At 42.2% G+C, this 60,005-nt stretch overlaps 3 protein-coding genes and 1 long non-coding RNA gene across 6 annotated transcripts; 3 read left to right on the top strand and 1 right to left on the bottom strand.

The window, feature by feature from the left end:
* The first annotated feature begins 2,223 nt into the window (after positions 1 to 2,223).
* LOC115145936 (uncharacterized) lies at positions 2,224 to 10,917 on the top strand. The gene is made up of 5 exons (XR_003866073.2): positions 2,224 to 3,196; positions 6,807 to 6,984; positions 7,109 to 7,227; positions 7,617 to 7,677; positions 9,080 to 10,917. It is a non-coding gene; the product is annotated as an uncharacterized LOC115145936 (long non-coding RNA).
* Positions 10,918 to 12,845: 1,928 nt separating this feature from the next.
* LOC115139879 (GTP-binding protein Rheb-like) lies at positions 12,846 to 17,047 on the top strand. The gene is made up of 8 exons (XM_029677723.2): positions 12,846 to 13,231; positions 13,723 to 13,794; positions 14,002 to 14,069; positions 14,290 to 14,372; positions 14,517 to 14,573; positions 14,685 to 14,732; positions 14,976 to 15,057; positions 15,170 to 17,047. Exons 1-8 carry the CDS (start codon positions 13,180 to 13,182, stop codon positions 15,260 to 15,262), a joined length of 555 nt encoding a protein of 184 aa, XP_029533583.1. The 5' UTR covers positions 12,846 to 13,179; the 3' UTR covers positions 15,263 to 17,047.
* A 4,083-nt stretch (positions 17,048 to 21,130) lies between these two features.
* LOC115139868 (5'-AMP-activated protein kinase subunit gamma-1) lies at positions 21,131 to 27,450 on the top strand. The gene is made up of 13 exons (XM_029677714.2): positions 21,131 to 21,680; positions 22,795 to 22,846; positions 23,143 to 23,243; positions 23,346 to 23,427; positions 23,549 to 23,607; positions 23,819 to 23,864; positions 23,960 to 24,014; positions 24,150 to 24,276; positions 24,548 to 24,713; positions 24,824 to 24,861; positions 25,308 to 25,454; positions 25,652 to 25,757; positions 25,941 to 27,450. The coding sequence occupies exons 1-12, from the start codon at positions 21,672 to 21,674 to the stop codon at positions 25,754 to 25,756; spliced, it is 987 nt and encodes a 328-aa protein (XP_029533574.1). The 5' UTR covers positions 21,131 to 21,671; the 3' UTR covers position 25,757; positions 25,941 to 27,450.
* A 656-nt stretch (positions 27,451 to 28,106) lies between these two features.
* On the bottom strand, positions 28,107 to 59,522 carry LOC115139854 (activin receptor type-1B-like). Of its 3 annotated transcripts, XM_065001599.1 has the most exons (10): positions 59,357 to 59,436; positions 52,946 to 53,159; positions 37,812 to 38,057; positions 36,090 to 36,356; positions 35,640 to 35,870; positions 35,317 to 35,484; positions 34,725 to 34,881; positions 34,440 to 34,564; positions 33,322 to 33,452; positions 28,107 to 32,761 (listed from the first exon to the last, which is right to left on the bottom strand). In XM_065001599.1, the coding sequence occupies exons 2-10, from the start codon at positions 53,004 to 53,006 to the stop codon at positions 32,636 to 32,638; spliced, it is 1,512 nt and encodes a 503-aa protein (XP_064857671.1). In that variant the 5' UTR covers positions 53,007 to 53,159; positions 59,357 to 59,436; the 3' UTR covers positions 28,107 to 32,635. The 3 variants fall into 3 exon arrangements, with proteins under 3 accessions (XP_064857671.1, XP_029533544.1, XP_029533563.1); XM_029677684.2 differs by lacking the exon at positions 52,946 to 53,159 and having other exon boundaries at positions 59,357 to 59,522; XM_029677703.2 differs by lacking the exons at positions 52,946 to 53,159; positions 59,357 to 59,436 and adding an exon at positions 44,680 to 44,768.
* Positions 59,523 to 60,005: the final 483 nt, after the last annotated feature.

Genomic DNA, 60,005 nt, shown 5'->3' with positions numbered 1-60,005 from the left:
CTCCATAGATGGGTGGCTAGCATTCTCCCTATCCAGTAAGTGAATTTGTCCCTCTAGTTCTTCCAGTTTTCCTCTGTTTTGCCTACTCCTGGCAGCCTGAAAGGAGATGATACAGCCTCTCAGATAAGCCTTCAGTGTTTCCCACAATAATGCTGGGGAGGTCTCTGTGTTGTCGTTGGTATCAAAGAAAAATTGAATTTGGTCTTTAAGATATTCACAGAATGTTGGTTCTGTGAGGAGCTGAGGATTCAACCTCCAGACCCTCTCGTTTGGTACAATGTCACCCAATCTCAGGGAGAAGGTGAGTGGACTGTGGTCCGAGATTATAATATCATGATACCTCACATTACAGGTATAGGGGAGTAGTCTAGCATCCAACAAAAAGTAGTCAATTCGAGTGTAAACCTTGTGAACATGAGAGTAAAAGGAGTATTCCCTACCCGTAGGGTTAGCAATCCTCCATATATCAAATAAGTTTGAATTTTTTATGTAGGTATTCAAGAATTCGCTTGAATAGGAGGTAGGGGTTCGCCGGGTAGAGGATCTATCCAAATATTGGTCTAGCACACAGTTAAGGTCCCCTCAATGACCAGGTTAGTATGGGAGATATCTGGAATCAGGGCAAGGACTCTTTTGAAAAAAGAGGGGTTGTCAATGTTTGGCCCATAGATATTTAGTAGAGTTACTGAAGTAGAGTGGATTTCTCCTATTGCGATCACATACCGACCCTCTTTATCCGCAATAGTGGTTTTATGTAGAAAGGGAATTCCTTTCCGTACCAGAATCGCTGTGCCTCTCGTTTTGGCAGAGAAGTTAGAGTGATACACTTGCCCCACCCACCTACACTTAAGTCTGCTATGAGAGTTATTCTTCAGATGGGTTTCTTGCAAAAATATAATATCAGACGAGAGTGCTTTCAAGTGGGCTAGGACCTTGCCCCTCTTAATAGGTTCGTTTAAACCCTTGACATTCCAGGAAGTGAATGTAAGCCCCGCCCTCCTCTCGTTTGTAGTTCCTATGGTGGCCTGCATACCATGTAACTTGATAAAAAAGGTAAGAAAGCGCACCAAACCATCACGATCAGCATATGTAGCACCTACACCCGAGCAGTATCCAACCCACCCCTCCCCCCTGCAAGCACCTTTACTTCCCACCCTGTTCCCTAATTTCCCCAACACTTACCCCCCATCAACCCACATTTAACAGGCATGTACAAACAGGAGAAAAAAAAGGAAACATAAAAATAATAAACACATTGTCTGGCCGATGCCAAAGCGGCGCGACCTCGAACAAGAGGTAAAACAAAAATAAAATCCCAACTATACGTTCACCTCTCACTATCCTAGAACTTCTACTAACATATGAACTGAGGAGGCTCCTGCGAGTTAAGTGTTCAGTTAGCATCTAATAAACCTAAACCGAATAAGTTACAACTTAGACATATTGCGCATTTAAGCGTCATCCTGGGTCAATCCCAGAGATAAGCAAGATATAGCCTCAAGATAATATTGCTAAGCACTGCCGGTCAAAAAATAAACCATCCGCAACCGACATAGTCAGCCGTACCTTTACATACTGTGGGTCAGGAGATCGGAACAAGGATTTGTTAAATTAAACGTTCCCCCCATAAAAAAAATATGTTTAATAAAAAATAAGTAAAAATATATACCTTATATATATATATACACACATACATACACACACACACACAAATATATACATACATACACACACATACACATACCTATATATACATACACACACATCCATATATATACATGTATGTATACATACCCACACAAAAAAATCATATATAAAAATATATATTTAAAGAATATGTATATACATCCATATGCACACATACACATACAAACATTCATACCCCAGGATAACAATCTACACTGATTTAAAATATACACATACATAATACTAAAATGCTAAGAGAAAATAGTAATAAAGTACAAATAGTAATTATATTTACGCACACCTACACATACATAAGCACTACAGAGGGCCGGTGGGACTCTAGTCGGGAGAGAGGCCCACGGCCAGACAAAGGCAGAACGGCACAAAACATCAACTTGCTAACCAGGCGTCTGCCCCCTCCCAACCACCACCCCCAGTCCCCTACAAGCAATAAATAAATGGTATGGTAGTAAGAGTGGTGTAAGGATTGTAAAATAAATAACGAAACAAACAAAAGTGGGGGAATCTAAGTATATCCGTCCGAAGGTGTCAGTGATCAAACCTGGAAGTAAAAAATATGCATCGCTGAGCACAGCCGGGATGAAAGTGAATTTAACGTTAAATGAGAGCTCTGACCGCCATCCATTGGTCTGCTCAGCGTCTTACATGCTCGGTAGACCTTGTTAAGCCCGTTTAATACGTTTTCACCCAATATGGTATAGTATGGATTCGAGTCCATGAGCAGACCCTAACACGCACTAACAAGGCACTCTAACCTGTACGGGGGATTGGTGTATATCCCCGGATAAACTTCTCTGCGTCCAAAACCGAGGAGAGCCAAATCTTCTCACCGGAAGGCGGGGTAATTCTTAGTCTTGCAGGGAAGAGTAAGGCTGGGCGAAGATGGAGTTTGTAGAGTTTGGTCATGACATCTCTGTAGTCGGCGCGATGCTTTGCCACATCGGGCGCATAATCCTCATAGACACGGAATGGATGCCCTTTATGTGACAGGTTGCCCCTCATTCGAGTTTCACGCAGGATAAGATCATTGGTCTTGAAACTGTGACAACAGATTATTACTGGGCGAGGACGTTGGCCCGGTCCAGGCACTGGGACAAGGGAGCGATGTGCGCGGTCCAGCTGGGGATCCGAATCCAAAACATCCGATCCCATTGCATCCTTCAATAGCTTGGCGAAGAAGTCGGTAGGGCGAGAGCCCGCCTCTATCCCCTCTGCCAGACCAACAACGCGCAGGTTATTACGTCTGGATCGGCCCTCCAGGTCCACCACTTTCACAGAAAGCCCCTGCACAGTATCCTGCAATGACGTGCATAGCTTCTCTAACTCGTCGATCCTACCAGCGTTGAATTCAGAAGCTTTCTCAAGGTCCACAATACTCTGGCCATGCGAAGCGACCGTTCGAATGACGCTCTCGATTTTGGTGTCCAGCTCAGCAATAGTGGCCTTAAGATCCTCCGCTATAGCAACACGTAGCTCCCCCAAAGCCCTGGTAAGTTCTGTAAGTGTCACGTTGTTGCATGTGCCTCCCGCCATGTCTGTCTCGTTGTTTAGTGGGAGTAGGCCTCCGCTGTGGATTTATTGTCCTTTGGTCGCTTATTACTCGGCATTTTCATATAAAAAGTTACAATCTTGTATTAGAACGTTTGTTGTAAAAAGTGCCATAAAGTAGGTTAAATTAGATTATTTCGCAAAAAAGTTGCAGGAGCCTCTCACGCACAGCCGTTCACTCCAACATGCTAGCTCCGCCCCCCAACGTTTTGTTTTTTAAATGATAGTTTCCGGATTTGTCCATATTAATGACCAAATGCTCATATTTCTGTGTTTATTATATTATAATTAAGTCTATGATTTGATAGAGCAGTCTGACTGAGCGGTGGTAGGCAGCAGCAGGCTCGTAAACATTCATTCAAACAGCACTTTACTGCGTTTGCCAGAAGCTCTTAGCAATGCTTGAATCACAGCGCTGTTTATGACTTCAAGCCTATCAACTCCCGAGATTAGGCTGGCAGTACTAAAGTGCCTATAAGAACATCCAATAGTCAAAGGTATATGAAATACAAATGGTATAGAGAGAAATAGTCGACGTGTCATAGTTCCTATAATAACTACAACCTAAAACTTCTTAACTGGGAATATTGAAGAACTGGGAATATTGAACCCCCTCATGTTCTGAGCAAGGAACTTAAACGTTAGCTTTTTTACATGGCACATATTGCACTTTTACTTTATTCTCCAACACTGTGTATTTGGATTATTTATACCAAATTGATCATGTTTTATTATTTATTTGAGACTAAATAGATTTTATTTATGTATTATATATACTCCCCTATTATTATTAAAATAAGTGTTCATTGTTGTCACGATCGTCATAATGATTGGACCAAGGTGCAGCGTGCAGAGTTCCACATATTTGAATAAATCAAAACACACCAAACAAGCACAAACAAACCATGACGTTCTGGGTTGCTAACTGGCAGCTACACAAACACATAGTCAAGATCCCACAAATCACAATGGGGAAAATGGCTACCTAAATATGATCCCCAATCAGAGACAATGATAAACAGCTGCCTCTGATTTTGAACCATATCAGGCCACCATAGCTTTACAATTCCCCTAGATGACCCACCCTAGTCACACTCCGACCTAACCAACATAGAGAATAACAGGCTCTCTATGTTCAGGGCGTGACAATTGTTCATTCAGTATTGTTGTCATTGTTACAAATATATACACTGCTCAAAAAAAATAAAGGGAACACTAAAATAACACATCCTAGATCTGAATGAATGAAATATTCTTATTAAATACTTTTTTCTTTACATAGTTGAATGTGCTGACAACAAAATCACACAAAAATTATCAATGGAAATCAAATTTATCAACCCATGGAAGTCTGGATTTGGAGTCACACTCAAAGTTAAAGTGGAAAACCACACTATAGGCTGATCCAACTTTGATGTAATGTCCTTAAAACAAGTCAAAATGAGGCTCAGTAGTGTGTGTGGCCTCCACGTGCCTGTATGACCTCCCTACAATGCCTGGGCATGCTCCTGATGAGGTGGCGGATAGTCTCCTGAGGGATCTCCTCCCAGACCTGGACTAAAGCATCCGCCAACTCCTGGACAGTCTGTGGTGCAACGTGGCGTTGATGGATGGAGCGAGACATGATGTCCCAGATGTGCTCAATTGGATTCAGGTCTGGGGAACGGACAGGCCAGTCCATAGCATCAATGCCTTCCTCTTGCAGGAACTGATGACACACTCCAGCCACATGAGGTCTTGCATTAGGAGGAACCCAGGGCCAACCGCACCAGCATATGGTCTCACAAGGGGTCTGAGGATCTCATCTCTGTACCTAATGGCAGTCAGGCTACCTCTGGCGAGCACATGGAGGGCTGTGCGGCCCCCCAAAGAAATGCCACCCCACACCATGACTGACCCACCGCCAAACCGGTCATGCTGGAGGATGTTGCAGGCAGCAGAACGTTTTCCATGGTGTCTCCAGACTCTGTCACGTCTGTCACATGTGCTCAGTGTGAACCTGCTTTCATCTGTGAAGAACACAGGGCGCCAGTGGCGAATTTGCCAATCTTGGTGTTCTCTGGCAAATGCCAAATGTCCTGCACGGTGTTGGGCTGTAAGCACAACCCCCACCTGTGGACGTCGGGCCCTTATACCACCCTCATGGAGTCTGTTTCTGACCGTTTGAGCAGACACATGCACATTTGTGGCCTGCTGGAGGTCATTTTTCAGGGCTCTGGCAGTGCTCCTCCTAGTCCTCCTTGCACAAAGGCGGAGGTAGCGGTCCTGCTGCTGGGTTGTTGCCCTCCTACGGCCTCCTCCACGTCTCCTGATGTACTGGCCTGTCTCCTGGTAGCGGTTCCATGCTCTGGACACTACGCTGACAGACACAGCAAACCTTCTTGCCACAGCTCGCATTGATGTCCCATCCTGGATGAGCTGCACTACCTGAGCCACTTGTGTGGGTTGTAGACTCCGTCTCATGCTACCACTAGAGTGAAAGCACTGCCAGCATTCAAAAGTGACCAAAACATCAGCCAGGAAGCATAGGAACTGAGAAGAGGTCTGTGGTCAGCCCAGTCAAAACTGTTCGCTGCTCTGGCCCCCCAATGGTGGAACAAACTCCCTCACGACGCCAGGACAGCGGAGTCAATCACCACCTTCCGGAGACACCTGAAACCCCACCTCTTTAAGGAATACCTAGGATAGGATAAAGTAATCCTTCTCACCCCCCCCCCCCCTTAAAAGACTTAGATGCACTATTGTAAAGTGGCTGTTCCACTGGATGTCATAAGGTGAAAGCACCAATTTGTAAGTCGCTCTGGATAAGAGCGTCTGCTAAATGACTTAAATGTAAATGTAAATGTAATGGTCACCCCCTGCAGAACCACTCCTTTATTGGGGGTGTCTTGCTAATTGCCTATAATTTCCACCTGTTGTCTATTCCATTTGCACAACAGCATGTGAAATTTATTGTCAATCAGTGTTGCTTCCTAAGTGGACAGTTTGATTTCACAGAAGTGTGATTGACTTGGAGTTACATTGTGTTGTTTAAGTGTTCCCTTTGTTTTTTTGAGCAGTGTATATAAAAATCGGCATAATCGGTATCAGCATATTTTGGTCGTCCAATAATCTGCATCGGCGTTGAAAAATCATAATCGGTCGAGCTCTACTCGATAGAATTCAATTTATTCTGTTCCATCTATTACTATGGGGGCAGACGGTAGCCTAGCGGTTAAGAGCGTTTGGCCAGTAACCAAACGGTCACAGGTTTGTATCCAAGTGCCGCCAAGGTGGAAAAAAATCTGCTGTTCTGCACTTGAGCAAGGCAGTTAACAACTGCTCCCCGAGCGCCAATGATGAGGTCGTCAAGGCAGCCACCCGCAGCCACCCAACCAGTTAAATGTGGAAGACACATTTCACTTGAATGCATTTAGTTGTGCAACTGACTAGGTATCCCCTTTCCCTTCGAGCCTGTGCTCCCCAATTAAGGTGCCACCGGCCTCCTGTGGTAGAGAGAGATAAAGCCTTTCACTGTCTATAACACTGTCTGTCCCCATCTCTCAATGCAGGACTGTGGAATCTAGTCTTCCTCTTCTCCAACCTCTCCTTATTCTTCCTGCTGCCCTTTGCCTACTTCTTCACTGAGTCTGACGGCTTCGCTGGATCCAAAAATGTACCTGCTTCAGTGACAGAGAAGACTGGTTAGAAGATGTGCTTGAGCCAAATCCCCTGAGTATTGTTGCCATGGTATGATGATTGGGATGAGTTGGCTAAAGCACATACATATCTGGGACAAGGTTAGTGATAAGGCATCATGTACAGTAAATGTATATAAGATGTGGTATAATGTTTCTATACTCTCTGTACACAGGGTGTGATGGCTCGTCTGTATGAGACAGCACTAGTCCTCTTCCTCCTGACCCTGTTGATACTGGGAATGGTGTGGGTGGCATCAGCCATACTTGATGATAATATGGCCAAGTCTTTATGGTAAAACAACCCCTCTTCTCCTACTCCCCTCTCATTCTCTCCCTCTGTTATGTGACTTTCATAACCTGTTTTATGTGATTTTTGTCTTTCATCTTCCACCTCTTCACATATTTTGCCTGTTGGCGTTGTTAACTAAAAATCTGCAATGAAAGTTTAATTCCTAAATGACTCTAAAACATGTTACATGTTCTGTCTGTCAGATCTGTGGGAGTATTACCTGCCTTATCTGTACTCCTGCATTTCCTTGTTTGGAGTCCTGCTGCTGTTGTTAGTACAGTACATGTTTACCCATGAATATCCCAGGCCATTGGCATTGTGTATATGTGAGGTTTCTCTCTGTGATACCTGTGTATTATATATTATATAAATGTATACCCTGTCTCCCACAGTATGTCTCTGGGATTATCACACATGTTCAGTATCACAGGAAGCCTACTGGTCAAACCAAAGGTGAGTGTGTCTGTGTGAGACTCATGTCAGTGTGTGGTGTTGGTATGTACAGTATGTGTGTGGTGTTGGTATGTACAGTATGTGTGTGGTGTTGGTATGTACAGTATGTGTGTGGTGTTGGTATGTACAGTATGTGTGTGGTGTTGGTATGTACAGTATGTGTGTGGTGTTGGTATGTACAGTATGTGTGTGGTGTTGGTATGTACAGTGTGTGTGTGGTGTTGGTATGTACAGTGTGTGCGTGGTGTTGGTATGTACAGGATGTGTGTGCTGGTCTGAGTCCCTGAATGTCTTCCATCCTCGTCTGCTGGAGGACCTTGACGAGACATTGAGTTGTGCTGAGTTTGAAGAGGCCTCTTTATCCAGGAAACTTACTAGTTAGTCCCATTACATGACCAGGGTTGGGTAGGTTACTTTTGTTGGGTTCTGAGAATATGAAATGTTACTTATTCATGTCACTGATGGAGTGCTAAGGTTGAGTGTCTACACTAGAAGTTAAAGGTTATAGGAGGAAGGTATATAATGTGTGCAACTTAGCTTGGAATGTGTTGAGTGCAGGGAAGCGATTACATGTGGCAGGCATTGATAAGGGGAGACGGGTGGAGATCTTAGAAACTAACAATGTCACTGAGGGAGAGAGGGTAATGTATGTCAGCGTATGTTATTGTTAGCCATCAGAGATCCTCTGGGAGGAGAAGAGACAGTCTGGTATCAATAACCATGATAGCCTTGAGTTGGGATGGAGTGAGCACTTTGGGGTAGACACCAGTCTCAATGTCAACAGTGAAGAAGTGACTCCGGGATGCTGGCCTCTAGGTTCCTCTGTCCAGTGTCTGTGTTCTTTTGTCCATCTGAATCTTTTATTTTTATTGGCCAGTCTGAGATATGGCTTTTTCTTTGCAACTCTGCCTCGAAGGCCAGCATCCCGGAGTCGCCTCTTCACTGTTGACATTGAGACTGGAGCTTTTGCGGGTACTATTTAATGAAGCTGCCAGTTGATGACTTGTGAGGCATCTGTTTCTCAAACTAGACACTCTAATGTAGTTGTCCTCTTGCTCAGTTATGCACCGGGGCCTCCCACTCCTCTTTCTATTCTGGTTAGAGCCAGTTCTGTGAAGGGAGTGGTACACAGCGTTGTACGAGATCTTCAGTTTCTTGGCAATTTCTCGCATGGAATAGCATTTATTTCTCAGAACAAGAATAGACTGACGAGTTTCAGAAGAAAGGTCTTTGTTTCTATCCATTTTGAGCCTGTAATCGAACCCACAAGTGCTGATGCACCAGATACTCAACTAGTCTAAAGAAGGCCAGTTTTATTGCTTCTTTAATCAGAGCAACAGTTTGCAGCTTACACACGTTGTGATCGGCTGATTCACTAATATGGTCCTCTCTCTCTTCCAAGGGCTGCATATATTGCTATTGACTGTGTCCCGCTCCACCATCCCACTCAGGCTCCTATTGGCTAATGGACAACGATTCAGTGACACTTGAACAAGCTAATGACATGGGCTTACCAAAGTGAGCTTGCCAAAGAGCAGTGTCTCCAAATATTTATCTGTAGTAAATTCTCTTTGAAAGAGAGAAGGGGATTGACCTGATGGATGACTGGTGATCCTGTTACTACTAAAATGAGAAGAGGAGGAAACTCTGGACTTGGACCTCAGACATGATTATACTTCAGAGTATAGGTACAGGACAGGTATTGCACCAAGGGGACCAATGCCAGTCTCCTCTTCTGTCAGGTCTATAATGGAGTATGTGAGAAATAAATTGAAAAAAAGAAAAAAAGGGGAGGAAGACAATGGTGAAGGAAACAAAATGTGATCTGTGTATTTGAGAAAGACTGTTTGTGTGCGTGTGTGGATCTGTCTGCCAGTGTACATTCATGTTTCTGCGCAGCGTGTTGTGTACATGCATGGAGATTTTTCTCCAATATTTTTTCCACGTTCCTTTTATTTTGTAAATTACGTTTTTCAATTATGAGTTTGTGTCCATAGATTTATGTTGACCTCAAGTGAATGTTCATATGTTATTGTCTCACAGGGGTAAAAACACTCCTCAACCTCGCCTGAATCATACAAATGGCCAAATGTGTTGTCATATCAATGCCAGAACAGTCAGCTACTACATGTTCAATTATCTGTATGTCCTGTTAAACTGTATTCTTTACGATGATGTATGATTGTTAGCTAGCTATAAAAGTGAACTCTGGTTAAAAGTATATGAAGATTGTTTAAAACTGTGAATATCTAAACTGAAGAGAGTTTTGTAAGGACTCCTCTACTGGAACAATACATGTTCTTTTCAGTCTGTTTCTTACACCGTTGCTGCTTGTTTTGATTTGAGCATAGCATACCCACTGAGAACATATATTGATTTGGCAACCCTGTTTCACCCCAATCTGTAAGTTTGCCTGAAGTTTTTAGAGCCTCAAAAGTAGGCTAGTCTTTATATACAAATCCCTTCTCCCACACCATCTGTTATGTGTCTAGTACCAAATGGTATGGTAAAGATAAGTCTATCATCATTTTAAATCGTTTCTATCTTCTTTAATTGTGTAATTAAGGGGCTACTGGGGCTACACAAAGATGGCATAAGTGTACTCAACCTAACTTGCTTAACTTTTTAAGCAGCTATTTAACAGATTTTGATTTTGTTGTGGAGTGATCACTTTCCACATAACAAGGATCACTGTACACATTCATGGTTGACAGGGCCTGGGCCATAAAATAAGCATAGGCCTATTTAAAACTGATAAGATGTTCTCTGTGTGGTCCTCTGTAGCTGAGGCTCTGAGCTGTCCGATCAGGTCCATTGTCTACTTGCTTGCTCTGTAGCTCAATTGGTACTACTGGCGCTTGCAACGCCAGGATACTGGGTTAGATTCCAGTGCTTGACTTGGGCGGAAGCTCACCGGAGCTGAGTAGCGGCACCTCAAATGTTCTCCTGCTTAAGCTCCTGTTCCTGTTATAGAATATTAGTTCAAACGTATTGTGGAGCTCCTGCACCTAAATATAAACAGTACCAACACCCAAAATGAGTACCGGCGCCTATTTCAGTCCAAGTCAAGTATTGGGGACCATCCATACTTAGAATGTATGCACGCGTGAATGTAAATCGTTTTTGGTAAAAGCGTCTGCTAAATGGCACATATTATTATTTATAAAAAAATATATGTTTCTGTAAAAGGATGTATATGTACGGTCATTGAGCATTTAATAATAAAAACTGCTGAACGTGTTTTGCTATTTGAATGTGTATTTCTCTCACACGCGTTTGCATATAACTAAATCAGGGTGAGAGTGACCTCTGCTGTACAAAATAGGGCACCCTCATGTCAAGCTCTGACGTGAGGGTATCAAGCGCATGAAGCGAGATGGTGGATGGTGGTTGGAAGAGCGCGCTTGTTTGAAATGGAAAAGCGTCGCGGTAGCTTTTTATAAAGAACATCAAGAAGAAGCAGCTGCTTTATAAATGGGATGCACTGTTGAGCGCAACATCCCGAGGGGTTCGTGCTGATTGTACGGAGATTGTGACAGCCGGTTAAATGGCTTCCCTTGCGAAGGCAAGAACAAGATGTATGTCAGGAGTTGTGCAGTATTATCATAAGGAGACGTAAACTTGGACTATGGAGGAAAAAAAGAGAGGCAGATTATTTCGAAAAGAGAGGGAGGAAGAGGGTGAGTTTGAGTCGTTAAAAATTGCAGAACAAGGGAGATGGTTTGTTAAAGAAGAATGGTAGAAAGTGTAAGCAGAGTGATCTGAAATAGGAGGAGAAGTGGAAGTGAATGAGAGCGAAGTATCTGAGGTGGCAGATGTGGTGAAGTTCTCGAAGCCTGAGGCTTGCACCGAGGGTCAGGATAAAGACAATAGGAGTGAAGTTTTTGGTAAAAGTGGACATTTACATTTACATTTAAGTAATTTAGCAGACGCTCTTATCCAGAGCGACTTACACTTGCCTTTTGACTGATTCATTTGTGGTTTCAGGGCAGAAGTTGTCATATGCTGAGGCAGTGAAGAAAGTAGAGGACACATCAAGACAGTCGTGAAGAGGGCACGAAAACCTTTCCCCCCTCAGGAGACTGAAAAGATTTGTCATAGGTCCCCAGATCCTCAAAAAGGAGGGTAGTGCTACAGAGGGTAGTGCTTACGGCCCAGTGCATGACTGGGGCCAAGCTTCCTGAAATCCAGGAGGACCTATATAATAGGTGGTGTCAGAGGAAAGCCCATAAATTGTCAGAGACTCCAGCCACCCAAGTCATAGACTGTTTTCTCTGCTACCGCACGGCAAGCTGTACTGGAGCTGTACTTAACAGCTTCTACCCCCAAGCTATAAGACTGCTGAACAATTAATAAAATGGCCACCGGACTATTTACATTGACCCCCCCATTTGTTATGTACACTGCTGCTACTCGCTGTTTATTGTCTATGCATAGTCACTTCACCCCTACCTACATGTACAAATTACCTCTAACCTGTACCCCCGCACACTGACTCAGAACCGGTTCCCCCTGTATATAGCCTCTTTATAGTTTTTTATTGTGTTACTTTTTATTATTTTTGACTTTAGATGATTTGGTAAATATTTTCTTAACTCTTCTTGAACTGCACTGTTGTAAGCACTTCACGGTAAGGTCTACACTTGTTGTATTCAGCGTATGTGATAAATAAAGTTTGATTTGATTTGAAGATGAGTCAAGGGGGAGGGATCCTGGGAGGAGTGGTGTGAGTAGTAGATCTGTACCAGTAAAGTGATATGTTTCAGTAAGATTGGATTTTTTGCATTTATAGCAATGGTTATCAACTGTACTGCAGGGATGGAATGTATGTTGCAGAAAATTGAGGTTGTGCGAATTTGGGTGTACGAGACTTTACATCAGAAGAGTTACAGGGTGTCTTAAGTGGTGGGATCCCTTCCTTTCAAATTGTTGGCCTGAGGTACGACCAAATAGATGTAAATAGTGGAGTAGGGTAGTGTTATTTATATATTTTTTGTGAGTGTTTTGTTAGATGGTAACGTATTTGTTTATTTATTCTAAGTATTAGGGAGTTGTACTCCAGTCTAGTAGGTGGCGATAATGCAACATTTACTGGATGCCAACCGCCGTTAAACCTCATCGAAGAACAAGCTCTGACGTATGTAGTTTTACGACGGTGTGCTTTACCAGTTTCCGACAGTGTTACTCGGGAAGCGCAAGTCTTGTGAATAATCCGTTTTGGTTTCCTGTTTTAAGTTCTGAAAACGAATATTTAGATATTTCAAACTAATTATCGCTATACATAACTATATCGATAACCGATATAGTGCAAGTACCAGTCGAAATACGTGTTCTATCAGCTTCAGTTCAGTTCTGAAGTTACAACTCGAAGCCCAGCGGCTTTGAAAAGTTTGTTGTTGTCACGTGACGTGATACGAATGCGGTGATAAAGTTTTTGTTTGTTTATTAAAACGACCATAGATACAAAAACAACATTCTATATTACGTTACTATTTTAAAACAATGCCTCAACCAAAATACAGGAAGATTGCTGTGATTGGGTACAGATCTGTTGGTGAGTGAAATAAGACGCTAAGTTACTTAGCCATCCTTTGTTTTTGTTTTCATATTTAACGTTGCTGCTAGATGGTTAGCTAGCAATAGCGTAGTTATGATAAAAACAAAAAACAAAGGCTAGCTAGCTTCTAGTACCAAAACAGAATCAAGAACATAAAGATAATGTCATAGCTCTGTAATTGTGTAGTGTGTTAATGTATAAAACTTGTAGTTGATAACCTTCTGCTTACTCTAGTCACCATGCCAAAGGTGTGCGCTAACAACTTAAGCCAAGTTCCACGATGTGTTAACGCGGCCAACAAACGTTACTAACGTTAGCTCATAGACCTAGCTAGCTAGATATTTTTATTGTGAAACCGCTGCAGTCATAACTAACACAGCCAATCACAATATATAACTGTTGCTCAGAAATTGTTATTTTGTTTTCCTATGATTTTGGAAATGGCTGCTCATCGGCCTCAACAATGCCATTTTTCTCTACCTCTACAGGAAAGTCTTCTCTCACAATACAGTTCGTGGAAGGACAGTTTGTAGATTCATATGACCCTACCATTGAAAACAGTAAGTATTTTTATTTCGTTTTTTCGTTGGATCAGTTTTGTTAATCTAAGTTATTGCAGCCACTATCATTGAGGGTCAAATAATATGCATGGGTGAAAAGCAGAACATATGCTCCTTTTTATGATCATGCTATATCCAGCAATTACCATGTGCTCACCTTATGTGGCATAGCCTGGACTTGACAACTTCCTCTTCAACTCTTTCCAGCCTTCAACAAAATGGTGTCTGTCAACGGTCAAGATTTCAATCTTCAGTTGGTCGATACTGCTGGTCAGGTATGTATGCTTTACATTACTCATCTTCTTTCTTTACCTGTTTCTCTGCTCTCTGAAATAACACAAAATACATGTTCTGGTGATTAGTGACCATTTGTGCCGATGCAACATGTAAAATGGTTGGGATATGAAGGAAAACAACAGACAATATTATTTTCAGAAGCACTTGTCCGTCCTTGTGTTTTCTCTCTTTAACCGATTTCTCGCCTTATCTCTACAGGACGAGTACTCTATTTTCCCTCAGTCTCATTCAATGGACATCCATGGTTATGTCTTGGTCTACGCAGTAACCTCCATGAAAAGGTGAGTAGTCACGGGTACATTTAATTTGCAGTTCATTTTTTGTCCTGGCCCTCTGATCTTGTGACTCTACTGTGTGTATAGATAGTTGTCTGTCCATCAATACACACTGGTAACCTGTCTCTTTTTGTCTTTCACTTTTTGCAGTTTTGAAGTTGTTCAGGTTCTTCATGACAAGCTGCTAGATATGGTTGGGAAAATACAGTAAGTTAACCAAAGTTATAAAAGGTTAGTGATGCTGCTTTTGATGATCTGTTTGGATTGTAAAAAATTGGTTTTCCAAGTACACTTTAAAATGTAGGTGTGTTCTTTTAGGGTGCCAACTGTTCTTGTTGGAAACAAAAAAGATCTCCACATGGAAAGGTAAACCTACTTGAGCTGAATGAAGGAGGAGCACATTGGTGCTCCCACTCACATGCATGGCTGGTACATTATGTATAGAACCATGCCACTACCATCCCATTTTAAAAAATGGCATATGGTTTCACCTTGGTTTTCCATCTAAGGTCTTGGACCTTGTGGTCATATAGGTACATTAATGCTATCTGACCTATAAAAAGGTGTGATTTCATTACATCATGCTCAATGTGTCCCTCCTCCCCTCAGGGTGATCAAACCAGAGGAAGGGAAGAAGCTGGCCCACTCATGGGGAGCAGCATTCATGGAGTCTTCTGCCAAGGAAAACGAGGTAGACAAAGATATCTTCTCTGCAGACAGAGCTACTCATAAAAATGTGTCTCTTCAAAAGCATGAACTTATTTATTGATTTGTTTTTCTACTTTCAACTCTATGCATTGCAGACCGCTGTTGAGGTATTCAAGCGGATCATTCTGGAGATGGAGAGGGCGGATGGGAACGTTCCCTCCGAGGATAAAAAGTGTGCCGTGATGTAAGAGGGTCTCACCAGGACAGCAGTAAGCTCATTGGATGAAGCCAGGAGACACAACATCACCAGCCTGCCAATCATGACTTCCCTAGCACAAAGGAGCCGCAGTCGCAATGTGGCCACTTTATAATTCAACAGTGTTTTACACAAAGGCACCCAATCACACTCGAGGCTAACTAAAAATAACTCTGACAGGTGTCACACAAGGGTTTCACTGTCAGTTTTACTGAAGTCTATCAAGTTTGGTTGGCATAAACCAAACCTCATGAAAATACCAAATGTAATGTAAGAGCAACAAGCCTAAACTTCACAACAAAAAACAGCTCCCTGATAATTGCAATCAAATAGCTAGCCATGTATCAACAGATGGAGTGGTGACTGGCTAGTGTCCCCAACTCTCACTGGCTAGCTTCACCTTGTACATAATAAGGGCTGACCTTGATGCCTAAAAAACATGCCTGACTTTTTTTTCTCAGGTCATTGTTTGGAAAGTCACTATAATTCACAACTGATTAATGTATTGGTTACAGTATCTTGGAATGAGTTCTCTTTCACACAAGATGTGTATTGCAGAAATACATTTCCTCTGGCATTGGTCTTGGCTAACATTTTTTCACTGTAAAACTTTCAGCAAGTCAACTTCAGGTTACACTTCACTCTTGAACTGTAAATAATTTATTTTAGGAAACATGCCAATTTGTATTTTCTAGAATACAGTTTTATGTTCTTCTGGTTGGCAGATTGGTCCTCGCTCCTTTCCGCTATGATCTACCATCTGACTTTAATAATTAAGCTGTAATTATCCAGTGGATGAGGCACCCTTGAATGATGTTTAGAAAAGAATGGAATGGATCTGTTGTATAAAAAAAAGTTGTGGCCTTTTGATCCCAGAGAACTAGGATCGTAGACACAGGATTGATAGTGTTGTTAGTTTTATTCTGAGATAATACAAGTGTGTTCATTCAGCAGCATATTGAATGAAATGTCTGCATATAATTATACTATAATTAAGAAGATGGAGTTGCAGTTAAGGGCATTCACTGATAATTCCTTACCACTGTGGACTGTTAACCAGTTCATGGGGATCACAGGATCTGCTGGTTTAGTTTTAATTTTGGGGTTTTGATTCCAGAAGTGATGTAGGGCTCCATCAAGCCAAGCAAGGACGCCTTATGACACATGATCACTTATGAATTTATGTTGAGTCGGGGACTCCCAGCAGACACAGTGCTCACCATAACCTGATTTTCGTGTCCACAAAAGATCAATTCGATGCCCAATGGTTTTTACTGACATTACTTACATTTATCCAGACGGTCCAACCCCTAATGTCGATTATTTGTTTATAATTTTTTTATAGAGTGCTTTTCTTTGAATTAGTAGATTGATTGATTGATAGGTGAGTTTACACAGGCAGCCCAATTCGACGCTTTTTTCACTACTTGGTCCTCTGACCAATCAGATTTGTGCTGAAAAAGATCTGATGTGATTGGTCAAAATATCAGAATTGGGCTGCCTGTGTAAACTCAGCCTAAGAGAAGCTGGAGATGTTGTGTCTTGTGCCTTACCCTTCAATCCCCCCCCCCCCCCCACACACACACACACACACACCTGTTTCCCTACTTGACTCAAGATCCTGTTTTTTTTCTCTGTTGACTTGACCCAATGGGGAAAACAAGGTGCACAACACACCTGAACACCAATACCCCCACATAACTCAGAACTATTGCTGTAAACTGTTTTGTATATATAAATATTTTACTCCTTTAAAAGTCTATTTTTTAAAAATTGATTAGTTGTGTCATGGCTGCTCAATAACTGTCTGCAGCTAAGAATTTGAATTCCATCTCTGAAACAGACATGCAGCCACTATAATACCACACCACTTGGAGACAAATCTGTTAGTAAATGAGTAATTATTTATTTGACAAAACCGAATTATGATGCTTACAATTATGCAGATGTATTTTTAAATTGCCCCTGTACTAAGCCTAAGCCGTCATTGATGGTCTTTACTGACTTTTCACAAAAAAATATGAATTGATCATGAGGGGCCGCAGTGGCTTGTGGGTCTGCGTACCCACATCCATACCCACACATGCAGTCAACTGATTTATGGAATCAATCCATTTGTGCAGTTAAGGTAACTCTTAATTGCATTACCAGTAGCCAGGGCTGGCCCTAACCTTTTGGGGGTCCTTAGTGAGATTTGGTTGGGGTTCCCCCCCACCTCGGGGGAAAAGCATTTTACTGGCCCTGTCTTGACAGCGGAGAGAAAAATGTAGGTTTTAAAGTACATTTCCTGCTATTCTAAACATTTTGGTATAGGGCAGAGAACAAAATGTGCAGATTAACAGCACATTTCCTGCAATTCTATCAATTTTGCCATGGGGTGGAGAGACACTTTTGCAGTTTTAACACTAGCGGTGTGTGGGTCAAATCAGTGGGGAAGCCAAGCCAGGAAAATAATGCCATGTTACATCGGTCCGGTGAAGTCCATTCTGTGTTGTGATAATTGCGTTTTTTGCTCTAACATGTTAGTTGTTGGGCTCCCGAGTGGTGCAGCGGCCTAAGGCGTCACTACAGAACCTAGTTCGATTCCAGGCTATATCACAACCGGCCGTGATTGGGAGTTCCATAGGGCAGCGCACAATTGGCCCGGGGTAGGCCGTCATTGTAAAGGTTATATAAAATAAGTTCTAATGAGAGAAGAAAAAGATGCAATTTAACAGCTAATTTCCTGCAATTCTATCTATAGGGTTTGGCCAGGGTAGGCCGTCATTGTAAATAATAATTTGTTCTTAACTGACTTGCCTAATTAAATAAAGGTTAAAAATATATCATTTAAAAAAATGGAGTTGGTCTCCCTTTGCTGCCATAACAGCCTCCACTCTTCTGGGAAGGCTTTCCACTAGATGTTGGAACATTGCCGTGGGGACTTTCTTCCATTCATCCACAAGAGCATTAGTGAGGTCGGCACTGATGTTGGGCGAGTAGGACTGGCTCGCAGTCGGCGTTCCAATTCATCCCAAAGGTGTTTGATGGGGTTGAGGTCAGGGCTCTGTGCAGGCCTTCCACACCGATCTCGACAGACCATTTCTGTATGGACCTCACTTTGTGCACAGCATTGTTCAGCATTGTCATGCTGAAACAGGAAAGGGCCTTCCCCAAACTGTTGCCACAAAGTTGGACACAGAATTGTCTAGAATGTCATTGTATGCTGTAGCGTTAAGATTTTCCTTCACTGGAACTAAGGGGTCTAGCCCAAACCATGAAAAACAGCCCCAGAACATTACTTCTCCTCCACCAATCTTTACAGTTGGTACTACGCATTCTGGCAGGTAGCATTCTTCTGGCATCCGCCATACCCAGATTCGTCCTGTCGGACTGTCAGACATGAAGCGTGATTCCATTCTTGATTATTATTATTATTTTTTTTAACCCTTTTTCTCCCCAATTTCGTGATATCCAGTCTTGTCTCCCCTATGGACTCGGGAGAGGTGAAGGTCGAGAGCCATGCATCCTCCGAAACACGACCCTGTCAAGCAGCACTGCTTCTTGACACATTGCTCGCTGAACCCGGAAGCCAACCCCACCAATGTGTCAGAGGAAACACCGCCCAGCTGGCGACCGAAGTCAGCTTGCAGGTGCCCGGCCCGCCACAAGGAGTCACTAGAGCGCGATGGGACAAGGAAATCCCGGCCGGCCAAAACCTCTCCTAGCCCGGACGACGCCTCATGAGTCTCCCGGTCACGGCCAGCTGTGAAACAGCCTGGGATTGGTCTGTAGTGACACCTCAAGCATTGCGATGCAGTGCCTTAGGCCGCTGCACCACTCGGGAGGCCAGCAAAGCCGTTCTACTGTCAATGTTTGTCTATGGAGATTGCATGGCTGTGAGCTCGATTTTATACACCTGTCAGCAACGGGTGTGACTGAAATAGCTGAATCCACTAATTTGAAGGGATGTCCACATACTTTTGCATATATCGTGTATATAAACCTAAAGCCAAGACAATAAGAAGACACAGTGGCAGTGGCTTCCCTTGGCATCCATGAATACATGCCACTGAGTTTTAAAATGAATTCCCAGCATTTTGCCATGACTTATGCCATTTTAATTTGGTATCTGAATGAGAGTGACTAACAACATCAATGGGGCTCCCTGGAGGTCATGGCCCCTGGGTAGGTGCCTCACGTGCCCGGTCAGTATTCGGCAATGATTAGTACAAGTTTAGATAGCTGGCTAGACTAACTTATCTAATCAAAAAATGATTTGCTGACATGGCTAATTGAGTGAGTAGCTAGGCTTCCATCCAATTGGCGACAGATTTTCATGTGAATATTCTCAAATCTGCATTAAGAAAATATGCGCATTTCCCCACCAGTGGTGTTTCCAACAAACAATTTGTTGCAGATAAAAATCAGTGTGTGATGACATAGCGCACACAAAATGTACTTTTTCAATAAAATTTCCATGTACCAAATAAAAATGTTTTTCCATCGCATTTTCAACTCTACTGATTGTTTTGTCACATAAACTGTTGCGTTAAATAGTAAATGTAACTACACTGGACTTGGCACAAGCTTTAGCCAACAGCTCCCAGAGATGATATTGTTATGGATAAGAATTTTTATAGAGAATATTTTTATTTGTCAAATGGCAGTCAAGCATCGATCATCATGTCACCAGAATAAGACCCTCGATTATTTATTGGAAAGGAGCATCAAGATCACTGGGCACTTTCACCACCCTGTGAAGTTCATCATTACTTATTTAAACTGTAGCCTAATAGAGTACAACAGTATGAGTCATAATACCCCTAAAACCTAGTGGTCAAACAAAGAAATGGTTGCACTCATTTTCAGACCCATTCATTTTTCATAGGGGATTTTAGAAATACTTCAAATAAAGGCTGTGGTTTGTGTAGGCTTATCCTAGCCTGTTGTTTTGATAACTGCAAATCTCTCTAGGAGGTGATTTTTAAAATCAATATATTCCCCCAAAATTAAATGCTAATTAGGCTATCATAAAGAACTACAAATGCCATGATGATTTGTATGAGACTGTTGAATAAAGGTAAAACTCTCTGGATTAACTATCTAATGTTAGCTAAATGAATAAATTGGCTACCTTTCTTTAAATGGACAATTCTGTGAACTGTGTTGTGCAAGTTTTAAATTGACACAATACCTGTTAGCAAAGGTGTCAGCTAGAGATGATGTGCAGGAGCTTGCAAGGATTAGTAGTCTTGAATGATGTCTACTTTGATACTAATTTGCGTTTTCGAATCTGAGATGAAATAGAGCTGAATTATTGATAAAAGTCACCGTGTCTGAGAGACATTTACATGGTTATTAAAAAGTCACGCCAGGGTAAGCCTACACAAAACACAGCCGTTATTTTAAGTGTTTCTAAAACTCCCTATGGGAAAAATGAATTGTGAAAAAATAATTGGAACCATTTCCATTTTTGACCGCTAGTTTCTATGGCTATTATGACACCTCCACTGTGGGGCTCTATTAACTGCATGATTTCTCTAGTCAAAGTGGGAGGACTACATACCACGTCATTGCCACTCCACATTTACACAAAAAGATCCCACCATGTCCAACGAACAAATGATCTCTTGGCATTTAAAAAATTGTACGGAAAGTACTGTTTCCATGGATGGAAATGTGGTTATTATCAGTGACATACGTAAAAAGAGAAAAACTGCTGATGCACAAACAAATTAAGATATTGCACCTATTGTGTATTTCTACTAACTCTCAACAAATTGCCTACTCCAAATTAGACCATAGGTATTACAATGTTTTTAGATCAGAGGTTTGATACCACAGCACCCGGTCGTCACACCTACAAATTCATAAACCTCGCCCATTTCTACAATGTATCTTCTTGAAGTCAGATTTTAAACCTAACCTTAACCTCACTGCTAAACGTATATGAAGACTCAAAAGCTCATTTTTGTTTTCATGATTTTTTACGATAATAGCCCATTTTGACTTCAAGGATCTCTCAAGCACCCCGACTCAAACTTTCTTCGCGGTCATGTGTATTTGAAAGTCAAGTTGAGAGGGCAATCTTTTATTTTTTAAATTTAACTCGGCAAGTCAGTTAAGAACAGATTCTTATTTTCAATGACGGCCTAGGAACAGTGCGTTAACTGCCTGTTCGTGGGCAGAACGACAGATTTGTACCTTGTCAGCTCGGTTACTAGTCCAACGCTCTAACCACTAGGCTACCGTGCCGCCCAAAATCTCTCGCGCTTCCGGGGAGTTGCAATGCTTGTCTCTCGTCGTTTAGCTCCAGTTTAACAAATAACGTAGATACATCGGAAAGAAGTCCGTCGTGAGAAACAGTGGTTACGTCGCTACCTTACAGGATCAAGCAAGGGCGAGCCAGTGCATGGAATATGGAGTGTGTAAGTAGCTCAGCTACACCGCCAGCAAGGCTAAACTAGCTATCTAGTAACGTTAGCCTACCCTAGCTAGCCAATCACAGTAGTTGATGTTTGCTAGTTACATTCAAGATGATACATGAGTAGCTAGCTAGCAAGATCAACTTGGTTCTCTGTGGTTGTGTGTCATAACTACTGGTAGCCTGCGTAACTAGTTAGCTAACATCGTTAGTTTGCTGCATCTGTTGTGTTCACATTCCAGCCAGTAACCTTAGCTAGTTAACGTTGCAGTACTAGTTTACATCATGACCTCTTACAATACCAAATTGGAGGCCATCATTAGCTGTTGACATTGTCAAGCCCTAGTTATCATTTCAGAGATGTTAAGATGCTTTGTCTTCTATATGGCGAACTAGGTGAGATAACATTACCTCGTGAAAATCCACTCGAACTATATAGTTTTAATTAGTCCACTGTTGATACAGTCCCACAATGTTTTGCATGCCAGCAGTCAAGTTTTCAAGATATTAGACTTTCAGGAAGCAAAGTGACACTTGATCGAAAATGCATCTTATGATGATGTGGCACATTGCTTCTTGAATGTCCAATATCTTGAAAAGTTGACTGCTGTCACACAAAACTGGGACTGTATCAACAGTGGACTAATTGAAAAATGACCTAAATACTAGTTGTTTTTTTTGTGCAGATTTTTCCTTTAACGTTACATTGACTGCATGAACTGTCTAATATCTGAGCTATGATCCAGCTAAGCGTGTTGGCTACCTTTTCTGTCCAAAGGTTCTTATATCTAAATGTGACAAGGACAGTCAGACAATGACTCCCATTCCTCAGTAGTGGCTAAATAATGCCATTTGTGTTGGTGCAGTGCACCTGTGCCCTGCAAAGTGTTTGTTGCTGCTTAGGAGGAGTGATCAAACACTGAACCACTTTCAAACAGCAGTATGTTGGCTACTTTATATTCCTGATATAACTATGCGATGATTAGCCATGACTAACACATTGGTGGTAATGAATATGAAAGGCCTTGGATTCTTGAAGAGAACATCAACTATTTAATTTCCTTGGAATTCTGCCTTGCCTGGGGGAAATGAGTCAATGAACCTGTACTCTCTTTCAGATTCCACTTGCTGATGATGATGTGGATTGTAAAAAGGAGCCACTTCTAGGAGGTAAATAGCCTCCTTTTACTGTTAATGCATAGTGTAATAAACAGCAATGAAAGGATAAATAGCTATGCATGATGAGGTAATCTTAATCCTATGCATGGTGAGAAATTGTTAATGTGCTTTTTTTTTTTACATGTGTTTTTAAAAAGCATTATTTTGCTTGTGTTAGAAGGAATCCTGAAAGTGTGACATTGTGATAAATTCTGGAGTCTATTGAGGCAGCTATATTACAATTGTAAATGCATATAAGGAATGGACAGTAAGTTGAAACCTGTCCCTTTCCTCCTCATTCTCCTCAGACCCAGATTATAATGTCTACACCCGGTTTATGAAGTCTCATCGGTGCTATGACTTGGTCCCTACCAGCTCCAAGTTGGTGGTGTTCGATACTTCACTGCAGGCAAGACCACGTCCTTCTTTTAACTCCTTCCTGTCAATTAAATCTGGACCAAAGATGCTGCGTTGTGTTTGTGTGTGTATAACTGTGTTCAGATCTCCATAGGTAAAGAAGGCGTTTTTCGCTCTGGTGTCCAATGGGGTGAGAGCAGCGCCACTCTGGGACAGTAAGAAGCAGTGTTTTGTAGGTAAGAATAGAGTAAAAAACACATTTTGCTGGCTGGGCTTTTGGCAGATTTCGAAATGCACAATGAGTAGAGTCCCGTTGGATTCTGGTGACTCTGTTCTCCTGCTGATCTCTCACTGCAGGTATGCTGACCATCACAGACTTTATCAACATCCTCCATCGCTACTACAAGTCTCCTTTGGTAAGGCCTGCCCTCGACGTCCACTGTTTCTGCTTGTTTATAGCATACCCTATCTCAATTTCACATTTTGAATCCTAGTGGTGGTAGAGGGTGAAAAGGCACGACACCTCATTTGCAGCACACATCCTTCTGTCTATTGAACAGTTGACCTCCATGCCTCTCACCCCCCTCGTTATGTTAGTCAGCACTTTCTCCTGTTCTAATGTTTCAGGTGCAGATATATGAGCTGGAGGAGCACAAGATAGAGACATGGAGAGGTAAGAGCATTCATTAACTGTAATAATAAGTGACTGATAGCCTTCTGGAGCGCCAGTGAATTAACTAGTGCCTATTCTGTTCTCCTTCACCATAGAAGTCTACCTTCAAGACTCCTTCAAGCCCCTCGTCAGCATATCCCCTAACGCAAGGTAGGTCTACTGCCATGGCGAGATGTTGAGGGTTGTCACTGGACAGTTGGTTCAAGCATCTTGAGATCAATTCGGTGATTTACTGGGACTGTTTGATACTGACACATGTGTATCAATTTCCGCTTCCTGTTTCAGTCTGTATGATGCTGTATCGTCTCTGCTGAAGAATAAGATCCACAGACTGCCTGTGGTCGACCCTCTGACAGGGAACACCCTATACATCCTCACGCACAAGAGGATCCTGAAGTTCCTCAAGCTCTTTGTGAGTCTTTCTTGTGATCCTCTCTTTCTTACACTCTTCCCCGTTCATCTCTTTTACCACATTTTATCATCTGCTGTTTCTTGACATCTCAATGTGTCATTCTCGGCAGTAGATAAGGTAGGACAAGAGCACTGTTACAACTGTAGGCCTGTTAATGAAGTCTACACCAAACTGTTTATTCATGCTTTTGAGGTAATATACCGTGTTTAATTTCTATGTATTTTTCAAGCCACTTGCATTAGTGGAACATTGTGTGTTATTTTCTTCCCAGATATCGGAGATGGCAAAACCTGCCTTCTTAGGCCAGACTCTAGAGGAGCTTGGCATCGGAACATTCCATAAGATTGCAGTGGTGCGTTCTGACACACCCCTCTACACAGCACTGGGAATCTTTGTGGACCAGAGAGTGTCTGCCTTGCCTGTCGTCGATGACAACGGTAAGTGAGGGAGGCGAGGGGACAGTTGGTTTAACATGTCTGACCCAGACACTCTCCTGTTGTAAATGGTAGGTAGTTCTCATGTACCCATGTTTCTCTCTCACACACAGGACGAGTGGTGGACATTTACTCCAAATTTGATGTCATTGTAAGTACTGGACAGCTGTGCTACCAATGGGCAGTATTTAAACAGAATAGTCACTGGTTATCAGAACATATTGTTTGTGAGAGACCGACAATGAGACGAAACAGAAAGACCGTAACCAAAATTGTCTGTATCCTTGTGCTGTAAGAGTATTTTATAAAGGCAAAGCATTCAGTGCAGACCAAAGTAAGTCTCTCCTGTTCTAGATCAATGGGTCTCTTACCCAGTGGGCAGGCAGTATAGAGCCTGTGGGTTGTTATCGACCAGCGGACTGGCTGGGGTTTATTAGCCTTTAGCCTGGGGAAACAAGAGAAAGTGGGCTCACTCTGCACTGGACTCCACTAACCCCTAGATGACAGTATGTGTCTGTCTGTGTGTTTTCATCTCTGCTATCCAAATACAGTACCGAACATAAGCAGCATTGAGAAGTAATAATGTCCCCCACACAGAACCTAGCAGCAGAGAAGATGTACAACAACCTGGATGTGACTGTGACCAAAGCTTTACAGCACCGCTCTCAGTATTTTGAGGGAGTGCTCACCTGCAACACACACGACACACTAGAGTCCATCATCAACAGACTGGTGGAGGCAGAGGTGAGAGAGCTGGAGACACCTGTGTATACACTATTATTGTTTGGGTCGACAATTTAAACCGTTTCCTGGGCGTTTATCAAGGTCAATAGAAGTAGTACATACAATCATAATGTAATACACACAGGTGCTGAGATCTAGCCTTGGCTTTTAGTTTGTAACTTATGGTTTTGTTTTTCTGTCTCCATCTTCTCTCTCAGGTGCACAGGCTGGTGGTGGTTGATGAGCAGGAGGTGGTGAAGGGCATCGTCTCTCTCTCAGACATCCTCCAGGCACTGGTTCTCACTAATGAAGAAGCAGACTAAGGTAAACACAAACCTTCTCTATTCACCGACCTTGATAAATCAAATGAAAACAATGTGAATGTAATTTAGCTTCAACTCAGTTCCTGAGAGGCAATGTCTTACCTGTAAATTGTTTTGTGATTTTTAAAGGATTTAAATAATTGTCAAGTTGAACTAAAGATTAATCTGGTGTTTTGTATTTCAGGAACTGCTTGAGGGAGTGATAAAGGAAATATTCCTCCAGAAGATGAGGAAGGACAGAGAAAATGAGGATCCTGGAAGAGGAGAAAGAGGAGTGACGCGAGAGAGGGAAAGATAGGTCTTCTACATCCCCTCATGTACAAATGTACGGCTACAGCACAGGAGGACATCTCTTTCTCTCTGCATACAGATGTGAAGTCCCATTGACTTTCTCAATCCAGCAATATAGACACGTGCAGTAACAAGGGACATACAGGAACACTGTAAATCAAGCCAAAACCCAAGCAACCAAAAAGACCCAAACAAGAAGCAGGACCAGAAGTAGCCAATGGAGTGGAGCTGTATGTCCGTTCTGGGCAGCCCAACACAACCTAGTGTCTCTCCTCTGTAAATGCAGGTGGTGGACCTATACAGTACAGGAATGATGTGTAGTTATATGAAGGGGATCAATTTGCCACTTCTCAGACAAATCCATTCCCCGCCTATTCTCTCCCATTTGGTCTGTAGATACACTGGAGAGAGGAGTCAGTAACTTCCCACCCTGGCCCTAAACTGAGCAGCATTCCTTTACCCATAATCCTTATAGGTCTGGTATCTCTAAAGCACAACTAGCCAGCCAATCATGGATCGCAGGTTACAGAATGTCACAGTGGAACTTGAAGATATACAAATCTACAACGGCAACTCCGCTGCCTTGGTTACAGTAGGTGTGGATTGTCGGAGATGGAACTGCTGTAGAAGATGTCATTTTTGAGTTTTACTCATTTATATATTGATGCACAACCAATTAATATTTATGTAAATATAACAATGTTTTATTTAGGTTATTTCTGTTTCTAAAGTGCTCTTAATTTCTTTTTTGGGGGGGGGGGGGTTTAGTCAGTGTGTCCTTGTTTGTCTTGACATGCATTCAGTTTGACTCTGAAGACTGGAGAACCATAACATAAGGCTGCTGTTAGGGCTTGCCTAGCCTTGTTCTTCAAAGTCATTCTAGAGCTACATGAGAAATGATTTAGCCTTTTTTAAGTTTGACTAATTTCACAATCCCAACAATATTTCTTTAGACCGTTTTCAACAACATGTAGTGTGTGTGTGTGGAGTAATCATGATGGATTCGTTCACTTTTGCTCGTGAGCCTTTTCTAGTCCTCATTGGATGTTAAGTGCTTCTGAGCTATCCATCATGATTTTATTGGGGGTATATCAGTGAAGCATTAGACGTTATCTTTTTGCTGTGTCTATTCCATTTTTATTTCATCCTTGTTATAGGATTCAATTTTAGCCTTTCATTACTGCCACCATTTTCTTTCTCCTTTTTACATTCCGAGGGCAAACCAATCTCGACCTATGAAAAGGACTTCCTTGGGCCATTGAGTCAGTACATTTAACATTTTACTTTTCAAAATTGACTTTTGTTATGAATAAGATGCGTACAAGTATGTAAATGCTGTCTTTTTTCTACTACTCATGTGAAGTTCTAATTTAATGCATGAACAATAAATACGATTTCTCTTACATGGGGTTGGTTTTGACATGTATGCACTTTTGAATCTGTTTTGTCTTGGTGAAGCAGTAGGGTTGATGTGTAACTGAGTGGGTGTAGGTCAGTCGGAGATTGTGGGACGAGCAGGATGTGAGGTAACACTATGGCCTAGATTTAATCAGATCAAGAATTAACCGGCGATAGATGTGTTGGCGGTGTAACACCGTTGGCGCGTTCAAATGTTCAAGTCGGTGAGCAGCTGCTTGTGTGATCATTGTCAAAAAGCCACACCCTTCTCACTCATGTTAATTACCAAACGAGAAAGTGTAGGCTATATAGAAATGTCTGCTTTAGGTATAATGCCGGGAGTCGCTTGTGGATTTGACGGCTCTAAAGCAGTTGCACCGCCGACCTCAAACTACTGCTATGCGGGTGTAGGCTAGTGCAGATCTGATACAATCTAGCCCTAAGTCTGGGTAATGAGACTGCTGACCACACGAATCAGGAACTGTGGACGAAGCATTATTACAGGGAATAGAGACATTAAACTAGAACTTTCCTTTTGATTTGAATGAGTGGTCGGAAGACATTAAGTTTGTATCTGTAAAACATACACCAAAATGCACTATTATAAACCGTTTTTGTATTGATGTACATACTGGTGTGAGCAAAATAAAGACAAACCATGTAGGAAAACAGTTGTATTTATTACTATAGGCTATATAATATTACTGATATACATGATTGGATACTAGTCCTGAAAAGGTTTTCACTTGGTTTTAAAAGCTTATTTTGATTTCTTTGTCCAGATGTCTGGGCGTTCTCATCATTCGTCACTTCATTAACTGGGTGGTTCGAGCACTGAATGCAGATTGGCCGACAGCCGTGGTATATCAGACCGTATGACAAAATATTTATTTTTACTGCTCTGATGGTAACCAGTTTATAATTGCAATAAGGCACCTCGGAGGTTTGTGATATATGGCAAATATATCAGGGCTAAGGGCTGTATCCAGGAACTCTGCGTTGCGTCGTGCATAAGAACAGCACTTAGCCGTGGTATATTGGCCATATGCCACACCTCCTCATGCCTTATTGCTTAAACACTCCATAGTGCAATACAACAGCATACAACATTTCATCTTGTCATAATTCCCCTTAACAGTATGTGATGTAGAGACACAAGGCCAGAGACATATCCCATCTATGGCCTATGATGTTTACATAGGATCACTTCCCAACCAAGGACAGAAAATCTGAATTCACCTAACAGTACGCAGACTCCCAGGCCCCGTCTACCACTCAGCCAAAAACATAAGCAACCACATTTTCAGGAAAAATATGCACATGTACGCACGCCAAGTCCTCTTGGCCATCACCCAAGAACCATAAACAAATAATATACAGTACAGGCGAGCGTAACATGGTCATAAACTAACACATTAAATCAAATAAATGCATCCAGGCCATATATATTTCCTGCGGAACAGCATTGATAAGTATCAGTAGTATTAATTTTACCACAAAAAAGTTTAACGACAATCCTTTTGTGCTACAGCCACGCTGAATAAGCACTCTTTACAGAGGGTCTGGGGACTCTTCACTGTTACTTAGCTTTATGGAAATGTGAAGAAATCTGTGAGAGGTATTTACCAATCACCAAATCTCAATAACTGATTAAAATGCTTAATATATTATAAACACCCTCTGTTGTCACTGGTGTGATCTGCAGTAAAACAGTGATGGGTGTTGAGAACAGTTTGGTTGAGGTGCTGTGGAGTGAGTAGTGCACACATTGGCCCTGCAGAGCCTTTTCTAGGAACTAGCAATAAACTGGCAGGATTAGGAACACAAGGAAGGAGACTTCACGTCAGCAGTACCTTTTGAGTTTGTGCTCAACGAAAAATAAAATAAAGCGACAAATTTAACAGTACATATTATTTTCCTGAAAACAGAATACACGGTGAAAACAAGATTTGACAGATAAATCATCATCCATCATACAAACTATTTACAATTTGCATATCAAAGAGGTAATGTAGGTGGGGTATAATTTATGAATATGGAGTGGAATAGACAAAACAATCAAATACTGTTCTATAGTAATGGGAGACATCAAATAGGAGGGACTCAGTATGTGCTTTCAATGACTCAGTATACAGTAGTGTTGCTTTGTAGATATTCCATTGGTTTATCAGTGGTTGATTGACAGCACATATAAGCCTCTCCAATTGTCTCCCATCTAAGACCAGTAACCAGTGTAACTGTTGGTAAACATTACAAAACATTATTAAAATATCAATGGAAACTCAAATAAAAAAAAAGAGTCATATATAGTCACACCTAAAAAAGTTATTGTATGTACAGTGATAATACTTGGTCAGGGAGAATATAACATGAGGGGAAACATACATGGAGGTATTGTGGGAAAAAAATTAAATAAATCATCATAACAGCAATTGATGTGAGTGTTTACAAAATGGCTACAATACAGTCCATCGTCATGAAATACCATAGAGCCAGGTGTTTGTATGGACCATTCCTGCCTCTAAGTGGGCAATAGGAGTTCCATTACAACAATGGATGTAGTAATGGGAAACTTAGATTTAAAGAAACTATGGAAGTTGATCTCTCAGTGACTCACAGTCCACTGCTACCATAAATGATAGATAACATCACCCGATAAATGAGGAAGACTTGGTCCTCATTGATTTAAAAAACTTTTTCTTAGTTTATATGTACAACAGAGAGATCCGTCTACAACTTGATCATTTCCACAAATGAGTGCCTTTTGCTTCCCTTTGATATTTTAAATAGAAATTGTGCACCAATATTGAATTTTAAAAGACTGTTATATTCAATGAAGTACCCTTTAATATAGACCACAGGGAGAATTCAATCAATCAGATTTTCTGTTAAAGTGCCAGCATTTTGAATTGTCCCTCCATGCACCCTCTGACTTCCAGGAAGATTTTTACCCACTTAAAACCTCTTAAGGATCATACCCTTTTTTTCCTTCCAATTTTCACCTAAAATGACATACCCAAATCTAACTGCCTATAGCTCAGGACCTGAGGCAATGATGTGCATATACTTGATACCATTTGAAAGGAAAAACTTTGAAGTTTGTGGAAATGTGAAATTAGTGTAGGAGAATAACACATTAGATATGGTAAAAGATAATATGAACAGAAAAACAAGCAATTTCTATTTTTTCCTCACACCATCTTTGAAATGCAAGAGAAAGGCCATAATATAATATTGCAGTTTAGGTGCAATTTAGCAGTGTATGTGCAAAGTTTGAGATTGACCCATTGAAGCATAGCAATACTGGACAATAATTTGTATCAAGTTTGCCCAAATGGGCCGAACTGGTCAATTGATACATTTTCAAGTAGATAACTATAGAGAACATACAAAAATATGGTAATACAACATTTAAGTTGACACACTCCGAGGAATGTCATACATGATGGAGCATTAGGTTATACACTAACTTTCACACATCTTGATGGCCGGGCGGGGTGGGTGTGGAGCAGAGACAGTAAGGGTTCAAACTGTAGAACCCAGTTCCTACATTTTATCTCTGGGACCCTCAGGGTGACAAATCAGAGCAAGATTACTGAATGTAAGTACATTATTTACCTTCAGAGGTGAATGTATCAAAACAGTTGCTGTGATAAAAGTGTGTTGTGCACTCTCCTCAAACAATAGCATAGTATTTTTTTTACTCTAATAGCTACTGTAAATTGGACAGTGCAGTTAGATTAACAAGAATTTAAACTTTCTGCCTATATAAGACATGTCTATGTCCTGGAAAGTTCACTGTTACTTACAATGTCATGCTAATCACATTAGCGCACATTATCTCAACCGTCCCGGTATAGGGACACAGATCCTGTGAGGTTTTTAACATCAACATTGCTCCAAGTTTTCCCCATAATTGCAAAGCCCTATTTCATTTTTTGCTCTGATAGTCATTTCTGAAGATATATTTTAAAATGTGATTATTCATTTTAAGGAAGGAAAAAAATACCCTGTTACGTGAACTGAACTCTCGTTTTAATATGGTGGAACTCTGAACATCTAATAGTCAAATCATAGTGTAAAAGTAAGTGAGCAGGTTCTACTCTTTCTGGCCATTTTCTGGTGTTTTGTGGTGGAAAACTGAGTGGGTCAAGTATATCACATCAACCATGTTACTCATAGATAGACAGGCTAGAATCTTTTAAAATATTTGTTGTTGTAAAGCTTGCATTCAATTTCCCCTCCCTGTTGCACACAATAAGCTTCCATTTCCTGTCACAAGAGGATTCATGGCTGAATAAAGAAGAAATCGTCAACACTGTTAATCAACCTATATACACTTTACTTAATTAGGCACATACTATAGTCCTTTTAAATTTGATTTAACCTCGAGATGGGAAAACATGTTTTTTTATTAAGTTGAACATGTGCTCTTTATGACACAATGTAAAAATGAGGTGAAATCAAATGTTTTTTCCCCACCAAGTTAGATATCTCAAAAGGCACTGAATTGGTGGAATGACCCCTACACAGAATTCATAGAAAGACTGTACCTTCCCCTTATATACTCCCTGACAAAGAAAACACTGAAAGCAGTCAGACCTCTCCCAACATCGAGTCAACATGGCATGAATACAGTATAACGATAAACAGAACAAAAATAAATTAATGTATAGGGTAAAACCATTAGTGTCCTTTGATAAGTCTTGGGGAAAGTTACTAAGAAAAAAAAGGGTTTAAAATTAAATTACACATTCTGTTAATAAATACACAGTTGTATACAGTATATATCCTGCCATTGAGATTAACATGGGCATTGTCAGGGGCAGTAGTAGTAGTAGCAGTAATTGTTGGCAGCCATTTTAGTAGGAACAGAACGGGGAAGGGGGGCTGCAGGGACAGAAGGGTGGGGTAGGTTGGGGACAGGGAAGGACAGGGGTTGTCAGTAGTTTTGGCTGAATAGGTGAGGTAGGGCTGGTCACAACTCAAACAGTGGTGGCTTTAAAAAGACTGGCAGGAAAGTTTTTATATCATGTTCTTTTTACATTTTGCTTTTGTTGTTTCATTCTTTTCTTTTGTTAACTTGTGCGTTCATTGGAAAAGACACTGTCCCCCGCTCTTTCTCTCAGTATACTTTAGTGCGGGACAGAGTCCCTAGCGCTCTCCTCAGGTCTTTGGGACAGAACCCTCTCAGACTTTGATGTCCTCCTGGACACTCAGCTGGGACAGGGTCTTCTTGATGCGCAGGGCAGTGAGGCGGGCGGCTCCGTTGGCGTACCAACACTCCCTCATGATCTTCCCCATTACACGCAGGGCCTGGGGGGAGGGGGAGGGAGGCAAAGAAGGAGAGAAAGTAGACCGTTATCTAAAGCTCTGTGATAATGTAGAGTGTTATCTTAAAGCTCAGGGATAATGTAGTGTGTTATCTAGAGCTCTGGGATAATGTAGCGTGTGATCTTAAAGCTCTGGGATAATGTAGAGTGTTATCTAGAGCTCTGGGATAATGTAGTGTGTTATCTAGAGCTCTGGGATAATGTAGAGTGTTATCTTAAAGCTCTGGGGTAATGTAGTGTGTTATCTAGAGCTCTGGGATAATGTAGGATTGAGCGAACATGAAGAAAATTAGATAAAGTCATACATGCAAATATGGTGCAGATATGCACAGGGCTAAACAAGCTTATCAAAACCACCAATGCATCCCCAGAGAACAAGCCTGGCAAAATAACATAATTTAAAATACACAAGTATACAATGTAATACTTATAAGAAACCAGTGGCACTTTCATATTAGTGAGCAACTGCTGTGCTATCATAATAGGACTGTTTGATTGACCTTAAAAGAGCATGCATATCTATCTACATGTGTCTGTCCCTACCTCGTAGCTCTGCCACCAGTTGGGCACGTTGGGCCGTAGTTTCTGGTCACAAACCACCTTCCTCATCTCCTCTATGGAGGGGTCAGAGGGCACCAGATCATAGTAGGGCAGCTGGTACTCCTCATGGATACCTAAGGGCAGAGGTCAAAGGTCAGGTAAGGCCCAGTTTCTAATTGATGATGAAATCAACTTTTAACTACATTAAGATAGAGATATTGTATGCGTCGCAAATGACACCCTTTTCCCTATATCGTGCACTACTATAGGGGGTCATATGGGCAATAAATAGGGCAGGGTTCCCAACTGGCGTGCCGAATTCGGCGCACAGGCGATTTTATTTGGTCCCAGGTTTTTGTATTTTTTATTGTTGGACATAAAAGACTGAAAACACCAGCAAATCAGCTTCAAGTTATTTTAATATTGGAAATCGGTTCCAAAGCATTCCTATGCATAATAGAGAGATATACACCGAGTGGACAAAACATTAAGAACAGCTGCCCATGTTGACCCTACACTTGTGTCAAGTTGTCTGGATGTCCTTCGGGTGGTGGACCATTCTTGATACACACAGGAAACTGATGAGCATGAAAAACTCAGTGTTGCAGTTCTTGACACAAACCGGTGCGCCTGTCAACTACTACCATATCCCGTTCAAAGGCACTCAAATATTTTGTCTTGCACATTCACCCTCTGAATGGCACACATACACAATCCATGCCTCAATTGTCTTAAGTTAAAAAAAATATCATTATTTTACCCGTCTCCTCCCCTTCATCTAGACTGATTGATGTGGATTTAACAAGTTAAATCAATAAGGGATCATAGCTTTCACGTGGATTCACCTGGTCAGTCTATGTCATGTTTTGTACATTCAGTGTATGTGATTGTATACAAATATAAGGAAGGTTTGCAAAGACTGTTTTAATCAAATATTATATATCTCTTTGGGCTTCTTGGGTCAATTTGTAGTCTACAAATGATTTGTAATTATGTTCTGGCCCCCTGGTCATCCCCTCAAGAAGAAAAAACATCCAGAGTCTGAATCTAGTTGATGATCCCTGATATAGCCAATAGGGTTGGAACCCAGCCAGAGTGTGCTGAGGGGGAGCCTGTCTGACCTCCAGCGTTGCAGCGGCGTGTGATCTCCCAGTACACCAGGCCCAGAGCGTAGATGTCTGCACACTTAAACGAATCAAAATGCCTCATGTTGATGCTCTCATCCAGAACCTCAGGGGCCATGTACCTGACACAGAGAAAAATAGGTCTTTGTAAGCTGGTCTATATCCCTGATAGGTGGTGATATGTGTTGTGGTATGTGGGAGAGAGAGGGGGGGGGGGGTGGTCAGTAGGTGAAGTTGGGAAACAAGTACTTCTTAAGGTTGATGGCATGTGTATGTTTGTACCTCTTGGTGCCCACTCTCTGGTTGGGAGCGATGTCTATGGTGTCGGTGGTGGACTCGTGGCGCACTGCCAGCCCAAGGTCAGCGATGGCACATGTACTGTTCTTCTTCACCAGGATGTTCTTAGACTTGAGGTCCCGGTGGGCAATACCAGGCTTACCTAGAGGAAGGCAGAGAGAGTTAGACTACCTGACAATCACTGCATTCCTGGCAATCAATGGAACTTATGTAACATGTTCGTGTGAAACAGGTGTTTTATGATTTCCAATTCATTTAATACAAACATTGATCATGGTTATCTGCAGTATACCACTGGCTTCCAATGACAGTCAACAACATTTAAAAAAAGTGTTGAATGATGTTAATAACTGAACTATCAATAGATGCTTTACTTTAGAGGGGCTGCTATGCAAATCAAACAAGGCAGATCAATAACCCTGGAGTTTCCTATCAGCTAGTAAGCATGGCCTACATTCACTGTTTGCACAGGCCAGGAAAAGGTAGAGTAGGGAACAAATCGAAGAGCCCAGAAGAATTGACACATACAGCAACATGCAATCCAGTTTGCACATGGGCACAAGTACAACACACTCACCCTGCGTGCCCAGGATCTCCATGTGCAGGTGTGCCAGGCCGCTGGCAGCCGACAGTGCCAGTTTGATCATGCCCTCGATGGTCACAGAGTAGCGGTTCAGGTAGTCAAACAGAGAGCCGTACTCATGGTAGTCTGACACCAGCCACAGCTGGGTCCATGTGCCATTATCTATGAGAGACAGAGAGACTAAGTTTAGAGACCAATTGGTAGACCCGACACCACCCAATACGAAAAACTGACCTGAACACCAGATAACTACAAGAAGTGCTCTTCGAAGGGGAATATTCTTTATGTGATGTCACACGATGACGGCCAATGTTTACCTTTGTTGTCTGCGGCGATGAATCCCAGGATGTTCTCGTGGCGCAGCATGACGGTCTGGTAGATCTCAGCCTCCCGGAACCAGGAGCGCTCCTCTCTGGATGAGAAGATCTTCACCGCCACGTCTCCTCCTCTCCAGCGGCCCCGCCATACCTCTCCGAAACGCCCCTTCCCTATGATCTCCTGCAGCACGATCGTCCTGGCTACCGTCCGCTGGACAAACAGAGGGAGGCCTGCACAGAGAGAGGACGGAGAGAACCGAGACATACGGGACACAGAGACAAGGCAAAAAAAGAGAGGAATATTCAGTCAGACAATGAATCACATTGCCTAATATCAACCACATTTCCCCCTATGGATCTTCTTTATCTATGGAAGACATCATTAAAGCTACAGTCACATTTATTGAGATAGATCAGACCCCTAGAGAGCCCCAGCTGTGCTGTACTGACCAGATCCTGATCCAGAGGTGGACATGTCATAGATGAGGTCCTGCAGGGTCTTGTCCTTGGCCATGTAGAGGTGGTCACAGGAGGGGTCCTCCACCTCCAGCCTCTGCCTGTGGCTGTAGGCCCTCTGGTGGTACTGGAACAGGAACACAGCCATGATTAGCAGCACACACAGCAGGCAGACGGGCCCTGCGACCACTGCCACCAGCTCCACTGGACCCCATGTACCATCAGGGCCAAAGCCGCCCCCCAGGCCCGGCCGCAAAGTCACTGAGAAAGAGGGAAGAGAGACAATGAGAATAAATACATAATTCACATGTAATCTACACTGAACAAAAATATTAAAAACGCAACACATTACAATTTCAAAGATTTTACGGAGTTACAGTTCATATAAAGAAATAATTTTAAATAAATTAACTAGGCCCTAATCTATTCATTTCACATGACTGGGAATACAGATAAGTATCTGTGACCAACAGATGCATAAACAAAAAGCTAGCAGTGTGGATCAGAAAACCAATCAGTATTTGTTGTGACCACCATTTACCTCACGCAGCGCAATACATCTCCTTCGTATAGAGTTTATCAGGCTGTTGATTGTGGCCTGTGAAATGTTGTCACACTCCGCTTCAATGGCAGTGCGAAGTTTCTGGACCACGATGTCGTACACATCGATCCAGAGCATCCCAAACAATGGATGACATGTCTGGTGATTATGCAGGCCATGGAAGAACTGGGACATGTTCAGCTTCCAGGAATTGTGTGCAGATCCTTGTGACATGGGGAGGTGATGGCGGCGGATGAATGGCAGGACAATGGCCCTCATGATCTCGTCACGGCATCTCTGTGCATTCAAATTGTCATCAATAAAATGCAATTGTGTTAGTTGTCCGCATCTTGTGCCTGCCCATACCATAACCCCTCCTCCACCATGGGGCACTCTGTTCACAACGTTGACGTCGGCAAAGTGCTCGCCCACACAACGCCATACAAGACCGTGTTGACAACGCAGATGAGCTTCCCTGAGACGGTTTCTGACAGTCTGTGTAGAAATTCTTTGGTTGTGCAAACTCACAGTTTTACAAACTGTCCGGGTGGCTGATCTCAGACCATCCCGCAGGTGAAGAAGCCGGATGTGGAGGTCCTGGGCTGGTGTGGTTACACGTGGTCTGCGGTTGTGAGGCCGGTTGGATAAACTGCCAAATTCTCTAAAACTACATTGTAGGCAGCTTATTCTCTGGCAACAGCTCTGGTGAACATTCCTGTAGTTAGCATGCCAATTGCCCACTCCCTCAAAACTTGGGACATCTGTGGCATTGTGTTGTGTAACAAAACTGCACATTGTACTGGGGAAATGTTATTGTCCCCAGCACAAGTTGCACCTGTGTAATGATCATGCTGTTTAGTCAGCTTATTGATATGCCACACCTGTCAGGTGGATGAATTAGATTGGCAAAGGAGAAATGCTCACTAACGGGGATGTAAACAAATTTGTGCACAACATTTTAGAGAAATAAGCTGTTTGTGCATATGGAACATTTTTGGGATCTTTTATTTCATTTCAGCTCATGAAACATGGGACCAACACTTTACATGTTGCATTTATATTTTTGTTCAGTATATATTTAATGAGTAAATATAACAACCCAAACGCAACTCTGAACTGTTTGAGACCCATGTCTTCTATGGCAGCAGATAGCCTGTGGAATGTGTGGAGCTCACCAGAGGGAACTTTGAGGTTGAGGCTGTTGCAGTAGTTAGTGTAGCAGCAGTGTGTGTTGAGGAGGCCCTCAGCACTCAGGCAGTAGAAGGGCTGGCCCGGGGGTACCAGCTTGTCCCGGGTGATGCAGATACGAATGTGCTGCTCTTGGCCGTCGATGAAGGACGTGGAGGCCATGCAGGCCCCATCCGTCTCACACTGGGAGCCAGTCTTCTGACACTGGGCCGTGGTGCAGTTACACCACAAAGCTGTAAACAGAGAGACAGGGAGTATTTCAATATTTTGTAATTGCTTATGAAGTTGTGTCCGACATTGACACATAAGTGACATTTTTTCACTTCTCCACTGTATGGGACATCAGTTCATATCCAGCAGAGGGCTCTCAAAGACAGCAGCAGTGCCACCAAGCATAGGACTATAGACAAACAGATTAACGGTGTGTTTATTACATTTTTCCTCCAAATGAAAAAACACCACGACAGCGTAACACCCCTACCCTACAGAGATGGTTCATAAAAAAAAAACAGTATATGAACTTATCAACTGTAAATCAAACTGCATGACATCTTCAAAAGACGCGTTCGGAGGCGGGCCACGAAACAATTGTGGACATTTTAAATGCCTCTGCAATTTATATTATTGGATGGAGGGGCCTCCCGAGTGGCGTAGCGGTCTAAGGCACTGCATTTCAGTGCTTGAGGCGTCACTACAGATCCGTGTTCGATCCCAGTCTCGATCACAACTGGCCGTGACCGGGTGTCCCATAGGGCAGTGCACAGTTGGCCCAGCGTCGTTTGGGTTAGGGGACGGTTTGGCCGGCAGGGGACTTTACCTGGCTCATCGCGTTCTTGCGGCAGACGGTTCCTGCAGGCGGACTTCGGTCATCAGTTGAACAGTGTTTCCTCCGACACATTGGTGCAGCTGGCGGGCGGGTGCTAAGGAGCGTGGCTTGGCGCCTCTCCCAAGCCCATTTGGGCAGGCCGCGTAAGAGTTCTATTTTTTTCTCCTTTTTTTTCCGGGTCCTCTAACAGCGTAAAAAAAAAGTATATACACACGCACCGAATATTGAGCTGCACCCACTTTTGCCCTCAGAACAGCCTCAATTCGTCAAGCCATGGTGACTCCAATGCTTCCCACAGTTGTCAAGTTGGCTGGATGTCATTTGGGTGGTGGACCATTCTTGATACACACATGAAAAACCCAACAGCAGTGCAGTTCTTGACACACTCAAAGCTACTACCATACCCCGTTCAAAAGTCACTCAAATCCTTTGTCTTGCCCTTTAACCCTCAATGACACACATACACAATCCATGTCTCAATTGTTTCAAGGCTTTAAAAATCGTTATTTAACCTGTCTCCTCCCCTTCATCTATACTGATTTAAAGTGGATTTAACAAGTGACATCAATAAGGGGTCATAGCTTTCACTTGGTCAGTTTAGGTAATGGATAAGGCAGGTGTTCGTAATGTTTTGTACACTCAGTGTATCTTGATTAGATAAGTATTCAACCCACGGAGTCCATATGTGTTTTTGGATAAGTCTAAGAGGTTTGCATACCTGGATAGTACATGATTTGCACATTATTATTTTTGTTAATTCTTCCAAGATCTGTCAAGTTGGTTGTTGATCATTGCTAGACAGCAATTTTCAAGATTTCTGTGAAATCTGTAACTAGGACCCTTAGGAACATTAAATGTAGTCTTGGTAAGCAACTCCAGTGTATATTTGGCCTTGTGATTTAGGCTTTTGTTCTGCTGAAAGGTGAATTTGTCTCCCGTTGGAAAGCAGACAGAACCAGGTTTTTCTCTAGGACTTTGCCTGTGCTTAGCTCTATCAGGCTACATTTCTTTTAATCCTAAATAACTCCCCAGTCCTTGTCGATGACGAGCATACCCATAACATGATGCAGCCACCACGCTTGAAAATACTGTATGAAGAGTGGTACTTGGTGACGTGTTGTGTATTCCCCAAACATAATGCTTTGTATTCAGGACAAAAAGTGAAATCCTTTGCCACATTTTTTTCCCAGTATTACTTTAGTGCCTAATTGCAAACAGGATGCATGTTTTGGAATAATTTCACCATGCTCAAAGGGATATTCAGTGCCAGCTTATTTTTTTACCCCTCTATCAATAGGTGCCCTTTGTGAGGTATTGGGCAACCTCCCTGGTCTTTGTTGTTGAACAACCATTATTGGCCACAGACTTACATTTTTACTCCCATACTTATTTAGGCTTGCCATTACAAAGGGGTTGAATACTTGACTCAAGCCATTTCAGTTTTGTAAAAAAAAATCTAAAAACAAAATTCCCTTTGACATTATGGGATAGTGTGTAGATCAGTCACAAAATCTCAATCCAATTTAAATTCAGGGTGTAACAACAAAATGTGGAAAAAGTCAAGAGATGTGTCAACTTGACTGGTACTGTATGTATGTATGTATGTATGTATGTATGTATGTATGTATGTATGTGTACAGTACCAGTCAAGTTGACACTCATTCAAGCGTTTTTCTTAATTTTTTACTATATTGTAGAATAATAGTGAAGACATCAAAACTATGAAACAACACATGGAACCATGTTGTAACCAAAGCAAATCAAATCAAAATATATATACCTGATAAAACAGATGGCACTGTGATACTTTACTCAGCAAACTGGATGCTATTTTGTAAATGACATCGCTGAAGTCAAGGATCGGTAGGATACTCAGTTTTACGAGGGTATGTTAAGGCATGAGTGAAGGAGGCTTTGTTGCGAAATAGGAAGCCAATTCTAGATTTAATTTTGGATTGCTTAAAGTGAGTCGAAGGAGAGGTTACAGTCTAACCAGAAACCTAGGAATTTGTAGTTGTCCACATATTCTAGGTCAGAACCATCCAGAGTAGTGATGCCAGTTGGGCGGGAGGGTGCGGGCAGCGATCGGTTGAAAAGCATGCACTTAGTTTTATTAGCATTTAAAAGCAGTTGGAGGCCACGGAAGGAGTGTTGTATGGCGTTGAAGCTCGTTTGGAGGTTTGTTAGCACAGTGTCCAAAGGGCCAGAAGTATACAGAATGGTGTCGTCTGTGTAGAGGTGGATCTGAGAATCACCTGCAGCATGAGCGACATCATTGATATATACAGAGAAGAGAGTCGGCCCGAGAATAGAAGCCTGTGGCACTCCCATAGAGACTGCCAGAGGTCCGGACAACATGCCCTCCAATTTGACACACTGAACTCTGTCTGAGAAGTAGTTAGTGAACCAGGCGAGGCAGTCATTTGAGAAACCAAGGCTGTTGAGTCTGCCGATGAGGATGTGGTGATTGACAGAGTCGAAAGCCTTGGCCAGGTCAATGAATACGGCTGCTCTTTTATCAATGGCAGTTATGATATCGTTTAGGACCTTGAGCGTGGTTGAGGTGTACCCATGACCTGCTCGGAAACCAGATTGCATAGTGCAGAAGGTACGGTGGGATTCAAAATGGTCGGTGATCTGTTTATTAACTTGGCTTTCGAAGATTTTAGAAAGGTTTATAACAGTTTGGGTCTAGAGTGTCTCCCCCTTTGAAGAGGAGGATGACCACGGCAGCTTTCCAATCTTTGGGAATCTCAGACGATACAAAAGAGGTTGAATAGGCTAGTAAATACAGGTTGCAACAATTGCGGCAGATAATTTTAGGAATAGAGGGTCCACATTGTCTAGCCCAGCTGATTTGTAGGGATCCAGATTTTGCAGTTTTTTCCAGAACATCAGCTGTCTTGATTTGGGTGAAGGAGAATGTTTTTGTGCTGGTCAAGGGCAGTCAAGTCTGGAGTGAAACAAGGGCTATATCTGTTCTTAGATGTACATTTTTTTATTTGGGGCATGCTTATTTAAGATGGAGGAAAGCGCTATTGAAGAGAAACCAGGCATCCTCTACTGACGGGATGAGGTCAATATCCTTCCAGGATACCCGGGCCAGGTCAATTAGAAAGGCCTGCTCGCTGAAGTGTTTTAGGGAGCGTTTGACAGTGATGAGGGGTGGTCGTTTGACTGCGGACCCAGGACGCACGCAGGCAATGAGGCAGTGATCACTGAGATCCTGATTGAAGACAGCAGAGGTGTATTTATAGGCCAGGTTGGTCAGGATGATATCTAAGAGGGTGCCCATGGTTACAGATTTAGGGTTGTACCTGGTAGGTTCCTTCATGATTGTGTTAGATTGAGGGCATCTAGCTTAGATTGTAGGACGGCCTGGGTGTTAAGCATGTCCAAGTTTAGGTGAAGAAAAACAATATATACAAGGGACGGGAGGAGACAATCAAAAAGATATCCCCACTGCAACACCATCTTGGATATGATGACAGCTTTGCACACTCTTAGCATTCTGTCAACCAGCTTCACCTAGAATGCTTTCCAATAGTCTTAAAGGACTTTCCACATATGCTGAGCACTTGTTGGCTGCTTTTCCTTCACTCTGCAGTACAACTCATCCCAAACCATCTCAATAGGGTTGAGGTCAGGTGATTGTGGAGGCCATGTCATCTGATGAAGCACTCAGTCACTCGCCTTCTTGGTCAAATAGCCCTTACACAGCCTGGAGGTGTGTTGGGTCAGTGTCCTGTTGAAAAACAAATTACAGTCTCACTAAGCGCAAACAAGATGGGATGGCGTATCGCTGCAGAATGCAAAATGACTGTAGTCCTAAGAGTAGGCTGCTATGGTTCTTTTGCTCCTGCATGCGTTGGAGCATGTGCAAAGGGGAGTTCCTTCCAGTAGATCACACCTGCAGAATTGTGTGGTCTGGTAGACCATACTCCTCCTGAATGCCATCAAGTCTCTGCTTGGCTGGGGTGGCGTGTCCGAAGTAGGTGACAACCTACAACCCTCTGACTCCAGGCCATCATGCACAACAAGTTGCAGAGTGTGTGCACTTCAACTGAGGTATGGCATCTCCACTAGCCGCATCCCTTTACCATGTTTGCACCACTGTCGTGTAGCACCAGTAGCACAGGCTCACCGTCAATAGCCCACACCTGTAACATCTAAAGGAAGAGGTTGCCGATGTATTTTCCTGTGTGGGATCTGGTCATGGCTTTGACATTAAGGACTACCTGGACTCTGTTTTAGTCCTGAAGTGAACAGTTAAACTCAGAGCTTCTGTGGACTCCAACCAGCAATCTGTTTTGAATGCCATACTGTCGCCATCATTTTCAAATGGACAGAACTTGTTTTAATCTTCTCCACTACCTTGCTATGTACTTGAAATCAGCTTTTCTGTGTGATAAAATATTTTTGACCTTAGAGTGCATCTGGGTTCTGCTTCAGTCAGCAGCCCACGAAATCAAACACCTTCAACCACATTGAATGATTGGACGTCTATGGCTATCATCTCCTTCACCTTTTTGTCATGTTTTTTTGCCCTAGGATCTGAAGGCCCCCCTATTTTCTGTGTTTTGTCAAATATTTGTAGCAGGGTGAGCTGCAGTGTTGCTGGGGAAGAAGTTATTCTCTGTGCATTTGTCCCTGTGCCTCTTCGTAGGCATCGTTGGGTCTCAGTTTCAGGTGAGCCCACAAATTACTTGTGTTCTTGGCGGTGTCGTGTTTCGAAGGACGCATGGCTCTAGACCTTCGCATCTCCAGGGACCGTACGGGAGCTGCAGCAATGGGACAAGACCGTAACTACCAATTGGAAATCATGAACTTGGGGAGAAAAAGGGGTAAAAAAAGTACAACTATTTTTCATTATTATTAACTTGTAGTTTTTACAAAATGAGGGCATTGCGATTTGCTTAGTCATTCAGTGTATTCCAAAATTGGATTAATAATACGTGTACACAGTATTAATGAAACATGATTTATGGAAGTGGATAATTAAATACAGTAGGCAAAATACTAAATACAGATAGATTGCTAGATATAATATAATACATCTAATTGATTAGGCAAGATTTGCATTTGTGCCCTAAAAAGGTTAGGAGATTCCAGCAAAACATTTACCTAGGCTCTGAAGAATGAGCTGCCTCATGCTAGCCAGCTGGACATCAACATACATGTACTTAGCTATGTTTTCATCAATTGCAGGGTTGCAGCCACTGATTTATGGTAGTTGTCACTTGAAAAAAAAAATTTGAAATCACAAAATTTGCTGCTGTCACAACGCTGCCTCTCGCCTTCAAGCATTGCCTGAGTGAACGGCATCAAGTACCTCTACACAACTAGCTAACTGGCTAGCACTCGTCATGGATATGGGGATGCCAAAACGTGAATTTGGACCAGTCTCTGGCCTGAGAAATTACAACCCATACATTAAAATGCAGCAATGAAGCGCTACTTTGTAACCTTCTGTGTTTTTTCAGTGTCTGAAAACATTTTTCGCAATGAGCACATAGAAACAAACCAGATTTTGCAGGTTGAGGTTTCTTAGCACGGCAATTGCTTTACACCCTACTATGACACTGCACGCAACAGTATACGGTCAGTACACATTTTTAGCACTTTATTGAGCTGGCAAGCTTATATTTACTTAGTTCACAGTAGGTCACTCTCCTCTCCGACTGGTGTAGTTACATTGGGTGTCCAGTCTTGCTGTAGCGCGCCACGGCAAGATAGGCGTATAGCCATGTAAAGAGTGCCAGCTCCCTCTTCAAGACATACTAATGAAATTGAACAATAAAAAAAGTCTAATTCTATAAAGAACAGCTTTTTTGAGCGTTTTCTTCACATTTTATATCGGTCCTTTCAGTGGATTAACCTAAACACTGATAAAGTATATCCTAAAAGGATAATATCAGCAGATAATAAATTGGTTGGGCTCCATTTGATTTGATAAGATTATATTTTGTACAATAAAAAACAGATGCATACAAACATACATCCACAACATCACCCCTGCCCAGACCGACCTGCTCACATCTCCAGTCTCAGCATCATTCTCAGCCACATGGTCTCAAACTGCACCATGTTGTTTCTCTCCGTTGCCCACGCATGTTCAACATTTGGACAATAAAGAAACTTTTAGATAAAGCACCAGACAACTTTCTAACTCCGCCCATGACTTTTGGACTTTATAACATTCCCAGAAGGCAAGGATTACAGGGTCATTGTTAATTTTACATTTAAGACATGACTCTGCCGTTGTGCTGTAGAATTAGTCTCGAGTAATAAATTATATAAATGAGTTTATACTGGATTAAGCATACATTTTCATTAACTGTAATTCCATTAGTTATGTTCGGGCTCTATTTTGAATGACAAGCAATTTTACAAATTCTTGCACTTGCAGACATCAACAGAAAGCTCAAAGACACCTTGGTCATATGATACTCTGAACCTACAGGCTCTATAAAAATGGTAAACACATGGGGGAAGTGAAGTTCAAAAGACAAAAGGTCTATTTGTTTAATGCTGACAGCTTGCTTTTAGTGGTTAGTGGTGCTCTACTGACAGTGTTACTTTAGTCAAAAATGGACTTTGCCCATACAATTTCATAATCCTTCATCTTGTGACATCATACTGGTCCTTTGTCTGGCAATTACATGGAATTTGACCAACCCAGACTGAGATTATTGGGGGTAGGGGAGTGAACCCAGGATGTAGTAGTGGGGGTGGGGCAGTATTTAAAAGGGGGAGCTCCTACATTTCGGGGAGATTGCTGTCAATTGTGGAGGTTTGGGATTAGCCCCAACCTAGAGGAGATGGTAGGGGGAATTAAGGGCAGAGAAGGGGGAGGCGTTTGAGGGGTGGCACAGTAGCATTCAATGTTTTTTTTAATCCCCAGCAGCAATTACTGTTATTTGGGGGGTAGGCTTTGGTGGGTTTATGGGAAGAAGGGGATGGGGTTGTAGTAGTAGTTTGTACAGAGGACGGGGTTGTGGCTGTCATTAAACTCAGTCTAGACAGTGACTGCCTAAGTAACATTTTGAATAATTGAAATGTATTGGGGCACCGAGGCTAACATGGTGAGAAAGGATCCATGAGCATGAACAAGTGAAGTTCATAGGAGCATGTCAAATTGGATGTCAAACGAAAGCTAAGATCCTATAATTTCTCAAAATCAAAAGGCATATTTTGGAAAGTATTCAGACCCCTTGACTTTGTTATGTTACAGCCCTATTCGAAAATAGTCCCCCCCCCCTAAATCTCAAGTATTCAGACTAGAGGTCGATTGATTAATCGGAATGGCCAATTAATTAGGGACGATTTCAAGATTTCATAACAATCGGAAATCTGTATTTTTGGGCGCCGATTTTGCAGATTATTATTATTATTTTAAATCAAATGTATTTATATAGCCCTTCGTACATCAGCTGATATCTCAAAGTGCTGTACAGAAACCCAGCCTAAAACCCCAAACAGCAAGCAATGCAGGTGTAAAAGCACCTTTATTTAATCTTTATTTAACTAGGCAAATCAGTTAAGAACACATTCTTATTTTCAATGACGGCCTAGGCTTGAGGCAGAACGACAGATTTTTACCTTGTCAGCTCGGGGGATCTAATCTTGCAACCTTACAGTTAACGAGTCCAACGCTCTAACCACCTGCCTCACGAGGAGCCTGCCTGTTACGCGAATGCAGTAAGCCAAGTTAAGTTGCTAGCTAGCATTACATTTATAAAAAACAATCAATCGACTGTCGTTGCTCCAATGTGTACTTAACCATAAACATCAATGCCTTTCTTAAAATCAATACACAAGTATATATTTTTAAACCTGCATATTTAGCTAAAAGAAATCCAGGTTAGCAGGCAATATTAACCAGGTGAAATTGTGTCACTTTTCTTGCGTTCATTGCACGGAGTCAGGGTATATGCAACAGTTTGGGCCGCCTGGCTCTTTGCGAACTAATTTGCCAGAATTTTACGTAATTATGACATAACATTGAAGGTTGTGCAATGTAACAAGAATATTTAGACTCATGGATGCCACCCGTTAGATAAAATACGGAACGGAATAAACGTTTTGTTTTCGAGGTGATAGTTTGACCTAAGGCTCGTATTTATGTGTGTTTATTATAGTTAAGTCTATGATTTGATAGCGCAGTATGAGGGGTGGTAGGCAGCAGCAGGCTCGTAATAGTCAAAGGTATATGGTTTAGAGAGATAGTCAACGCGTTATAATTCCTGTAATAACTTGCGGCTGAACTTGAAAGGGCTTCCTTCGTTATTTTACCGTTCATGTCTTCCATAGAGAATGTCTTGATCTACTTCAGATAAGGTCTGTGTTTCGTGCTAAACCGCCTCGGCGTTTTGATACCCGTGTAAATCTCAATAGGATAAGGTAACGTTTGTCAAAATATTTTCATAAATCCACTATACAATTTTTTAAAAATGTTTATCTTCGCTTATATTTAGCCAATATTGATCAGAGTTACCTTGTCCTATGGATATCTACACAGTTATAAAATTGGCAAGGTGGTGAAAACCTACACGAAACACAGACCTTATTTTAAGTGAATCTAAAAATACCCTATGGAATAAATTAATGAAGGAACCGCTTTTCAGATTTTGGCTTATGAACTGAAATAAAATATCTTATCTCTCTCAAATTTAGTTTACATACCTGTTAGTGAGCATCCACCTGACAGGTGTGGCATATCAAGAAGCTGATTAAACAGCATGACCATTACACAGGTGCACCTTGTGCTGGAGACAATAAAAGGCCACTATGTGCAGTTTTGTCACACAACAAAATAGGTAAAAAGGTAGTCCTTGTGCATAGAGGGGCTGCAGTTGCTCCCGGGTCTGCGGACCCACATCCACAGTGAGAAAAACATTTGTGCCTCCCCCCATGTTTTAGAGTTAATTTTGTGCAATTTTATACATTTTGCCATGGGGTGGAGAGAAACGTTTGCCCCCCCGGCCAGGAATTCGACAATGATAACAAGTTTAGATAGTTTGGGAGTTAGCAGGCTGCTAAACTAACTCCCAACATTTTTGACATGGGCTAATTGAGAAAAACTGCTGATGCACGACCCCATTTAAAAAAATTGCACCTTGTGTATTCTACTATTCTAAACTTGCAACAATAAGTTGAGACCCCAAAAAGCTGAATATGCTTAATGTTGATAGAAGCCTAATTGAAAGTGTAACCAGAACCCTGAAAATATAAGGCTTCAAAAACATGAATAGCTAAAGTAGTGAGAAATGAGAGGTGATTATGACTTGCTGTAGGTAGTGTAGTTAAGTGCTGATACTCTAGACGAGGAGGGAGGAAAGAGCACCAGGCCAGGCGCAGCACCTGAAGAAGACACCCAGACGCCACCACGCAGAAAACACTCTACTCACCCTATCCTCCCCGACTATCCCACTCAAATCGATACAGAGGAAGTGTGTGTGTGTGTGCGCTTGTGCACATGCTCCTGTTATTGTATCTGTGCTCTCAGTCTTCTGATTCTAGTTGGCTTTCTAAACATAGGTTCAGTGATCTCAGATAAGCAGGCAGTGTGTTCCTCGCATGGTACTTCGTCCGTGGGGAGGCATGTTAACATTCATGTGATGGAATGGCCATTTGCCATGTTCGGTCAGTGTTTGGTTGAAGAATGATTGGGAAGCAAGAGGGAAAACTGCAAGCCTGAGAAACTCCAGCATCAGAAAACATGATAATTTGATCGGTGAGAAGAACATGTAGGTTATGCTGGAACAAAATATGTTTCCATGTCAACATACTTTGATCAAGCAAGGCCAGAGCAAGGTCTGTTCAAAAGAGTTCCCATTTATTTTAAACATATAGTAAAACCAGATACATAATAGGCAGGCAGCCCAAACTTGTGAGTACTTGATTTGATTTTCCCCCCTGGTTATAGTGCCCATGGGAGACTGGCCTCTGAGTATCTGAGCCTTGACACAGGAGTCCTTGGAGACAGGATGCAGCGTGTCAATTTGAGACGGAGAAAAAAAACATTGAAAATCAATGAGCAACTATAGAAGAGTAGATAATGCAATTGATAGAAATGAGATAATAGGGGAAAACAGACCTCTTAACTTACTAAATGACTCATTTGGTAAAATATATGCATTTGTAAAATGCTTTCAGCATTAGCCTCTCTCAATGTAATTACATGCCTGTTTTGTAGAACCCATGAACTGCGCTAAATCTTACTACACAGTCCAGCTCATCCTCAGTCTAAAATACTTCTCCATTTCCACGTATCACAAACCCAGGGAACGAGAGCTGGTCACTCTCCCTGTAACCTCTTCTTTAAACATCTCAATCATACCGTTTCACAAACAATTCCCCGTTTGTCTTTAAGCTTGTTTACTCTGATGCTCTATCAACAAGGATTTACATGCCGAGTTGTAAAGGCCAGGGATTTTTCATATTTTCAAAAGAGCCCTGAAGTGAAGGAACCTTCTCACCCCTCAACCTTGATACAAGGTACAGCTGTGGTTTAGAGTTTCCCCTAGGCTTGAGTGGTTAAGCAAAGTCATTTGGGGACTTTTACTCGGTGTGGTATAGATATAATGGTATAGATATTAACACACATATGCCTGTTTGGGTCTGTCAGTTACAGCTACTAGGCTGTGAGAGTATAGGGACTATTCACATCTATGTCGGGGGGGCGATCCAAATCATCTTGAGTAACATAATTGAGTTTCACAAAAAGTTTTTAATACTTCAGAATGATTTGAACATGAAGTGTGAAAATGCTAATATACAGTTGAAGCCGGAAGTTTACATACGCCTAAGCCAAATACATTTCAACTCAGTTCACAATTCTTGACATTTAATCCTAGTAAAAATTACCTTTCTTAGGATCACCACAATATTTTAAGAATGTGAAATGTCAAAATAATAGAGAGAATTATTTATTTCAGCTTTTATTTATTTCATCACATCCCCAATGGGTCAGAAGTTTACATACACTCAAATAGTATTTGGTAGCATTGCCTTGAAATTGTTTAACTTGGTTCAAACATTTTGGGTAGCCTTCCACAAGCTTCCCACAATAAGTTGGGTGAATTTTGGCCCATTCCTCCTGACAGAGCTGCTGCAACCCAGTCAGGTTTGTTGGCCTCCTTGCTTGCACACACTTTCAGTTCTGCCCACACATTTTCTATGGGATTGACGTCAGGGCTTGGTGATGGCCACTCCAATACCTTGACTTTGTTGTCCTTAAGCCATTTTGCCACAACTTTGGAAGTATGCTTGGAGTCATTGTCCATTTGGAATACCCATTTGCAACCAAGCTTTAACTTCCTGACTGATGTCTTGAGATGTTCTTTCAATATATCCACATTATTTTCCTGAATACATGATATCATCTTTTTTGTGAAGTGCACCAATCCCTCCTGCTGCAAAGCACCCTCACAACATGATGCTGCCACCCCCGTGCTTCACGGTTGGGATGGTGTTCTTTGGCTTGCAAGCCTCCCCCTTTTTCTTCCAAACATAACGATGGTTATTATGGCCAAACAGTTCTATTTTTGTTTCATCAGACCAGAGGACATCTTTCCAAAAAGTATGATCTTTGTCCCCAGGTACAGATGCAAACCATAGTCTGGCTTTTTTATGGCAGGTTTGGAACATTGGCTTCTTTCTTGCTGAGCGGCCTTCCAGGTTATGTCAATATAAGACTGGTTTTACTGTGGATATAGATACTTTTGTACCCGTTTCCTCCAGAATCTTCACAAGGTCCTTAGCTGTTGTTCTGGGATTGATTTGCACTTTTCACACCAAAGTACGTTCATCTCTAGGAGACAGAACGCGTTTCCTTCCTGAGCGGTATGACGGCTGTGTGGTCCCATGGTGTTTATACTTGCATACTATTGTTTGTACAGGCGTTTGGAAATTGTTCCCAAAGAAGAACCAGATGTGTTGAGGTCTATAATTTTTTTTCTGGGGTCATGGCTGATTTCTTTTGATTTTCCCATGATGTCAAGCAAAGAGGCACTGAGTGAAGGTAGTCCTTGAAATACATCCACAGGTACACCTCCAATTGAATCAAATTATGTCAATTAGCCTTTAATGACTCCAACCTAAGTGTATGTAAACTTTCGACTTCAACTGTAGGCACCATATAGGTGCATTCTATTTGTGCCAAAAATAAGTTAGCATTTGAAACACTGGTCAGGTAAACAAAACCAAAGCATGGGTTGCTGTCATACCTTATCCATAGATTTCTTACAGGGTAAGGAAACCAATATTTGATTTTGTAATTTGGGTGAACCAATTTACAGTCAGAACCTGGTACTATCAAGATGTAGAATGGGACATAAACCTAACAACTTCAATCACTAATCTGATGAGGGAACCCCCCCCCAAAGAAAAACCACACACAATTCACTGAGAATGCATTACATAGGATGAAGAAACGATACTCAGACACCACTCCATACTAATTGTTAAACATAGAAAACTAGCACTGGAGGGGATGGCTGGCATTTTACTGGCTCCTAACCAACTTTGCTATTTTGTTAGTTAAAAAAGAAGTTGTAACTCATTTTGTACACAATGTTGCTGCTACCTTCTCTTATGACCAAAAAGCTGGACATCAGAACAGCGATTACTCACCTCGAACTGGATTAAGATTTTTCTTTAAATGAGTCCAACGCGAAGGATATACTGCTTCCCGGAGACCAGGCCCTCATCCCAGTCATTCGAATTAAGAAAATACATACGGGGGCGGAGGTCTGGGTGACTTGCGAGAATTTGTTGGGAGTGAGTAAACCACCACTACACTCGGTATTATTGGCCAACGTGCAATCGTTGGAAAACAAACTGGACGATCTACTGTAATATCTTATGTTTCACTGAGACTTGGCTGAACGACGACACGGATTATATAGAGCTGGCTGGTTCCTCTGTTTTTCGGCAGGACAGAGCAGCTACGTCTGGTAAGACGAGGGGCGTCTCTATACCTGCTGGTGTGCGATATCTACTATTAAAGAAATCTCCAGGTATTGCTCTTCTCAGTATTGCTCAGAGCTGTAGACCACACTATCTATATTATTCGTAGCCATCTATTTACCACCACAAACCGATGCGGGCACTAAGGCCGCACTCAATGAGCTGTATAAGGCCATAAGCAAACAAGAAAATGCTCATCCAGAAGCATTTGGCCGGGGATTTTAATGCAGGCAAATTTAAATCTGTTTTACCTAATTTCTACCAGCATGTCACATGTGCAACCAGAGGAAAAAACCTTTAGACCACCTTCACGCCACACACAGAAATGCATACAAAGCTCTCACTCACCCTCCATTTGGTAAATCTGACCATAATTTTATTCTCCTGATTCCTGCTTACAAGCAAAAACTAAAGCATGAAGTACCATTGACTCGCTCAATACAGAAGTGGTCAGATGACACGGATGCTAAGCTACAGGACTGTTTTGCTAGCACAGACCTGAATATGTTCCTGGATTCATCCAATGGCATTGAGGATTATACCACCTAAGTCACCGGCTTCATCAATAAGTGCATCAACGACGTCCTCCCATTTCCCAACCAGAAGCCATGGATTACAGCGAACATCCGCACCGAATCTAAAGGCTAGAGCTGCCGCTTTCAAGGAGCGGGACACTAATCCGGACGCTTATAAGAAATCCCGCTATGCCCTCAGACGAACCATCAAACAGACAAAGCATCAATACAGGACTAAGATGAAATCCTACTACACCGGCTCTTGACACTCATTGGATGTGGAAGGATTGAAAACTATTATGGACTACAAAGGGAAACCCAGCCATGAGCTGCCCAGTGACGGGAGCCTACCAGACAAGCTAAATGCCTTTTATGCTCGCTTTGAGGCAAGAAACACTGCATGAGAGCACCAGCTGTTCCAGACGACTATGTGATCACGCTCTCCATAGCCGATGTGAGCAAGACCTTTAAACTAGGGATGCACCGATATGACATTTTTGGTCGATACGATAGTTCTCACACACACACACACACACAGCGGTCTAAGGCACTGCATCTCAGTGCAAGAGGCGTCACTACAGTCCCTGGTTTGAATCCAGGTTGTATCACTTCCGGCAGTGATTGAGAGTCCCATAGGGCGGTGCACAATTGGCCCAGCATCGTCTGGGTTTGGCCGGAGTAGGCCGTCATTGTAAATAAGAATTTGTTCTTAACTGACTTTACTGGTTAAATAAAGGTTACACACACAAAAAAGTTATTATGCATGTCCCCATTACCAGTAAAACATCAAAACCCATTTTTCACTTACTTGCTGTTTCATTGTTCATTTGTTCAGTCCTTTCATTCTCAACAAGGATTTCATCATACATGTCAAGCAGTGAAGTTTCAGCTGTCTGTCTGTCCGTGGCCCCTCTTCCTCGGTGCGCACTGTCACTGTGTCCGTTTCTATCTTGTCCAGCTGCGTATGTAACATTTCACGTAAACCCTGTTTCTTGTCTGCATCGAAGTAGCGGCCCTTGTACCTAGCATTGAGCATGGTGGCGACACAGTAGAGGGTTAGAGAGAATGCCACCAAATCGCTAGTTCACAGCCTCGAGTACTTTTGTAAGTTAACCCCACGGTCTGTGTCAGCAGTTTTGTTGAGCACACATTTCAATGCCATGGCAGAGGGTATCACGTCTTCTGCAGACGCAGTTGTTCGAATAAGGAGTATGTTCATGTTTCCAAGTTTAAAACATGTTCTCAAATGCAATTGAAAATGGAAGCAGTGGTATGAGAACCAGCACATTCTTGAGCATGCAATTACAGCTTTCCTCAGTACAAAATCCTTGTCGAACCACTGTGCTGTCACACTCAGCATGCTCATGGGGTTGACGTCGCTGGCCCAAATGTCAGTCGCGAAGCTAATAGCAGCGACACCCATAGCAAGAAGCTCATGGATGTGATTCAACAATACTGTGTAACTCTAGTAGGGAAACGTGAAAAATAGCACCGACTTGGTAGTGTGTACCGGTGCTCAAACAGTCGACGAAAGCCAACATCATCCACGACAGAGAACGGTTGATGGCGCCAAAGAACATGGCTGACTTTTTACTTTCTCTCGAACCAATTGTGCAATTTTGTTAGTTTTTTTGTGTAACTTATTATGCACATAATGTTGCTGCTACCGACTCTTATGACCCAAAATAACTTCTGGACATGAGAACAGCGATTACTCACCGCGGACTGGAAGAAACATTTTCCTTTAACTTCTTGGTGACAAGATAGCGTGGATAAATAAGGTGCCCAGAGTAAACTGCCTGCTACTCTGTCCCAGATGCGAATATATGCATATTATTAGTAGTATTGGATAGGAAACACTCTGAAGTTTCTAAAACTGTTTGAATGATGTCTGTGAGTATAACAGACCTCATATGGCAGGCAAAAACCTGAGAAAAATCCAACCAGGAAGTGGGACATTGAGGTTTGTCATTTTTCAACTCTTTGTCATTCCAATATACAGTGTAAATGGGGTCATATTGCACTTCCTAAGGCTTCCACTAGATGTCAACAGTCTTTAGAACAGAGTACACCACCTCAGTCATCGGCTTCATCAGTAAATGCATCGACAACGTCTTCCCCACAGTGACTGTACGTACATATCCCGACCAGAAGCCATGGATTACAGGCAAAATCCACATCGAGCTAAAGGCTGGAGCTGCTGCTGTCAAAGAGCGGAACACTTATCCAGATGCTTATAAGAAATCCCCCTATGCCCTCAGGCGAACCATCAAACAAGCAAAGCGTCAATACAGGATTAAGACTGAATCCTACTACACAGACGAGCGTCAGAGCCGGATGTGGCAGGGCCTGAAAACTACTACGGATTACAAAAGGGAAATTCAGACGCAAGCTGCCCATTGACGCGAGCCTACCAGACAAGCTAAATGCCTTTTATGCTCGCTTCGAGGCAAGCAACACTGAAACATGTACGAGAGCACCAGCTGTTCTGGATGACTGAGTGATAATGCTCTCGGTAGCCGATGTGAACAAAAGCTTTAAACATGTCAACATTCACAAAGCCGCTGGGCCAGACTGATTACCAGGATGTGTACTCAAAGCATGCGCAAACCTACTGGCAAGTGTCTTCACTTGACATTTTCAACCTCTCCCTGACCTAGTCTGTATACCTACATGTTTCAAACAGACCACAATAGTCCCTGTGCCCAAGGAAGTGAAGGTAACCTGCCTAAATGATCACGCCCCGTGGCACTCACGTCGGTAGCCATGAAGTGCTTTGAAAGGCTGGTCATGGCTCACATCAACAGCATCCTCCCGGACACCCTAGACCCACACCAATTCGCATACCGCCCCAACAGATCCACAGATGACGCAATCTCAATCGCACGCCACACTGCCCTTTCTCACCTGGACAAAAGAAACGCCTTTGTGAGAATGCTGTTCATTGACTACAGCTCAGCGTGCAACACCATAGTGCCCATGAAGCTCATCACTAACCTAAGGACTCTGGGACAAAACACCTCCCTCTGCAACTGGATCCTGGATTTCCTGATGGGCCGCCCCCAGGTGGTAAGAGTAGGCAACAACACGTCTGCCACGCTGATCCCTAACACTGAGGTCCCTCAGGGGTGTATACTTAGTCCCCTCCTGTAGTCCCTGTTCACCCACGACTGTGTGGCCAAGCACGACTCCAACACCCTCAGTGGTAGGCCTGATCACCGACGAAACTGCCTATAGGGAGGTGGTCAGAGAACTGGCAGTGTGGTGCCAGGACAACAACCTCTCCCTCAATGTGAGTCAGAGAAAGGAGACGATCGTGGACTACAGGAAAATGCAGGCTGAACAGGCCCCCATTAACATTGACATGGCTGTATTGGAGTGGGTCGAGAGTTTCAAGTTCTTTGGTGTCCACATCACCAAACTACCATGGTCCAAACATACCAAGACAGTCGTGAAGAGGGCACAACAAAACCTTTTCCCCCTCAGGAGACTGAAAAGATTTGGCATGGTGGTAGGCAACAACACATCTGCCACGCTGATCCTAAACACTGAGGCCCCTCAGGGGTGCATGATTAGTGGCCAAGCACGATTCCAACACCATTAAGTTTGCTGACAACAGAACAGTGGTAGGCCTGATCAACAACGATGAGACAGTCTATAGGGAGGTAGTCCGAGACCTGGCAGTGTGGTGCCAGGACAACAACCTCTATCTCAACGTGACAAGACAAAGGAGCTGATTGTGGACTATAGGAAAAGGAGGGCCGAACAGGTCCCCATTAACATCGACAGGGCTGTAGTGGAGCGGGTTCCTTGGTGTCCACATCAACAAAATATCATGGTCCAAACACACCAAGAAAATCGTGAAGAGGGCACGACAACACATTTTCCCCCCCAGGAGACTGAAAAGATTTGGCATGGGTCCTCAGATCCTCAAAAAGAGGATAGTGCGTATGGCCAGTACATCACTGGGGCCATGTTTCCTGACATCCAGGACCATATACTAGGCGGTGTCAGAGGAATTACTCAAAATAATTATCAACGACTCCAGTCACCAAAGTCATGGACTGCACGGAAAGCGGTACCAGAGCACCAAGTCTAGGACCAAAAGGCTCCTTAACAGCTTCTACTCCCAAGTCATAAGACTGCTGAACAACTAATCAAATGGCCACCGGATTATTTACATTGAATCTCCCCCTTTTGTTTTTTTTACACTGCTGCTACTCGCTGTTTATTATCTATGCATAGTCATTTTACCTCAATTAACCTGTACCCCTGCACATTGACTAGGCACCGATACCCCCTGTATATAGCCTCGTTATAGTTATGTACATTTCTTGTGTTACCTTGTGATTGATTCGATTTTTAAACTTTATTTGATACTGTATACTCGTTGTTGGTTTGGGATTGAAATGGGATGTGCGGGGGTTTGCGAGTGGCTTTTTACTATTTCTTTGGAATCCTCATGTCTTACTTACAAACCAGGTTGTGACAAAACCATGTGTAGAGTTGAAAATGCAATGGAAACCAATTAAACTTGAATTGTTTTTATTATTGCGGGAACAGCCTTTAATCCACAACAAGTCAAGTTGATAGAAGCACATCTTTCCGATTTAAAAAAAATATTTGCATGAAAATCTGTCACTAATATATTTTTATATATTTGGGGGGGTCCAAATCAGAGGTTTTGTACTGTATTTATTGAATATTATATGAATCATATAATATATGGCCAATGATGGAGCAATCAATTATCTTAATTTCTCAGAGATTAAATTATATTTCAACAAAACAATGCTGCAGGAATACTAATATTATCTGCTTCTAACTAGAGAAAGTATTTCTGAACAATCTAAGATGGTGGGTTTCGAAATCCTGTTTTTTGTGCTTTTTGAGGTGGAACAACCCTTGGGCCATAGTGATGTTAAAAGCAGGTGTTTGGTGTGTTACTGAAGTCAAGCACAGTACAGGTATTGTTTGGTGACAGGGCTGTGTGAAGGGAGTGGGGGAGGGGGAAAGAGGAAGGGTAGAGAGAAGGAGAAAAGAGGCAAACTGAACATTGTCTTGTACATTGTTATGTGATGTAGCCTAACAGGCACGCTGTGATGTTTATGATGTCACTGGGTTATGATGTTGTGGTATTTCAATTGTCTGTCATAATTAAAACTACCAAATGTAGTGTTGTGCCATTCAGGTCACTTTGTCATAATCATGTTAATTACCAGATTTTCAGTCACAGTTATGCAAACTATTTATTGTTCAAGTTTTTTCAGTATAATGTCATAATGAGTTAAGTTCAAACTCAACACACACCTTTTTTTTCGTCAACGCAAATCTTCCTAAACTCAACAGATAGAAGGCGGATGTGAGTACGGCAGCTGCGGCCCCTCATGAGTTAAGATTTTTTGTGGCCCCCACCCCATTCAAAGTTGCCTAAAGTCACAAAACTGGAGAACAGCAATCAAATAGGCCTACAGAAACAGGACTTAAAGGTTGAAACAGGCTCAAACTTTCACAATGAGTCAGTTGCAAAGAAAAGCTGTGATTTTTTATTCAGGCTTTTAACACCATTCAGTCTGGCAGATTAGATAACAAGCTGGAAAATCACCATTATCCAACTTTTTGGGCTTAAAAAAAAACACAAAAAAACATGGATACAACAGAGCCCCCTGCTGTGCCCAGATTAAATGTAAAAGGACTGTATACATGCAATCTGTGTTTGATAAGACAACGCTAAAGACAAGCACCCAACCACAGTAGAGCCAAACCATATCATCCATGTTATTCAAACATGAGTGCACAATTAGGGGGTTTATCAGGAGGGACACTGTTTATAGACCTTGAAAAGCACTAAAGGCCAGGGAGAGGAGGAACTGAGGCTGTGTTCTGTTTGCTCATTGTTGAACAGTTCGTTGAGTGAGTGAAAAAGGCAGCTTCTTGCTGCATTACAGTTGTATCAGTCCTCCATTGATCTGCTCCATCAGATGAGGTTCATGTTCACTGGGGCTGCATGTTCATGCAGAGGGTGGGGGTGTAGCAGCAGTAGACCTGCCCCTGGGTAGCCTACAAGATGGAGGTCGCCTCTTTCTGCCTAACTTCATCCCTGCCCTAATTTCTGACACAAAAGCACCCAGACTTCAACTGAATGAGGTGCATGAACCCACTCTCTCACGTTCTGCTGCTGGCCCTGACAACCTCTAAGGTTCAACTGTCAGATTCACATAACATCGCTCTCCATCTCTGACACACACACTGCCCTGACTACTGTAAGGTACGTCCCTCAACTTCTGTTTAACATCTAATTTCCTCCTTTATAAATTAAATATTGTATCCAATAAGGATAGCTACAGTGTAAGCCATAGTGTATTCAGGCTGATGGGTAGAACACCACACAATGGCTCATTTTGCAATGTACAGCAGCTCTTGAAAGCTAAATAGGTCAGCCTCAGTCCCTCCTTGTGTTGTAGTTTCAGCAAAAGATTATTGAGAGCTTCACTTTAAAAACCACTCATTATCGTGTGTGCAGAGCATAGTCTACACACTATCAGAAACTGTTAAAAAGCAGATAAGCACATTTGTTCTCACTGAAAATGATGAAAAAACAAACTCACATTTAGGAATAAGGATATCATACCTGTATGAATCTGAGCCTGAAGCTGATATGTAATATTATGTGGTCGTTTATTATAAATAAAACCAATATTTCCATATTAGCTTTTGAAAATACAGCAACTGCCTTCATTTAACTTTGATCAGATGACTCAAACTGCTGCTATTTGATTATTGTGTTGGGTGTCAAGGAATGGTGGAAGATCCTTGGTAGATAGCTAACCTTGACTGTTCTTACCAAATCCAAAAAATGTGCTCTCTGAGATGTTAATTTACTAACGTGATCGTAGCTGACAATTAGCTACTAGCTGGCCAGAGACTTAGCTGGCGTTGTGATATTCTCAAGTAGATAGCTAGTTATGATGTATCTTTAAACAACGCAGTGAAGAAGGGTATGTAGCTGCTTCTCTTAATTTATTTCTGCTCTATTTAAACAATGAACTACCAGTAAAAAATAAAAATAAATAAAAATCAGGTCTAATTTGCGAACTCGGCTTGCTTGATACCAAATAACGTTACGTGCGCCATGTTGTTGTGCCAAGCGATGTCAGCCCCAGTCGCACAAACCAAGTAAATAAATACCCACAGGCGTAAAAAAAAGCATTATACTCACCATCATAACTTCTGAATAAGCCCAGGACGAGAAGCGTTAACAATATTTGTTTCTTAGCCATGATCGTTATATTCCCATTGCATTGCATTAATATGTTTGGTGGTGTGGTATTGACAGCAGTGCGAGACACAACCAACGATTTAAATATACATCATTGGACACACAGCTCCAGCCAGCCAGCAGACAGACGCCTTAAAGGGGTGTGGTGAATTTAAAGGAGAGGAATGGCTAACTAGCTGTTATTTTGAAGTAGGGCGATAAAATAAACTAGATAAGATTAGAAAGCACAATGTAACGTCTGGTCAAGGCTTAAAATATAAACTTTAAATTCAAATAATGTAATATGATAATGTGCTTTTATACCCAGGGGGTTTAAATATTGAATAGGCCTTTAACATCGTATGTACCACCCACATATAATATAATATTTTTAAAATGTAACTTGGCAAGTCAGCTAAGAACAAATTCTTATTTACAAAACTGCCTTGTTCAGGGGTAGAATTTTTACCTTGTCAGCTCAGGGATTAAATCAGGCAACCTTTCAGTTACTGGACCAGTGCTCTAACCACTAGTAAACCACCCCAGTAAAGCTGCCCCAATAAGAATATCCATACCACTGCCCCCACTTTATCAGACTATGCTACTGAAC

Source organism: Oncorhynchus nerka, linkage group LG2 (genome assembly GCF_034236695.1).
Source record: "Oncorhynchus nerka isolate Pitt River linkage group LG2, Oner_Uvic_2.0, whole genome shotgun sequence".
NCBI lineage: Eukaryota > Metazoa > Chordata > Actinopteri > Salmoniformes > Salmonidae > Oncorhynchus > Oncorhynchus nerka.
Note: the sequence above shows the minus strand (reverse complement) of the source record. Positions and strands in the feature narration are given on the sequence as shown.

Coding starts and splice junctions, on each gene's coding strand:
- LOC115139879 (XM_029677723.2), top strand. CDS start 13,180: ATGCCTCAACCAAAATACAGGAAGATTGCTGTGATTGGGTACAGATCT. Junction 13,795..14,001: donor TGACCCTACCATTGAAAACA/GTAAGTATTTTT, acceptor AACTCTTTCCAG/CCTTCAACAAAATGGTGTCT. Junction 14,373..14,516: donor GCAGTAACCTCCATGAAAAG/GTGAGTAGTCAC, acceptor CACTTTTTGCAG/TTTTGAAGTTGTTCAGGTTC.
- LOC115139868 (XM_029677714.2), top strand. Junction 22,847..23,142: donor AAAGGAGCCACTTCTAGGAG/GTAAATAGCCTC, acceptor CATTCTCCTCAG/ACCCAGATTATAATGTCTAC. Junction 23,608..23,818: donor GCTACTACAAGTCTCCTTTG/GTAAGGCCTGCC, acceptor CTAATGTTTCAG/GTGCAGATATATGAGCTGGA.
- LOC115139854 (XM_029677684.2), bottom strand. CDS start 59,444: ATGCAATGCAATGGGAATATAACGATCATGGCTAAGAAACAAATATTG. Junction 34,882..35,316: donor GGAGATCCTGGGCACGCAGG/GTGAGTGTGTTG, acceptor GCCTTCCTCTAG/GTAAGCCTGGTATTGCCCAC. Junction 32,762..33,321: donor ACTGGTGGCAGAGCTACGAG/GTAGGGACAGAC, acceptor CCCTCCCCCCAG/GCCCTGCGTGTAATGGGGAA.